The sequence below is a fragment of the Amblyomma maculatum genome, chromosome 4 (genome assembly GCF_055883805.1).
Source record: "Amblyomma maculatum isolate TAMU_Amacu chromosome 4, ASM5588380v1, whole genome shotgun sequence".
Taxonomy (NCBI): domain Eukaryota; kingdom Metazoa; phylum Arthropoda; class Arachnida; order Ixodida; family Ixodidae; genus Amblyomma; species Amblyomma maculatum.
This window is the reverse complement of record NC_139347.1, coordinates 78,213,405-78,285,493: the sequence shown is the minus strand read 5'-3', so window position 1 is coordinate 78,285,493 and position 72,089 is coordinate 78,213,405. Positions and strand designations below refer to the sequence as shown.

The 72,089-nt window shown below is 43.6% G+C and overlaps 2 protein-coding genes across 2 annotated transcripts; both read left to right on the top strand.

The window, feature by feature from the left end:
• The first annotated feature begins 1,108 nt into the window (after positions 1–1,108).
• LOC146191489 (cytochrome P450 2H2-like) lies at positions 1,109–23,119 on the top strand. The gene is made up of 9 exons (XM_084602007.1): positions 1,109–1,245; positions 1,978–2,207; positions 4,011–4,135; positions 5,509–5,615; positions 13,870–14,171; positions 16,817–16,929; positions 19,541–19,799; positions 20,799–20,989; positions 21,926–23,119. The coding sequence occupies exons 1-9, from the start codon at positions 1,210–1,212 to the stop codon at positions 22,102–22,104; spliced, it is 1,542 nt and encodes a 513-aa protein (XP_084458133.1). The 5' UTR covers positions 1,109–1,209; the 3' UTR covers positions 22,105–23,119.
• Positions 23,120–27,689: 4,570 nt separating this feature from the next.
• Positions 27,690–60,084, top strand: LOC146191488 (cytochrome P450 2H1-like). Its single transcript, XM_084602008.1, has 9 exons — positions 27,690–27,858; positions 33,880–34,091; positions 35,027–35,151; positions 35,246–35,352; positions 44,709–45,010; positions 45,846–45,955; positions 51,622–51,880; positions 58,497–58,687; positions 59,705–60,084. Exons 1-9 carry the CDS (start codon positions 27,823–27,825, stop codon positions 59,857–59,859), a joined length of 1,497 nt encoding a protein of 498 aa, XP_084458134.1. The 5' UTR covers positions 27,690–27,822; the 3' UTR covers positions 59,860–60,084.
• The last annotated feature ends 12,005 nt before the right edge of the window (positions 60,085–72,089 follow it).

Here is a 72,089-nt window from a genome sequence, read left to right as displayed (position 1 = left end):
TAACCTGGCAGCAGAGCAAACCGACATCTCTTCTCCGACCCATTAAATAAGAGAAGTGCCACTTTTATAACGGCCTCTTACATTGAAATTTATCTAGTATTTGGTATGTACATTTTGTTTCTACAAAGAAACGAATTTCTTAGAAATCTCTTTTCTTGTTTCGTAACTCCATTTTGTCTCCATGAAAGAACGTGTTTTGCCACTTTTTTTGTTTGTGATAAGCGTCATGATATGCTTTGACAATGTCCAGACTCTATCCTGTTTTCGTACTCAACGTTCGAGAGGCTCTTATGATGGCATCAGATTAAAGAATGAGGCCAAATTGCCGAGGATGCCAAGGCAGCTGCAGGTAGCTAGAGTTTTATATAAAACACAGGGAACGAAAATGCTTCGGCCGCTTCATATCTGCCAAATGAAAGGTTGGGATCGGAACATATCAACACCGGCTTGCAAGTACAAAAGACAGTAGAAGGTCATCAATCGGGCTGTAAGCAAGGGCGACAGGAAAATATGACGGCGAACATTACAATGGTGAGTAAGGCCATTTCATAAAGGTACTACATACGTCAGTAATGAAATCAGGCAGGAATATTGTATTACGCAAAAGAGTGCGTTTGCATTGTCCCGCCGTGTTTCGGACTATTGCCACAAAATTATGAATCAGTCTTTTTGCGCGGTAGGCTTTTTCTGGTGTATGGCTATAGGCAGAGAAGAGCCTTGGAGGTGAAAAACTTTATCTCTGAATCTTTCAGCGTCATGCAACTGCAGTACGATATAGTAATAAAGGGAAGGAGGTTTCCTGTCCCGAACGTGAAAGCTACATGCGCGCTTATAGCAGAATGTTTTCCTATCTCTTCGCGAACATATGTGCGCTATCTCGTGCCAGCCCCAGCGAAAAAATTGCATAAACTTTTTTCGCGCTTTTTTTATCTTGTGCGAAAGAGCCAATGTTGACCTCTCTCTGTAGATGCACGTTCTTAGAACAGCATTTACGGCAAATATGCTTCTCACATATGCAGTTGCCGAGTCAGGATGTCAGTAGAATTTTATCACCAGAATGCACGCAAGTGCTCTGGACAGCAGCGACTAAAGATAAGGTGAGGGCAAGATGGCTAGACCGCGGCTGGCCTCACTGGCATGATTCATAAAGTAGAGAGGTCGCGAGACGTGCGTCGTTTTCGAGACTAGGTTCTTCTTTTGTTTTCTGACATGGGAAGTTTTCCTTGGGAAACGCTTTTTCTGCATGTGAGTAATGCTCTGCCGGCAGTTAAACGTCATGTGACCAGGTTACTGATGCTATATGCGGTTATTTTTATCTAGAAAATAGCTGCAGTTTTTTATCTAACTGATGTGCTTTTTTATGCTAAGCGCCCACGCACACTGGAAGCGTAATGTTAGTTTGAAGAGTGCGTGATTTGAATTTAAGGATTTGGGGATGCCTGTGCAAAATAGGAACAGTATAGCACTTGGAAATGAACATTTAATTGTCACTTGCTAATATACAATTCGATATTTTTAAAGAATTGGCGTCACGCAGAGTCCACGCACCTTGTCGTCGTAATTCACAAGATTTGGCGTGTCTATGATTTGTAAGACAATAAGTACCGCAAGGCTGTTACGAAGTACGTGCATATTAAGGATCCATTTCTTCTGAATTTAGAAATCGACAAGTCAGTTCCTTTTTACCCTGACTGGACGTTGGACATCAGTGGCTAGGTAGGCATGAAGTTGACTGTAGCGCAACATCGTGTCATTAAAATTATATTTGCATTTTTACATAATTATTTCAATGCTGAACTATTTGTATTGAAGTAATCATAAATATTTCAGCTTCAATACAGTTGTCTAACTCATTTTTCTGCTATATGCGTACGCTTGTTCTCAATCCGTATTGAAATCACAGCAAAAAAAAAAAAATTCTTTTCGTTTATTCTTGTCCGACTTTGTTGTTACAAGGATACGTGTTCTATCCTTTAGATGTCTGCTTGGGAATGTGGCTGGTCGGCAGTTATAGCCTGGTCGGCTATCGTTTTTGTGGGAGTGTTGACGCTAAAGACTCTGGGAGCGAGGACTAGGAATGGGAAAAACACAAAACGACTGGCCCCTGGTCCCAGAGGTATTCCATTGCTGGGATACCTGCCATTCATCTGGAAACCATACCATGTTGTGTTCCATGAACTGAGTAAGCGTTACGGTCCAATCGTCAGGTAAGCTCACTTTTCCCTATATTGTATATATTCTGTTCTGTTTTTAAATAGTGATTAGTGAAGTACTAAGCAGGGCTAGTTGGTGCGTACTCATTTTCGCAAGAGAAAAAACACGAAACCAAAGAAAACTACGTAAACGTGTACACAACCAAACAACAAGAACAAAACAAAAAAGAACAGCATACAATGAATACTTTACTACGTGGTAGAACTAAGCAGAAAACTGTTAGTATAGATGGAACGCTCATGTATGCACTGCGCGTATTTTTACCATTGCCTTCGTTTGAATAGAGCTTAACTTTTGTCGATGCTGCTTCAGAAAAAAATATCGATATAAATTCCGATAATTTATTTGGGACCTAATAAAAGCAGAAAAATAAAGCGATGTTGCACAAGCGTGGAAGGAAAGCGCAGTTTACTATATGTAGCGAGGCGCTGGAGTTCGTGTATGAATACATTGGTTTACGATACTTAGAGATCACAGATCAGGAACATGAGAGGGACGCAATAAGGACTAAAATAGGCGCAGTGAATTTGGCAGTACTCTCTGATACTGGGCGTAAGTTTACCAGTATTCCCCAGGTGAAAATTACAAAGCAGTTTCTTTTGCCAGTACTCAAGCACGGGGTAGAAATGTGGAGGCTCACGTAGAAGCTTCAACTGAGGATGACTCTGTGCGATGTAAAAGAAGGTGAAAGATGTAACGTCAAGAGACACTACGCCAACAAATAAGGGGGGATGGTCAGGGAACAAACGATAGTTAATTTTATTCTTACCGGAATAAAAGGAAAAGGGGCATGGGCAGCGTAAGTCATGAGAATGCAACATAACGGATTATTATTGTTGAGGACAACAAAGTGGATTACGAAAAAAGACAAGCGTGGCAGGGCACACAGCATAAAGTTAGGTGGGCGGTAGAGATAAGGAAGATTGCAGGGTTAAATTGGCCTCGGGTGCCATAGGTCTGTGCCAGGACCATTCCCGGAGTAAACCCTCTCTGATGCCCTTCCTTTTGCCCCTGAGGGCCAGTTGGAACTGCGTCGCTACGACTGCTACTACTGCTGATGATGATGCAATTATTTGACACATTTCTTGAGCTTGCTGCTTATTTCAGGGATAGGAAGAGATAATGTCAATCTAAAGTGGATGAGTCATGCAAAATGTCACCAATAATGGATTCTCTTCATACTTAACCAGCCAAAGGACGAGACACAGGAAAGAAGAGGACAGGACAAGGCTGTCATCTTCTTTCCTGTGTCTCGTCCTTTGGCTGGTTAAGTATGAACCCCTACCAACGTGCCCAGTCGTCAACCTTGTTTAATGGACTCTCTATTGGGTCGGAATGGCAGATGGAGAACGTGATTGAATTCGTCAAATAAAGAAGAATGAAAGATCAGCTTCCCCACTCAAGCGTTGTTCACAGTGAGGCTAAGCACTGTAGCACCGCTTTTTAGGTAATTAAATAGGAGGCACGGTCTCGTCGTTGCGATTAAGTGTGGACGCAGTCGCTAGGATAATCACTGACTTAAGATGAAGCTTTAAGTTCCCAGTTTATAGTACAGCCGTGAAAGCTGTTATTACGTCCACGCCTTGGCGTTGAGCGTAAGATGAACCTCAGTCTGAAGAAGTAATGTCCACATGATAAGGCAGTGGTAGGAAATGTATTTTGTTGAGCCGAAGAGACAAATGAAGCGATTGCGGATGCATTCGGTATAAAGCTTATCCCGCCTGCCCTCAATGCCAGTACAAGCAACATTAGGGGCCTCACTCTAAACCCTAATTATGTTACTACGGCTTTCGCAGAGTTCGACTCGGTGACAAGGATGTTGTGGTACTTCACGACCTTAAGTCCATTAGGGAGGCACTCACAAACCCCGATGTCCTGTATCGGCCCCGAGATTTCCTGTTTAACTACCTTGGAGTTGAAGGTATGGCTTTAGATAACGCTTCGTTTTTTCAATGAAGCGTGGTTGCGCACATGAAATAGAGGCGATTAGAGAGGTCGGATGACTGCAGTTGTCCATCTGGCATACGCCTTTATCCTTGGCCCTAACCGCCAACTACCGCCAAAAGAATCTTGAGTATGCGGCAAAGCCATCTCAAAGCGGCAAAGTCATGCGGCCACTAGCTTGGTCTACCTGAAACGCAGTTCAGAGTTACCAGTGTCGTTACCTCCATATCGACATGAAGGACTTCTGAATTTACCGTGTATTATTTCGTGATTTCAGTGCAAAGCGCTGAAATCTTTTAAGGTGAAAGCTTTTAATGGCTCTTGCTGTCGTGGACAAAAATGTGTCCAGCTTCTGCTGCGGCTCTGATTGGCCGAGGCGGGATGACCTCATAGATGTCTCGACCAATCCCAGAGCACCACCACAGTCACTTAATGACTAATTACTAATTAATGACAAATTATTCACTTCGTTGACTAATTAAGTAATTCGTTATTTGCATAAATATAATTATTATAAATATATAATAATTAAATTATTGACTGATCAATTAATGCGTGAATAAATAATAAATTACTAATTAGTGTCAGTTGCGCAGCAGAATGCGGCACTCAGGCTTTCGCCTTTCACTACTTTAGTCCCTAAAGTCCCTCCTAATTTTATTTTGTATTGGTGGCGCAATCTATAAATAAACATCGATGGCGCTCAGGTTTCTTTTGTGCACACAATTGAGGAGGGGTACAGCGGTGATATCTACGGCAGTGGAACATTTTCTACGCAGAAACGCTTGCTCGTTACGACAATGGAGCGACGTTGCCGAAGCAAAGCCTGGAGAGCATTGTTTTCTGTAATCTAACGATGCGTGACAAAGTGTAAGTGGTGATGATGGAAATCTAAACTCTCACAGCATATGAAATCAACGAGCTTCTCCGCACACCTGTGAAGCATTGAGAAAAAGTCCAGAGACCGCTCCGCTTTAATCGTCGATTACACAACTATTTTAAACGTTTGCAAAAAATACAAAGAACAGAAAATTTGCATGCTTTAACTACAAGCTACATACATACCGATCCTTGATTTTAGTTGAATTTCCGGAAACGCCATCCTCTTTTTTTCATCCTGTTTCACTTTAAGAATATTCTGTCCTGCTGCCTTACTTGACTGCCCTCATTTGTTGCGCATAACTTCTGTTCTTAATAAGAATTGAAATGAATGGACCGTACTGCGCGTTTATAGTTTTTCTTTCTCAATGGGTTTACTTTTAGTGAGTTTCCGCCGTTCTAGATGGTGATTGCTGGGTTCTAATCTTAGCAACAGATTAATCTTTGTTTCTTTTTTTTTTTACCAAACAGGGATTGCAGTTATGAACGGACAACCATGGCAGACGAACCGACGGTACTGTTTTCATGTGCTGAGGAACCTGGGCTTTGCGAAGAAATCTATGGAAGAACATATTCATGTAAGATATCAAGCCTTCAGGGTATTTTCTGTGACCCACAAGTCTGTCGGCTCATCATTACATGCTACTTCTGAATGAACTCACATGGAAGATACTATATCGGATGTTCACAAAAATTAAACTAAGTAATGAAATATAAAATTGCACGCGTAGCTGGGACAAACCAACGGCGTGTTATTTACCACTGTGTGACGCCTGTCAGAATAATAATTAAACTTTTGATTAATAACCTAATTTTCAAATAATATTGACGAAACATTTGTAATACTTTCTTTAGCGTCAGATGCGTATTGTTTGTTAGTATGCGCTGTTCAGAGGCAGAAAAAAAAATTCCGCGAAGACTGCCTCAATGTTCGACTTATGAGCGTTAGCTGTGGGACCTTCAAGCTGCGCCATTTACATCATGAAATTTGCACTAATATTGCGAATGAAAGCCATTCTTCGCTACATGCGGTATATTTCTTCTTTTAATCAGTTATTAAATTTCATAAACGTGTGCATCACAACATGACGAATCGTTTGACACCAACCGAAATCCCCTGCGGTAAATGGTGCGGTATGGCCGTCTGAAGCTCCACGGAATGCGCGGTTTAGCATCTGAAAGGTGTCGCTGCGAGTCCCACATATATTTCAGCTTCATCTTCATAACTAATAATATAATTCGGAATGTTCCAGGTAATTTGAAAATATTTCGAACATTCTGCGTCAAACGGAAAACATATTTTCCCTTACACAAGCAAAACCATCTACTATGTGAAATGGGTACGGATATTTCGAATTACAAACAGACCTGCTATATCATGAAAATTTATTTGTTATATGCGGCAGTGCATCACATAAGCATGCCCATCTCAACGGGACAAATCGTTTGACATTATCCGGAACCTTACGTGGCGAACAGTTCGGTCGTAACGGATGCCCAAATATCCGCCATATTCACTTATTCAAGGCAGAAAAGTCTTTGATGCGACTATCACAGACACTTTAGACTTGATTTTAATTAGCAATGTAATTCTCTAGAACGTGCTGAACCATTTGAAACCAACTCGAATATTCTGCGTCAAATCGGCGATCCCTAATTTTTAACCAAATGGTGGTCCTGGGGGTGGTCCCACTTCGATGGCCAATAGACTGGCATATGTATAAGAAATCAAAGTTAAAGCTATAAAACTTAAGCTGCGCGCTCACTGGTAGTATGCAGCTTAGTGTGATCAAGTGACGTCTATTTTATTGTCTTTTTGCCTAAGTTTGAATTTCATATCAAACACACACGACCTTGAAAACGGTCTCTAAAATACTTTTTTTTTTACTCATGTATCACCTGGCTAGTCCCTTTTCCCAGAATTTGAAGAAAGCTTGTGAAATATGAAATAGAAACACGGGATTGTGGAGTTCTGCTTGCTATTGTAGCTTGAAAAGAAGGTTTTGTAAGAACAAAGCACACGGGCTTGTCGTCTCCCCCTAAGGTGAGCTCTCGACTCCATCGTGAGCGCACTCGTAATCTTGAAAGTGCGCCGGCACATAATGCTGGGACATGAAAAGCGCGCCACAGTCTGCGATAAGTGATGGGCCGGCCACCGGCGCCCTATTCAGACAAGGCTTCTACAGAGTTATCACGCAGACAATACAAAAGAAAAAAAAAACACGACGGTTCAATGCTCCCCAACACAGATATCGAGCTTTACCTCATGAAACACCAAGGCTTCATCAGTCAGCTATATGCAAATTGATCGGTGGCGCTCTGCCTGGGCACAATGTTATGAAAATATATATAGATATTTTTTTATGATTTTGTGAACACGTTGTATGTATGAGGTCACGTGGTAGGCCCACTGTGTCAATTCTGAGGCAAATACCTTTTATAACGCTAATGTCAAGTTACAACACCTGTTTTAACGGTAATGTGGCGCTGAATATCCGCACGAGAGCTAACGGAATGTCAGCCTGGGCTTTTTTTATCAATCATTCTTTAGACCGCCGGACTGAGCGGCGGCCATTCACTTGGCATCGATAAGCTCGCTCGTTTCGCTCGCTAAAAACAGGATAGGAAACCCTAACACATGGCAGTACATGAGCGCACTCATGTGTTATTCCATATTTCGAAGATTTTCATTAAAGCTCGATAAAATAAAAAACAACTGCGCAGGTGATGCTGATGCAGACAAAATTAATCACGTGTGGTTTGGTCTGGTTTATGGGGTATAACGTCCCAAAGTGACTAAAGCTATAACAGACGCCGTAATGGACGACTTCGGAAATTTCAACCACCTATATTCTTTAATGTGCACTGACGTCGCACTGCACATGCGCGCCTGCTTTTCCGCCTCCACCAAAACGCTGCCGCTGGGGTTGGGATTCGAACCCGCATCTTCGGGCACAGTGCACCACCACGGCTTAGTAACAAAATTAACCAGAAGCTGATACAACCTAAATTGTGTATTTTCATCCCTCTCATTTCACGCATGGTTGAACAGATATATGCAGAATAATAGCTTTTCTGAGTATTACAAATCGCACTATTAAGTTCCGAAAATATGCTTTGACTTCAAAGAACAAAGTCGCGTTCCACTTACTTCTGACGGCACTTGTACATGGATAGCGAAAATTGCATCGGCTGTTTCTTTTCCCCCCACTGCTGCTTAACAGAACGTACTTGGCCTCAAAGTAAATATATAAAAAGATACACCATTATTTCAAATTATTTGGCTAAGAAGAATATAGATATTCTCGGAGGAGGCCCCGTGACCTCAAGTAATGCGCTGCTGGCTTCTTAGAATTGTTTTTTATTGCGAAAGCAATACTGCTCTAGGTTTCGAGCCTTCAGCGTAGCGCGGCCGGTAGCCACGTCTTACCCACGTGACGCTGTGACGTCACATCCCACTTGACACTAGGGTGTGACTTTGCAGGTGCTGCCAACTTGGGTCTCTCGGTTCACGTGGGACGGTTATGTCAGAATCAGTTTGCTAGGACCATGGCATTCACGTTACCCCTATAGGCCACTAAGGCACGTTCATATGGGTTGGTTAAAGCGGGGCTTTATATATGGGCTGAGGAAGAAAAAAAGGAGAACACTCGGTCACTCGCAGCTAATGCTTCCGCTCAATATTTCATTCAGCTGCGTTGAACCCTTGTAATTTTGTTTGTCCTTTTTTTTTTTAAATCTTTGGTTCAAGTTAAGTGAAAAACCTTATATAGGATAGAGGGCGATAAGTTGCTTTTAATAGCACATAATACCTTGAATATGTATAAAGAATGTATAAAAACTACGAGGAGAAAACTAACTATAAATACTACGAAACTAAAAATAATTTTATATCAACAAAATAGTACGCACAAGATGCACAAGATGCACAAAACGTAATGAAGTGCATGAATAGACAGACGTCCGTTGCAACGAATGAGCTTTCACACTTTTTTCGTGTCTGTTACTGTGGTGATAATTTGCCGTGAATATTTTTTTCCCGTTTCATGAAATTGAAGGGATGGTAAGAGTTGGCGTAAAGAGATTTATAGTAGATTGCATAGTTACCTTCGCAAACATGACAAGTTCGTGCAAGGGTGACATGCAGCGACTTAAAGAAACCGCTCGAGTGGGGAACGCTGTTAAAGTTTATGGTAGAGTGTTAAGAATGTAAATCGAGCAGCGCACATTCTAAATGACTTTGTCATATGAGAATTAGGTATGAATATGATAGCAAATGACTGCCGAGTACCTTAAGTTTGCGTTAAACGGATGTAGGGAAGGTTTGTAACGTTAATATCGAGTATATTGATAGCACACGCTTCGGTGGTATTATTATGGTTATATGATTTTAGGTCAAAATAAAGGTTCGTTCCAGTGTACATACATGTTATCGTAAGCTCTACACTATTCTTTTAATAATGTGAGTAGCTCGAAGTTTGATTAAACGGTTCGTTTTTAAGGGATGTTCTGCAGTTAGCCGAAATGAATACATTGACCTTGTTGCACCGAAGTCGGATTTATGGCACAGTTGGTAAATTTTAGCAATTTCATGTGCTAGCTTCATGTGTTCGTGTTGTAGGAGCGTACCGCAAGGCGGCATTTTTGTGGTAGAGTATAGTCCTACCGAAGAACAGAGACGGATACGAAGTATTGCTATGTCGTGGGCTCACACAACCGTGCACAGAGACATCAAGGGGTGAATCCGCTGGTGAAATTGCACCGATTTCCATGAAAAAGTAGCTAGAAAGCAATGGAACGTATTAACAAAAGGCGACAAAATTTATCTGTTGTTAGCAAAGCACTTTAAGAACCCCCTCCCCCCCCCCCCCCCCCCAAAAAAAAAAAAAAGAAAAAAACGGCTGTCTTACGCATGATATGCTGTGCATACTTGCAGTTTGCATTTGATCTGAATTTTAGCTTGTACGGCAATACTTCAGCAGCTCAAAAATCGAAAATGTAGACGGATAAGAGATTGACAAAGATTCAGCTTTTCTTTTGAATAATGCTTAAGTCCATTTAATAGAGTGCCTTCAATAAGTTGCAGTCGTACGTAATGCATCCTGACATTCCATAGGCGAGCTTTGATTAAGCGTTGTCACCATATTTTTAGCCTAAAATATACTGTGTTTCTTATTCTTAGAAAAAATTTAGAGCGGTGTATTCAAGTTTTAAGGATAGGAAGTTTGCCTGTGTTTCACCAAAACAAAAGATTTGATTTCAAAATATTAGCTAAGGATGATTTTTATCTTTAGTTACTAACTCATCTACAGCACCAGTTGGCCAAGGTTAGTGGTTGATAACAAGGCAGATTTCCATATAAGCAAAAATAGCTTGAAAATGAAGATGCTTCGGAGAATGCCAGAGAAAGAAAGTAAAATTCGTCGAAGAAATATTGATGGAACTTCCACTGATTGCAGAGAGACTCCTCCATCGCAGAATTCGCGAAAAGAGTGTTTGAGGAGCTGCTCTTAAAACTCGTCACGTGGTCGGTGTTATAAACCGTACCTGACGCCTCTCATTCGGCGTTGTTTTTATTTCAACTGCCTTGTGAAAACGATAAAAACCACCCCTTTCCTCCTCGCGTTGTTTACCACGGAGGTTTCAGCGTCTGCCGAAAAACTTAACTTTGATCATCTCAGTTAAAGGGCGCGAAATCACACACGAACACAAGGTAGGCAACAAGATAGAGGCGTTCAGTCCCCTTACTTTCTTGTTTTCGTCTGTGTTTCGCGCCTTTTGTCTAAGATTACCTGTCACTACAGCAACACGTTCTTCCTTTTGTTATCTGTGTGCTGTGAAAGTGCTTCAGCGTAAACAAACCGGGCGTGACAAATTGGTTTCCGGAAAACCCACGGCTCTTACGTGGATTGTCGGAACGGCAAGCTGTCTCTGTTTTGGGGATGTGTCTTGAAAGAAAAAAGCAGCTGTAAGCTTTCGTAGGCTCCATAAAAGAGGTTGCTCGATATGGGTAACAACTGGCGCTATTACGACGCTGGTAAATCGTGCAGCTGGGTGAGATAGCAAGTTGCTAGGGGCAAGGAGGCCAGCAATTGCCGAAACAAAGAAGTGTTTAAAAAGCGGGATGCTTTGTTGATTGCGCTTTATATATATATATAGAAGAAGAAATTTATTTAGATGCTTTGACTTAGTCTTAAGCCAAAGGCAGCGATAGAGAAAACGCGTTTCGGAAGGAATGCCTAACCTTAAAAGCGAAAGTGGGTATGGCTGAAGATATATTTGAGTTCCGCCGAATATATGCATAAGTGCACGAAATTTGGCAGATATGGCTACTGAGTAAACCTACTGCTTGTGTTTTTAGAGCAAACGAAAAAAAAAGTATATGGTCCATTCTATTGACCATGCACCCTTATGTCGTCAGAACTAATCAAGTGTTTTTTTAATGTCTGACAGTAGGACATTTCAAGAGTGAGTATACGCCAGTGTCAGAGAGAGAGAGAGAGAGAGGTAGAGAGGGAAAAGGGAGCGAAAAAACGAAAGTTATGCCGATATAGGTTGCAGCTTATGCTAACTACGCGAACGGGCCTTTCGCAGCATGTGTGCGCCTGTTTTTCAGCACATTGTCGGAAAAGTTAAACCAAGCACCGAGCTAGAACAAAAATGAATAAGCGGATAAACACTCCGCTTGTAAAAGCAGCCTATAAGGTTTGGATGCTGTGCTATCCAATCAGCTTGTACGATTGCAGCCCACTAAGCATGCGTAACTGAAGGTTGCCAGGACTTATAGTTCCTTATACTTACTTCCAGGCTCTGCTGAATTGCACTCTCTCCGCACACCATTAACAAGTTGCCAGCTTATTATTAGGGGATTATTAGTTATTCCGAAGTTATTACGTTAATAAGAGTGCATAATCAAAACTAAAGCGTGCTTCAGGAAACAACCGAGAACAGTGATCGAGAGCATTGCCTCGCTTTGCAGCACTGAGAATACCTTGGATATAAGTTCAAAATGACAGAACTGGGCCCATTCGAAGACACATGTCGTTAACAATTGAATCGCTTACCTTCGGATAATAGTTCTTGTTTAATCATGACTTATCACTGCCAATCACCCCTTCGAAGTTCTGTAAAATAAAGGGGGAGGGAGGAGGGCGATGGTTGCCCTAACGAGGATGAAAAAAAAAAAGAAGGATAAAGCGTCAGAACATAAGCAATGGGAAAGCATTTGTAAATTTTTCAGCCACATATCAAGCGGTACATTGCAGTGCACTGGCTAAGCACGACGGCTGTTAACGTGTGTGATGAAATAATATGGCAATTTGATATAGAGAGCGCAGTTACAAGCCACAGTCCTCTTGATTCACAAGTATACGCTTAACGCGCCCGAAAGTCTGCAGTTTTGTTTTGAAACGGCAGCTGAAGCTTGAAGTCAGCTGCTGATGCCGCTCGACGTTGCTTTTGGGGCTCATGTTGCACAACTGCGGACAGATAATACAACGCAAACAGAGTTAGGTAAACTGTTCATAAAGATTACAAAAATGCTAATGACTCAGTAGGCCATATTCAAGTGCAATAGTGAGTTTGGCTGAGCGAAACTAAATCCTTGCGAGAACACCACGATGAATAATAAACGAAATTAATTTCTGTGGAAGCCAGTGGCGAAGAACCGAGTCGATTGTGTGGAAAAAGTAAGATTGTTGCATAAAGTAGATGTCATAAGTATAGGTAGTGGGTTAATTTACATGAAACATCCTTGCCGGGCTGACGCATAGAAACTACCGATCCTTTAGGTAGATAAAGGCTCGGTTATGAATGACATGCTCAAAACGTTTGCAGATGGGGCTGGCGTGGGTCGATAGCAGAGGGGAGAAGAGCCGTCACCAGATTTGAAAACCGACATGAAAGTAACTGGCTACCTGTTAATCGTTTTGAATTAAGGCAACAAATAGTTCTTGTGAAAAAAAATAACTGCTCAGATATTGGGAATTATTTGCGATGTACCATTAAGTTGGTAATCGTTAAAACACAGATGAACAAAACTCATGCAAGTTTTAGAGTTATTTAGTGGAGAGAAAATGTATTAGATAAATGGGTCAGGCACGGAAACGAGTGCTAAACAGTATTATAACAAGGTGAATAAAGAGCTGACGATGAACAATGTGGTCTGAATAATTTTTCTCTCAACACTCTTCCACCGAAATTTCTGCTTGACATCTATAGAACTGTGCGAACCACTCGCGAGAGTTTGTATCAACTGAAAAGGAAAAAAAAAAAAAAAACAGTACAGGGACGTTTTTTTCTACACGCATAAAAAGTAAAGAAATGACAAGCCTACGCATTGTGTCCCTGTGTCTTAATAGTTGAAAGGCACAATAGAAACCGAGAGGCTTGGATATGCTTTGAATGAAAGAAACACCATGAGGAAATAGATTAAGTGACAATGTTGCGAGTCGCAGGAGAGTTGCTAAGAATACTGCGAGACAATCTGCTATAATGTACTTCTGTACTTTGTTTTCCTAATTGTGTATCGGTGTTTGGCGCTAGGTGTTGCAGATTATATGGTTTGAATAAACAAATGTTCGTTTATTATAAGCACCTTACAATGTGTGCAGCTCCTTTAATGCTTTTAAGGTACACTGCTTAAGCGAAGTTCTTTTACTGTCTCAAAATTCTACCAAAAAGTACGTTTACTATACGTTAACGACTCCAGAAGCTTTGCGCAGCATACATTTTGTTTCACCTGCACCGACAAATGCTTCGGCTCTGCTTCTGTTGGACGAAATTATTGACATCCTAGCGATGCTTTGCTTATGTATTTTTATTTTCTTTCAGGAAGAGCTTCAGTGTTTCACTGATCTTCTCTCGTCTAGCAAAGGCAAACCCATGTTGGTAGCCCAGCCACTCGTATCCAGTGTCGCAAACAACATCTCGGCGCTCGTGTTTGGGCGGCGTTACGGGCTGGACGATGCCAAGGGTCGCCACGTCGTAGGTCAGCTAAGCAAGTTCTTGCGCTACGGAAACTTCTTCTCCGTTCTTGACTTCCTGCCAGTCGTTCGCCTACTGGCCTTCTACATTCCATACACAAGTCTGCGTGTCATGAGGTCCATTTCCAAGGAGCTGACGAAGGTTGTAAGGCAAGTACTCCTGTCACAGCCGGATAGGCCGAATACGCGCGAGATAAGAGGGGAGTCAAGGACCTCCTGACATTTGCGGCGAAAACAAGCTAATACGGAACGTCCAGCGGTAGATGCTTTGGTTGAGTGGAATGGCCAACAGCAGCACGTTTAGTTACACATGTGTCGAAGAATGTAGGGCAGCTATATAGAGGTAGAGGAAGGGCATGGAAAAGGGATGGAGGTATATAGAGTGGAAATGGTGAAGTCTGAGTAATAAAGGGAGTGGGCGTTGTGGAAAGGCATTATCACAAGAACACGTGCTTGAGGATGGTGACTATGTAAGAGGATATTCCAGCCACAGTGTGTTTTCCTCCCGATCCATGCAGACAGTGTCAAATAAGAGCGCCATTTTTCCTGAAATCGCTACACGTCCTGCACATGCATTTTTGCAGCAATTTTCAGAGTTAAAATTTAAATCCTGGACACTCGGGCTCGTTCTTGTCCCTGTCGCGCCTAATAAATAGCCGAGAAAGCAGCATCTGAAATTCACAGGTGCGCATTAAGGTATTCTGAAATGCATAGAGGCTTTTTCGCGGTATAAAAAAATGCTACCGCTGTGGACTATAGTGAACTACAGTAAAAAAAAAAAAAAAAAAAAAAAAAAAAAAAAAAAAAAAAAAAAACACGGTGGCTTTTGACCTGTAAATCTGTCTGTTAATTATGGGTGCTTTTGCAAGCTGGTATGTGTCGGATTACGGCTAGCAGTGGTCCCTCATGCGGCGTAAAGTTTGTTTTTGAAGGCCATTATCCAGCAGCGAAACGAAGTAACTCCTCACGTTGATCCCTTTAACCGTCTCATGTGCATATCTGTGACACTGCGGAACTGATCATGGTGCCCATTTAATCTCTCTCTTTCCGTTAGTCTACAGTGCGCCCCGTTGTTATGTTGTGCTGACGCGCAGCGTTAAAGGGAATAGATGTTTTACTTGATTTCCTTTTCCGAACTTCCCGTAAGTGTTATGAAGCTGCTTTGACGCGTACAATGAATTCTAAGGTATCGAAGCACGGCTGAGTCTAACTTCAACAATTCGCTGAACACTCACACGGATAACCTAGAAGGATATGAACTATGCACGGCTGCAAAAAATGGCCGACAATTGCGACACTCGGTAATGCGAAATTTGTGCGCAATTACTCAGGCTCCGCTTTTAAGAGTATGACGCGACCATGTTAATGACTCCCTTTCCTGGCTCTCCTTTCGAATTCACGCGTGCGTACATGCACTCTGCTTCTCGCTTATTCACGACCTTGTTAATTCGTGCTTCTATTAATTCACGCGTCATCTCAAACACGCATAGTTACAATCGTAGGCTGCCCGATTGACTGATAGAGCACCGACGTGGACACAGAGCCCGCTAAATCAAGCGTTCCAAAAATCGATGAGTGGCCTAGGGGTCACATGCATGTGGTGGTGGTGACAAACATTTCTTTACTCTTTGTACAAGGAGCGCGTGTTTGGACCGAGGCCCTATTGGCCCAGGCCCTCAAAAATCTAGGTGGAGCTCCTATTCCGGAGCCCCAATGGCGTCTAACGCCGCTCGTGCCCTGGCGACCAAGGTCTGCTGGGACTGTAGGTCATGGCAGCTGAGCAGCGCCGCCTCCCAGGCCTTCCTAGAAAAGTAGCTAATGAAGGGTTGAGGACGGTGTGGATTGGATGGACAGGCCCAGGCCATGTGGAAAACACTCGAGAAGGTCGCTCCACACAGGTTGCAGCCCACATCAAAGTCTGTATTGAAGTGCTTCAGACTGCTGGGCACATGAATTGCAGTTATGGCGGTGGCATTGACTGCTACCTGATTTGGCAGAGTATAAAGTCAGCGGATTTGAAACGACGGCTCAACTGCCTGTCATTTTCTTTCTTTCTTTCTTTCTTTCTTTCTTTCTTTCTTTCTTTCTTTCTTTCTTTCTTTCTTTCTTTCTTTCTTTCTTTCTTTCTTTCTTTCTTTCTTTCTTTCTTTCTTTCTTTCTTTCTTTCTTTCTTTCTTTCTTTCTTTCTTTCTTTCTTTCTTTCTTTCTTTCTTTTGGCTGCTCAATGCGGAGACCCTTGAGTCTAAACTCAAACATTCAAGCGTAGGCCACGCAGGGATGTTCGGATGGCTTGGTTAAAACCGACTTACATATGTCGTTTTATCTTTCACATCATGTGTCATGCGATCTGAGGCGATCTGCGTGAAAAACCGGTGTGATATATTAGAGGCATAAATTAAGTACTTTTGGGTGGTTTGCAAAGTGAATGTACGTGAACGAGGATTCACAAGGGGAGCCGCAAATAGGAGCCGCCAACGCGGTTATATCTCTGTGAAAGTGCCTCAGCATATCACGAAATTCAAACACCCAAAAAGCTTATCTCAGCATATCGCGAAACTAAAATACCCCAAAACTACTAAAAAGCAAGAACCGTAGTGGTTGCTCTTTTATCTTTTTTTATGCGTTTTCTCACCGCCTCAATTTCCCAGAAATTTCAAGGCCTTTCGTAGCCCATACTCATTCATTGTGTCGACTGAGGTGCTCATAGCAGGCGTCATTTTAACAAGTTACATTACAGGTTTAAAGCCAAGAGACAAGCACACAACTGAATAACGTTTTTTTATTTCTCCTTATAGGGAAGAAATAAAGCAGCGCGAAGAAAACACGGATGACAAGTTGGAAGCAGATTTCATAGACGGATACATGAGGAAGATCAAGGAAAGCGAGGGCACCGACTCGCACTATAATTGTAAGCCTTGACTGATATGGCGTATATCACTGATGACGTTCTATTTACAATTTGAGCAGTTTTGTTTCCTCACTGATTTGACATCTCTCTATTTTGCTCTCTGTTTCTCTTTGACATCTCTCCGTTCCTTTGCTGACGTTGCACTTATGTCGAGTAAGCTGCCAGTCGGAGTAAGCGAGAAGAATTGGATTCTACTATATCTCAACAATGTTTACGAATAGGTGCAGATTGCTCGCAAAAACTCACTCTCGGCACTCTGGCGATTCTATTGACGCTCTATTCTCCATTCGTTTGCAGCCGAACATTCATCATAGAACCTCATTTACTAGCAGTCGAAACTTACGTCATTTGATTGCTTTAAATATGAAAGGAGGGTTAGAAATAATGAATTATACTTGACCAATTCGTGGTTCGAGGGATAGGCTGTGCTCCGATTCTTTATACGTCTAGCAAGACTTTCCCGTGGACGTCGTTGTATACGTCTACATCGTTCGCGTATTGGAACGCGTCTACTTCTCTGCATTTGACACCAGCTTGCGGTATTACAATAATGAACTAAAACTTTTGGATAACCTTTAGAATGTTTATTTTTTAAAACTTTCGATTAATGCAGGTAAAAAACACGTTTTAAACTCGTCACAGATTTTTTCTTTTTTTTTTTTTTGCCGTAGTAATACTGCGTCTTTCAACGTAACAGTATAAATCGACTGTCGATGGGTCTAGTTGTAGCAGACCGCATTACCCGCGCAGTGGGCCCACTCACGAAAGGTAACGTACCGACATTACTACAAAGTGTACATGCTTCTCGGATGTGGTCCTCCACATAGTTTTGCAAACATAAAAGTCACTAAATGCTGTAATCTTGAAAAATTATGGAATGTGAGTCATATGATTACTACAGCAAAAGAAAAACACTTATTCGTGCCGTTGCACCTGTTATCTGCTCTCAATAACCGAGTGTACCGAAGACAGCAGCAGATATCGATAAAACACAGCCTAACTTTAATGTGAAACAAAACAGCATCGTCAGTTGAGCTTGTGCTGAGGGTAACTAAATATGCGCCGAAGAGTTTGTTATAGCTACTGCAGCAGGCGAGAAACATCTGCGTGCCGTATGCCAGCCGTCCTGACCCCCAGCGAGTTACTGAAAGATGGATGTGTTTCTATAAAAAATCAAGGCTCAAGTAACTGTCATCGTCAGATTATAAACCGATCACGTGAACAGACCAATAGCGCGCACCTCACCCAACAACAACGCGCGCTTCTTTTGCCGATTCAGGAATATATGCAGCGCTATAAGAATCTCACGGCTGCTTAATTTGTCGCTAGTTTGCACACACACTAACAGAACTACTCGCATTTGAATGGTGCACGTGCATATGCATACTCCGGCGATAACGAAGAGCAAGACTTCGTCCAGCTGCGGACATCCGCGCACAGTACGCAATATTTACACTGCAAATTAGCCGGCATCGATGTTGGCTTTGACGAAGCAGTCTTCTTGGACGGATCCACGATAACTTGAACGCTTTACAAGATGGCGGCTTTCAGGCTAGACGTCTAAGTAGACGTTTGCTAGGGGGCATTGGAAAGCACAGATAGACAATGCCAAAGACGTAGATTGTGATCGGGACACATATGACTGAGGACTGCGGGAGGATGAAACATTTTTATTCAGCAGCACGTCGACGGACAGACAGCCAAGGTTCTTGGGAAGAATTTGAGCACGGAGAGAAAAAGTTTAAATCGTATGCAGTTAAACTACGGAAGAGAGAAAACCCTTTGTTTTGAAATATTGGTTTGGTTTAATTTATGGGGTTTAACGTCCCAAAGCGACACACGCTATGAGAGACGCCGTAGTGGAGGGCTCCGGAAATTTTGACCACCTGGAGTTCTTTAGCATGCACTGACATCTTAAAGCACACGGGCGCCTTGCTTTTCGCCTCCTTCGAAAAGCGGCCGCCGCGGTCGGGATGTGTTTTGAATGAGAACGTTAGTGATGCTGCGAAATGATCATCGACTTTTGGAATGAATACGATGTATGCAGTCAGTTTTAATGCACTGACGGAAAGAAGTGTTTTAAAACCTTGATTAAAACTCCATACACGATACGACAGCATCGATTGAGACAACTTCGATGGCTGATTTTAGAAATTTGAAATGCATAGGATAACTATGTCTGGCATTGGTTCCGGATGGGAGTTGCAGATTTGAGGTTAGGAGTGATATCGGCTTAGAGCTGATAATTAAACGCGGATACCTGCACGTTGCGGACTATGCTTTTAAACTATCAGACCTATTTTGAGGCAGCATGATTCCAATGAATTCTGTCTGCTAGGCAATGTGATTGCACATATCAGCTAAACATTCTTGGTAGTTTGTACTATTCTGATGATGCCTTTGTGAAACGCTGGTAATTTTATTTTCTCGACTCAAAAGACCGCTGAGCGATAGAAGAACACTAAACAGTGTAGTTAAAGCAAAAAAAAAAAAAAAAAATTAAAAATAAAAAGAAAAAAAAATACAGGTATGAGAGATGCCGCGTATTGTCAAAAACGCGCCCTGTTCTATTGGTAAAATAAATAAATTAATAAATCATTGTCCACTGCAGTAAAATATCTGGAAGGAAACGCGCTGAACTTCTACGGCCCGGCAACCAACCCAGTGCGGACTATCATCCTGTGGCTGGTGTACCTTGTTGCAAGCGACCCAGACGGAGTGCAGGCCAGCATACAGCAGGAAATCGACTCGGTCATTGGTCGACAGAGGGCACCCGAGTGGAACGATCGGAATAAAATGCCTTTCACCATGGCCTCAATACTGGAAACTCTACGCTGGAGGACGACGGCCCCTCTCAGTCTGCACAGAGCGTGAGTCTCACACTATTGGCGCGGTCGTCAGTTGTCTCTTCATATCAACATTTTTTTTGGCGTCTGTGATTCATAAACATTATATTGTTACCAATTTCACTTATAATTTAGTGTTATTTATGGTGGAAAAGCACACACTGTTTTGGAGTTTGCAGTAGGTGAAATCTCGATAGGCTTCGGCTGCAACTAGGCTAAATGTACTATCAGAAAAAAAAATTAAGTATTAATATCAAAGATGGGAATGAAAGAGCTGAAATACCAATGCAAAATATTCTAACGTGTAAAACCTACTAGAAAGTGTGACAGCACTGCTTCCCGTAGTTTTAGTCACTTATATTTAGCAAACGTAGACAATTATTTAGGATAAATAATCTGAGGTCGAAGTTAAAGGTCGAGGATTCCCACATACCTCCTGACTTGACGATTTACCCTGTGAAAAAGTGCGTTCGGTCTGTAGTACAAGTGTATAAGTTCCTCGAAGAGATATATACATAGATGTATTTATTGAAAGGAAAAGGCAGAGAGGTTGGCCGGAATAATTCAAATCTGGCCTGCTACTCTGCACTGGGGAAGGGGAAGGAGAAAAGAAAGAAGGTCATGATGGGTGACGAAGAGGAAATACATGCGAGTTTATGAACACTTCTACAGGAGAGTCTTCATTTCTTCGCAGCCAACCTACGCTAATGTTGTGCTTTGCTCAGCTTACATTTCATAATGTTGTCTTTCCTGCTTCGTTCTCTTGAATGCGTTTCATTTGTGGCTGATAGTAACGCATTCAGTGAATTATTATCGCCAGAGCTCTTTTTCAGACATATCTGGAAAGCTAACCTTGATGCTCTTGCAGTTTCGCGTTATATATAGCTTTGAAGTGCGCGCTAATATGCATCAAGACCATAAAGCACTCGTAACTCGCTCTTTTGTTAGCAGAATCTCGCATCCCCATTCTTTGTGCATCCTTTTGCTAGATGAATTATTGAACTGCTTTTACTTGCACCACAGCGCAGGGCGCGACACTACCATTGGAGGTTATGATATTCCTGCTGGCACATTGGTTGTACCGAACCTATCGACTCTGCACAACGACCCAGAACATTGGCCTAACCCTTCACAGTTTGACGCTACGAGGTTTTTGAACGCGGATGGTACGGAAGTGGACGAGAAGTCATTAGCCTATATGCCTTTCAGCATTGGTAAGCACTTGTGCCATTTTAGTGCATTGACGCACATATCGCACGCGATGCGCAAATTGTTTTACCCTAAGTGATACAGAACCTACTGTTGCTGTGTCGCAAAGCCCTGATTGAACCCGGCGCAGCTGCAGCCAAGATGTCTTTTCTCATATGTTCTATAAAAAGAAGGAAAGCAAGAAACTAAATATAAATGGAACCAGTGTAATGCGTATTAAGGAAGGGTATGGAAGGATCTGGGAAATCAATTATCGTCTAGTACACAGAAAGAATTTCAAGTGCATGGAAGTGCCTGATATATCTTCGGCATAGATGACATGATAGACATAAGTAAACTATAACAACAAAGCATTACAAGAAAGTGAACGCAAAATTAAGAAGTTCATTGTCGTGACCTTCCAGGACGTGAACGATGCTTAGAGATAAAAAGCTACTGACGGCTGACTAGTTGAGCTCAATGCGAGAGAGACGGTGCGCTGCAGATTGGTGAAAGCCACAACAAAGGGGAAAGTAATCAGGATCCTATGTATCGCATAAAATGGCAGAAACATCTCTGAAACTCACTTATCTCTAAAATTTATTCCAATCACGACCAAATCCCGTTTCACCTGTGACAAAAGAAAAGGCAGCAACAGAAAGGCGAAGGAGAAGACTGGGCTTTAGGAATTTTATGGTAAAATCAGACCCCTTTAAATGGGCAGTAGTCAAGTGAGCTCCAAAATTACTGATTCGTATCGTTTCCTTCCGAACAGATAGCTTCGAACAAGCAGAACTTTAAGCTTTGTTGCTCTGAGTTTGTCCCGCAGCCTATTTACTTTGTTGACGATCTGTAGGCTTGTGCCGTAAGAGGGAGAACCGTAAGAAGCACTAAAGGGCCACCGTGAACTATAGATACCGTGTAGCTTCATTTTTGCTGATAATTTTGTTTCTGCCTTTCAGGAAGACGAGCGTGCCCGGGTGAAACACTTGCCTTAATGGAAATATTTCTATACGTAACCACAATGCTGCAGAAATTTCGGGTGCTTCCAGAAGAAGGAAAGACTATCTCACTCGAAATCCAGCGGGCCTTACTAGATGTGGTTGACGAGACACAAGGGCTACGTTTCATACCGCGATGACTCTGGCAATGAAGTTTGCACTCAAGTTTTCTCTCTCTTTTTTTTTTCGCCGCTCTGCGGCTCATTTGAGAATAAATGAAGTGACTATCGCTTGAAAGCTACTGTTATACTAGAACTTTCTAGCTATGAACAATATAAGTGAACGCGAAGTTGGAAGGAAGGCAGGCAATAAACAAAATAGGAGATTTTATGCTCCACCTTAACGGTATGACACGATAACATTATGTGGTTCCCTGGCCCGGCTTCGAAATGAGAGCACTAAAGCCGCATCCCCTCTGTAACAGATTGGTGATAGTCGTCACCATGCTCAGCCTTTCTTTTTATGCTTTATAGATTAAAACAACTCTTGAACTTTGATGACTTTAATTTAAGACCCGGGATATTTTTAAATGCTATTCTTTAATAGTGATTTAGCACACTTGCGTCTTCGCCCTAATACTTAGCCACCAATGACCTAAACGCCCCTTGCTAACCTCTACTGCTTACGCACTAACGTTTCATTTGTTACAGCTAAGCTCAGCGCCTCGACTAGAATGACTACGTCTTCGTCGACATCTGAATGGTACTGCCACAGTTCAGTATAAGACGCTCAATTGTTACTGGGCATCTACCGCACATTGCAGGAGTTTGATCTTGTTGATTAAACTTCAATTGTTTTAGCTTCACATTTTAAAACATCCTGATCTACTTTCAAAGAGAAAGCTGCTGTCTCTTGATTTGTTATTGAACGGCTCCTTCTTTGTATCAGCTTTCCATTTTCTTTATAGGTATAGGGTTGACTTCTTTACCATAGAATCATTCCAATTTTTAACCTCTTGTTTTTACTTGCATTGTAATTCTTTTTTTTTATTTCTTCGTCCTGTCTTCCTACACACTTACTAGTTAGTTTTTTGGTCCTTTTCCACCACGTAAGTCAGTGCAGCACCGTTTCAAATTGGAAGAATGTTCCGGTTGCCGCAGCATGCCAGTGCCATTGTGTCACGTCAAGCAAATAAAGGCCGACATGCACTTTGCCCTTTCATTAGTGTCTGCTTTGTTAATTAGAACATTTCTAAGAAGACACATACTTATTAGCACAAATGAAAACAGCGAACAGTGAGCGAGGCCAAATAAAGCATAGGTTTCAGAGCGTTAGCTCCACTACTCGGGTTGCAACTTCAGATTTCGCTTCGCTGGGTGCGAATATCTTCAGCTGCTCGAGCTGGGCCCGAACGACCTCGAATGAAGGCAGGTACTGCGTCTTCCTTTGCCCAAAAACTATCTTAAATAAAGAGATATGAAAATCGCGGTATATAAAGGTGATGTGACCTGAACCTAATTAAGTGTAGGTGTCTATTAATAAAGTGCGACAGATACGGAGCTTTTCTTTTTCCAAAAAACCAACAGAAATAAAAATATAAAAAGTCGCGGAATAAAAAAGGGGTGGTACAAGCGCTAGCACGTCTACTTTTAAGGTGTAGCTCGAGCGTCCCCGTAATTCAAGCCCTTAAACTTCGTAAAACATTGCTAGACAATGCAAAACCATGCTTGACCGAGCTTTTGAGCCATGCTTAAGCCCCGCCATTTTGGTTTCGTGCTGTAGACATGAACATAATCTGGGGTCTCAATTCTGGCAGCCTTGAAGCCAGAGACAGCATAAGAGCATTCTCCCGGAGCTCCCGCTCTCCCTATCGCTCACGGCCTATTTGACACTCACGATAATATAGGACGTTCCGCATCCGCAGCCATGTGGATGACAGTGGCGCTGGTTAGCACTCTCAAGTTTAGGTTAAGAGCAAAATTAATAACCCAAAAATGAAGATCGAATAGACGTTGCTGTAGCTGAGTCGGTAAGAGCACCCGACGCGATATTCGGAGGCTGTGGGTTCGGATCCCATTAGCGGCTTGTTGTTTATTTTCGGGTTTGTATTTATTTACCTTTAGCGCAAAATATTGATTTGATTTGGTTTATGGGGTTTAACGTCCCAAAGCGACTCAGGCTATGAGAGGCGCCGTAGTGGAGGGCTCCGGAAATTTCGACCACCTGGGGTTCTTTACCGTGCACTGTCATTTTACAGCACACGGGCGCCTTGCTTTTCGCCTCCATCGAAAAGCAGCCGACGCGGCCGGTACTCGATCCCGCATTCTCGGGTACAGTAGTCGAGCGCCCTAACCACGGCACCACCACGGTGGGGCACATGGTTATGTTATGTAATGATGGTAACATGTGAACAAACCAATACCTCGCAACTAAAAGTGTCAGTGGTCGTTATGCAGCTTCTCCCTTACTATTTTCATTGTCTTGGACTCTTGTCTTCACCCAGCCGAAACCAAGGCTTCTTACTGAAGCGTTGGCTGGCGGTATCCCCTTCTACACTTGTTCGGTGTTCCTTGACTTTGTGTAGCCATCTTCTGCACCTCGTTTTAACTGGATTCTTGTTTACACATGTGAAAGAAGTTCCAAGACGTGATGACTTTGTGAGAAGGTTTCGTGTTTGATTTTAACAACGCCCCAGAGTTAGCGCAACCCATAACGAATATGACACTGCCTCCTCTTGCGTTCAAGCTGCAGTCCAACAACTTCTTGAACCAGTGCTGCCTACCAGTTATTACCCACAAACTTCTAAACATTTTCTTATGCCTTCTTACATAAAGGCGCACATTACTACTGCTCAAAGTTTGCACTTTCATTACATACCGTACATGATATGCACAAAACTGACCCTCAGTCAGGGCATGGGGGATGAACCTTGCGCAATGGATGAAAACGAGGGCTTTCCGCTACTCGAGTCTTCGCTACGGTACTTAACGCCAGCACCGCTCTGGGAAATCTAGGAGGTAGAAAGTATCTAGATATATAGACCCCACACCGAATAGTCGACACCGACCTCTATAATACTGATTCACCTATCATGAACCTTAAAGATCCGCACGAAGCGATCTCTCAAAGATGAAAACTAAACTGTAAACCAGTGCGGCCATAGTAATGCGTCGCGCACTTGTCGCTCCTGTACACTGCAACCGCATCGAACGGCTAGCGTTTCTCACTGTTCGCCTGTGAATAAGGGAGCCATGTTGGCTCATTGACGATTTTGGATGCAGGCAGAAATACAGGGAAGGGGCTAATTGCACATTTCCTCTACGCGCAGTACTTCCGCAGGTGTCTCGATCTAGCCACGTGTACCCGCTGGTTCTCTAGAGACGAAGCTGTGTATCCACATCCAAAGGCATAGACGTACACGTGAATCTTTCCACAAAATCGACGTGCAAGTCAACCCCCCCCCCCCCCCCCCCCCACACACACACACACACACACACTTCCAATCTGCAACTCCTCGTGGCTGTCTACCACACGGCCGGGAAAAGCGCGCGCATTTCTCCCTTCCAACTGTCCACTCAAAGCCCAATAAGAGCATCATGTTAAGAATGGCTGCCTTTTACTGATTATCAACCTCTGCTCGCTCGTCGATGTGCAGGAAACGAAGCAAGCGCTTGTCCTTTCAATAAACGGCCTACCCAATGAAGCAAAAGTAAGTTGAATCTCACTTTCCTCTCCTTTTTTTGCGCACTCTCACATTACAAGTAGGATTAAAATAAAAAATATGTGCCCTACAAAACCACATTGCTTTCCATCCTGCGTAAACATCATAACTGGGAGATATTAGCGCCAGCAGCATCTGATCGCACATATATGTGTGTGGGATCTGCTCTCCCCTGTGGCTGTATGTTACAGCTCTGTATGAATGTCTAGAGAACACGGAAAGCCGCGTTTACGATAAAAAAGACGACAACGCTTGATAACGGCATTTATAATTGCGTTTGATCAGCTCTGCTTGCGCTTTTCAACAGCAAAAATATAACGCCTTTGCTGATAGAATATAATTTTTCATAAGGCAGCATGCTGGCCTCCTGTTATTGAATGGCTACATATGCTACGTCGAATGCACAGAAAGTTCAGTAGACTTTACCATATATACTATTGATGAAACTATTCATCTTTACGGTATAAGCGTACGTAATTTATTGCTGAACAGGCGGAAAGTGCTTGAACAACATGGATCACGATTTCACACATGGTGGACCAGATGGTGGTCACTTTATGGGTTATTACGTGGTAGTCAAGAAGTTGCAATTATGGAGCTATGACCTTGTGACTTGATCGCCATCTTGAATCTCCATCCATCCATCCGTCTGTCCGTACATACGTCCTTTCTATGTTGCGTTCATGTTAGTGCACTTTAAAGAACCCCAGTTGGTCGAAATTTTCGGAGCCGTTCAAAGCGGCGTGCTCACAATCTAAGTCACCTTTCAAAGTTAAATGCTGTAAAACAAAACCAATGTTCTGTCTATAATATCATCTCTTAGTTGCTTTCTTCTGTTTAGGCTGCATATGCTGTAAAGTTATTGATACAATACTTTTGAGGTGCGTTTTGACGCATAGCATGCGATGTATGTTACTGAAGAAGATTTTTCTCCAACCTGTAGCAATATTGAGGACATATATGCCTTATATGTGAACTCCTACTCTGAGGTAAATGTTTCCTGGACCTGAGTCAAGCTTGTTAAGGAGCTTATTCAGGAGGCCTTTCCAAGACACCCTGTAGCTAAACGCCGCTGAACTGAGAAAAATTAAATAGGGCACGCTCCAGATTAGCACGATATACTCTTTAATACCGCAATTTATTTTCATTGCGCGAATTTTATTATATATTTTTGTTTAAGTTTGTTTCTGGGAAAATAAGGCGCAGTGTCTACTCGACTTCTCTGTGGACACCTTCGTTTACAATGAACGGCATACAGTGCGAGCTGCATACGCCGTCGGTTCAAATCCCTGTCTCTAATTAGCCTCTCTAACGTGACTAGTACATCTATGCTAATTGGGAAGCGAAGCCCCGCCTTGATGGTGCAGTGGTTAGGGCTCTCGACTGCTGTGCTCGAGGATGCGGGATTGAATCCCGTCCTAGGCGGTCGCTTTTCCGTAGAGGCGAAAAGCAAGACGCCCGTGTGATGTGCGTCGTCAGTGCACGTTAAAGAACCGCAGGTGGTTGGCCAAATTTCCGGAGCCCTCCACTACGGCGTATCTCATAGCCTGAGTCGCTTTGGGGACGTTAATCACAAACCAAACCAAACCAAGCGAAATGCTAGGACACCACCCTTAATGCTGCGCGAAGAACGTTTGCGTCATGATTTCGATACAAAGTCACATGCGTGTGACCGAGTTCGATATGATAGGTCTAAAAGATGTTCATTTCATTGCTTCGGGCTGATTTTCACGTTACAGCCATCACGACAACTTACACGCTTGCTTTTCTGCGACACGTGGCCATCACGCTATCGCGTAAAAGTTGCGTACTTTTATGGCAGAGATGAGCGCAAGATAGCGAGAATACTGCACACTAAGTGTCTCTGAGATATGAGCCACATGTCTATGACTTCGATGCTGGGAACAGGGGCCGTATTTAGAGTTTTTGTTCTTTTCAGAAGTGTCGTTTTCGCTGTTTTCGCCCTTACCTGATTAGCGGAAACACCGGAACCAGAAGTGCTGGCAGCCTATAACCAACATCCGGTTCCGGTGCTTCTACCAGTCGTGCTACTCGAAGTGAGGGGGAAAACGGCACTTCTGAAAATGACTCAAACTCAGAATACGGGCTTAGCTATATGACATTACGAACAGTTGAAAACATCTGGTATTACAACTTGCTTGTGTCATTAGCCTAGTGTCGTTATAATCTCACTGACATGGATCGCGGCTACCTGCAAAACGTACTTCTCAGTGTAAGTAATATTACTTTCTAAAGCTGCTGCAGCATCCGAGTAACCGAGCAGGCGTAATATTTATATACTATTTGCATTACTGCATCGGTAATAACCTTTGGGTGTGGATGTGCTCTGTCAGTTTAATGTTTCGTGTAGTGCACTTTGCTGTGCTGAGTATTTTCTTTGTCTACGAAACCGATCCCTTGGAGTTCATTGCAATTGCATTCTATTACCTACATACGCTAACATCGATATAAGCTCCCAAATGATTGATGAAAGAATGATCGCTTAATGATAACCTATTGTGCGCTTTTCAAGCATCACCCTTTATACCGAAATTATTTCAGTTGTACTGTGATAGTCATCGCCATCGACATGCACCTGTGCGTTGTGCGACGAAGACGAAGAAGAAGTACGCTGGGCTCGCCGTTGCAAGGTCCTGTCCTCACAGCTCTCCATCTGAGCGTCAATAAACGCCCTATTACAATTGGCGGAGGTGCCGGAAACGATCCCACCCAAACTGGAACTGCGAAGCCGTACACTACCCTCTACGACCGCCATGCAAGACACTTCGACGCTGCCGGCCGTTCCACCCACGATCATGTGTGCTGGCGTCGTGCGCCAGCGTGACCCTTGCCTGTTCAGCGGCACGGCCGATCAAGATGTCGACGACTGGCTGTCATCCTATGAAAGAGTAAGCACCTACAACAAGTGGGATGACTCATACAAGCTCAGTAACGTCATATTCTATCTGACGGACGTGGCGAACCTCTGGTTTCGCAACCATGAGGCTGACCTGTCATCTTGGTCGACATTTAAAAAGAATTTCGCGGAAGTGTTCGGCCGCCCGGCAGTGCGTAAGCTTCGTGCCGAACAACGTTTACACGATCGTGTTCAGCGCGCTGATGAGACCTTTACCAGCTACATAGAAGACGTCGTTGATCTCTGCAAACGAATCGACCCGGCCATGCCGGAAGCAAACAAAATCCGCTACATCCTCGAGGGCATTTCTGAGGACGCCTTCCAGATGCTGGTAGCGAAAGATCCCACCAGCGTTAGTGAACTCGTGAAGCTTTGCCAGAGCTACGACGAGCTCCGCAAGCGGCGCGCTTTTAGGCGCCGCTCCAGTGTGTGCGACGAAGGCGTATCCGCATTAGCCCTGGGTGGTTCGCCAACTTCAGAAGGGAGCCCGCTGAATCAAAAGATCAAAGATTTTATTCGTGAAGAGGTCGCACGTCAAATCTCACTCCTTCCCCATTTTCAAGACTCGGGCCGCCTCGTTCCTGAACTGGCTCCATCTTTGGCCCCTGCTATACGCCGTGTCGTGCAAGAACACGTCGCTGATGCCTTGCCGTCCAACCCCGTGGTGCCGCCTGTGACGGCACCTCTCACGTATGCCCAAGTAACGGCTAGGCCACCACCTTCGCCCACGTCTGGCTCCTATGTGCAGGTCCCTGCCTACCGTTCACCGCCGCATGCTGAGCCTTCGTTTCAAGCCCCACCCTCAAGGTTCCGCCCACATCCTATGAAACCTTGGCGTACTACGGACAACCTTCCGATTTGCTATGCCTGCGGTCGGCCGGGCCATGTTGCGCGCCTTTGTCGCCAGCGCCTCCAACCTTCACAGCCTGACATTCGATTTTACCCGTACGATACCGACTCACGCTCGCAAATGATTCCGCCCGGTTCTCAATTTGTCCCACAAGATCGCCAAACCTATACCACTCGTCGATCACATTCTCCTCGGCGCCGATCGCTTTCTCCAATGCTGCGACGTTCTACCAGCACCGTTGAGGGAAACTAACAGTCGCAGTTCCGGGGGCAAGAACTGCGCTTGTTTCGAATTCCTCAAGTCCTCCATGCCGTCCCGCTAATGTTATCAAAGTTTCTGTAGAAGGCGCCACAGTTCTCGCTCTCGTCGATACCGGTGCAGCCGTCTCCGTCATCAGTGAAGCGCTCTGCCGTCGAATTCGCAAAGTGACCACTCCGATTTCCGACTTTTCGCTCCGCACCGCCTCATCACAGCACATTCACCCCTCCGCATCTTGCACAGCCCGTGTGCTCATTCAAGACGTCTTGTACCCCATCGAGTTTATTGTTCTGCCGAACTGCTCGCATGATATCATCCTCGGATACGATTTTCTATCGACTCATCAAGCCGTTATTGACTGTGCTCGTGCACAAATTGCCTTCGCCCCCCTCTGTGATGCCCCCTTCTGTGATACCCCTCCCCGCACTGCAAAACTTCTCGTCGCCCATGACACCGACATTCCTCCATTCTCTGCTGCCCTCGTACCACTGTCTTGTGAGTGGGTAACTCCTTTGACTGCGATTTTTACACCTTCCGAAGCCACCTCCCGTCATCCCTGCCTCCTTTTTCCGTTCGCTGTTCTCGAAATTCAAGACGGCAAGAGTGCACTTTACGCCTCGAACCCATTTTCTTGCCCAGCAGTCCTGCTCCGTGGCGAATGCATTGGACGTCTTGAAGAGCTTGATCCCAGTCATATCACCACTCTTGCTGACTCAACCCCCTCCTTCGACGTTAGTCTGTGCTCTTGCGATGTTGCGACCGCTTCGACGCCCTCCGACGTTTTCCAACATGCTATTGATGCTGATCTTCCACTTGCGCAACGTGATCAACTTGTCGCCCTCTTGCAGAACTTCGCTTCTTCATTCGACTTTCCTCAAACTGACTTGGGCCGCACGTCTGTCGTAGAGCACACCATCGACACCGGTAAAACTGCACCTTTGCGCCAGCGCCCCTATCGCGTGTCGGCTTCGGAGCGCCAAGTAATTGCTGATCATGTGGACGACATGCTCCGTCGGGGTGTCATTCGGCCATCCCACAGTCCCTGGGCGTCTCCAGTTGTGTTGGTACCTAAGAAAGATGGCTCCTTCCGGTTTTGTGTCGACTACCGCCGGCTCAACAAGATCACGCGCAAGGACGTCTATCCTCTGCCACGCATCGATGACGCACTAGACTGCTTGCAGGGCGCCGAGTTTTTCTCCTCGTTGGATTTACGATCTGGCTACTGGCAGGTGCCAATGGCTGACGCTGACCGCTCTAAAACTGCCTTCATCACACCAGATGGATTATATGAATTCAACGTCATGCCCTTTGGGCTTTGCAACGCCCCGGCCACATTTGAACGCCTCATGGACACTGTGCTTCGTGGATTCAAGTGGCGAACCTGTCTTTGCTATCTCGATGATATCGTAGTCTTTTCTACCGATTTTCAATCCCACCTGCTCCGACTGAAGGACGTTCTCACTTGTCTCGCTACCGCCGGCCTCCAACTGAATCTGAAGAAGTGCCGCTTTGCTGCTCGCCGACTAACAATTCTAGGTCATGTCGTTTCTAAGGATGGCATTCTTCCCGATCCCACCAAACTTCGTGCAGTTGCCGAATTCCCACGCCCAAAATCACTGAAGCAGCTACGAAGTTTCATTGGCCTATGCTCCTACTTTCGCCGCTTCATCTTAAATTTCGCCTCTATTATTGCTCCTCTCATCCAGCTCCTCTCCGGCAGCTCCGACCTCTGCGCATGGACACCTGCTTGTAATGACGCCTTCAACACTTTACGCCGTCTTTTAGTTTCGCCTCCCATCCTCCGCCACTTCGACCCGAATGCGCCAACTGAGATTCACACTGACGCTAGCGGTATTGGGATAGGCGCCGTTCTCACCCAACGCAAACCTGGTATCCGAGACTATGTGGTGGCGTACGCAAGCCGCACCTTGACCAAGGCAGAGTCCAATTATTCTGTTACGGAAAGAGAATGCTTGGCCATTATTTGGGCCATCGGCAAATTCCGTCCGTATGTCTATGGCCGACCATTTTATGTGGTCACTGATCATCACGCTCTGTGCTGGCTGGCGTCCCTCAAGGACCCGTCCGGCCGCCTTGCTCGCTGGGCTCTTCGCCTCCAAGAGTATGACATTCGTGTCATATATCGCTCAGGCCTCAAGCATACTGACGCGGACGCTCTTTCGCGCTCACCGCTGCCTCCCTCTTCGTTGCCTGATGAGATCTGCGCCTACGATTTGTCTTCGCTTGCCACTATTGACATGGCCACGGAACAGCGGCGCGACCCGTGGATATCTACACTTCTGGACTTTCTTTCAAGTCACTCTCCAGGTCGTCTGTCTCGGGCGCTTGCCCGCCAAGCTCACCATTTTTCAATTCGTGACGGGCTGCTCTATCGCCGCAATTATCTTCACGACGGAAGGAAGTGGCTTTTAGTCATCCCCCGTCATCTCCGCGCCGAAATTTGTGCTGCTTTCCATACTGATCCCCAGTGCGCCCACGGCGGAGTGTTGAAAACCTACACGCGCTTGCGTCTACGCTTCTTCTGGCGTGGAATGTACCGCTTTGTCCGCCATTTTGTCCGCTCCTGCCAGTCTTGCCAACGCCGAAAAACTCCTCTCAAGTCCTCTGCTTCGTTGCAGCCGTTGCCCTGTCCTGCCCGTCCGTTTGATCGTGTCGGCATAGATCTATACGGTCCCCTTCCTACAACTTCAGCTGGCAACCGCTGGATTATCGTGGCAGTGGATCATCTAACCCGCTACACTGAGACATCATCATTGCCCTCTGCTTCCGCACGCGACGTGGCTTCCTTTATTCTGAAAAACCTGGTTCTTCGCCATGGTGCCCCTCGCGAACTGCTCAGTGACCGCGGACGCGTTTTCTTATCAGACGCTCTTGAGGCTCTCCTGAAAGAATGCCGCATCATACACCGCACCGCTACCTCGTACCACCCTCAGACGAATGGACTGACAGAACGTTTTAACCGCACTCTCGGTGACATGCTGGCTATGTACGTGAACACCGCGGCCATTCCAATTGGGACCAAGTTCTACCGTTTGTTACTTACGCATATAACACCACGACACAGGCCACTACTGGATTCTCTCCATTCTTTCTCCTTTACGGGCGCGAGCCACCCTGTACTATGGACACACTTTTTCCCTACCGCCCTGACGTTTCCGAATCTTCCCCGCTATCCGATGCCGTCACGTACGCAGAAGAATGTCGTCAGCTCGCCCGCTCTCTCACAACAGAAAATCAGTGGCAACAAAAATACCTCCGTGATACCGGCGAAGCTTCGTCATATCTCCCGGACACACTGGTGTGGCTCTGGGTGCCCTCCACAACCCCTGGCCTTTCAAAGAAGTTTCTTGCTCGCTACCACGGGCCATATAGGGTCCTCCAGCAAACATCTGCAGTCAACTACGTAGTTGAGCCCGTCACGCCCTCTGCGGACTTGCGTCGCCGTGGTCGTGAAACAGTTCACGTGAACCGATTGAAGCCATTCTATGACCCCGCTGTGCTTTCCGCGCCATAAGTCGCCAGGATGGCTCCTTTTTTTACCCGGGGGGAAAATGTACTGTGATAGTCATCGCCATCGACATGCACCTGTGCGTTGTGCGACGAAGACGAAGAAGAAGTACGCTGGGCTCGCCGTTGCAAGGTCCTGTCCTCACAGCTCTCCATCTGAGCGTCAATAAACGCCCTATTACACAGTAAAGGGTTTCGTAAGATGTTAGGCTTTAAGAATCAATAAAATTCGCCGTTCTCCTGTTTTATGTCACGATGTTCGAAAATACCTGGGCATATATGCATGACTTGATACTTCTAGAATTCACGGCCGTCACTATACTGTATGATATGGCCAGCATTGTGCTGCCTAATGACTGTTTTTGTGGAAGTATTTTAATAACAGTAGTGCTTACGAAAGACGTGTTGCCTCCGATCTTCATGTGGATACATACAGTGCATGTACTACATCAAGTATAAGCCCCTACAATCCGGCGAACTGTGTGCATGTAGTATACATAAGAAGTTTGATAAGCTGCATTCATATCATAAACAAATTTACCTGAGCGCGGGTAATACACGTTACGAAAGTGCCGTAACTTGTTTACATGAAGATTTTCCAGACACACTCGGCTGCAGTTCTAGCCTTGTGGACAAATTTACTTGAGCGCGCGTAACAAACTACGAAAGTGGCATAACGTCTTTACATGATGCTTTTCCAGACACATTGGACTGTAGTTTTCGCCTTGTGGGCAACCGCACTTGCTGGATTCTTGGCGCTGAAACACATACTGTCCGGAAGAGGCAGCAAAAAGCGAACGCGGCTGCCACCTGGGCCCAAGGGCATCCCGTTATTGGGCTACATACCGTTCATAAGGAGACCATTTCATATCATTTTTAAAGAGTTAAGCGAGGAATACGGGCCAATTTTCAGGTAAATGCTTCGAATTTGGCTGCACAACTGTTCTCAGTATAGTAGAGAAAATGGTCCGTCGTATTAAACAGTGTTTTAGAAATGTCGTTTTAAAAGTGTCGCTGAATGCTCCCGAAGGAAAATAAAGAAAACAAATCCATTGCGGCGATTTACGTAAGGTTAATTTAATCTCCGTACCAATCACCTCACCATTGGTATGCTAGTTTTGATGTGTAAAACTGCAAGGAAGATTTTTAACGCCGCTTTGAATGCTTGATAATTATTCAAAGTATCCTAATGTACTACATTCGAATAATATAGTGCTGCTTAGAACCATGCACTGTACGGGAGATGATTATTCGAATGATATAGATACATTTTTCACTTGACTTATACTTGGATTCTTAACCAGATACAGTCTTTTCGTTTAGGTGTTTGCATTAAACTGACGGTGAATTTCTCCCAGTGAATACCTTAAAGTGTTACACAGAATGGCAGATTGGAACATGCATTAACCTTGAAGGGGCAAATGATTTTGGATCGAACTAGAGACCGCATCAGTGCTCCTCTGGGAACACAGCGCAGTTTAGAAAGTCCTAAAACAACTCTAAACTGACCCGCTGCAAACTTTCCAGCACTTTTTAAACAGTAGTAAACATTGCAAAAAATTTATAAACTGCCTAATCACCAACGTAAGCCTTGTTTTTGTGGTACAATAGATTTGTGATTTAGGCGTACGGACGCGGCATCGTTTTATGCATAGCAGATTAGCCAAAGAAAGAAGGGAGGTTCCGATTTTGCTCTTTATTTAGCTCAATAAACAAACAGAGCTCCATTGATAATGTTTGCTGGTACAGTTCGTTAAAGTAGATACTCTACAGTCAGTGAAAGATCATTTCATTCCGCAGGAAACAGGTCACTGACTACTCCACTGTTTTCCCCACACTCGTCTATAGATTGCGCCTCGGAAGCAAGGAAGTGGTAGTGCTAAACGACCTGACTTCCATCCGGGAAGGACTGGCCAACCCCGATGTGCTGTATCGACCCGACGATTTCATTTTTCGTTACCTCGGAGTTAGAGGTTTAAAATTTTTCTACAGTTCTACCATTTGCAGTTCATTTTTTTTTTCCAAAAAAGGATATGCAGCTGACGGTGTCTATATTTTTTCAAACAGGTATTTTAACTATGAACGGCGAACCATGGCAAGTGAACCGGAGGTACTGTTTTCACGTTCTGAGAAACCTGGGGTTTGCAAAGAAACCAATGGAGGAGCATATTCAAGTAAGAAACCTTGTTTTCCTTATCATAAAAACCCCCGAGCAATCGTATGTTAACGGCGTCTAACTTGGCCGTAAATAAACAATCAGGTGGCATTTACTATGCTAATTATGAGAGTTTAAACAATAGTTCGCCCCGCCCATATTATTTAAACATAGACCAGGGTCTGTAGCCTCCCACGTCGCCGACCTAGTGGGAAGCTTTATAATCTATGAAATAGGAGAAGGCAGCTGAGGAGGCTCCGGAAATTATAAATTTGTTGAAGGACCGGGGGAATTCTTTGGTAGAAAAACTGACCACACGGCTCATGCAATAACTGGTGACATCGGCGGATAACAAAAGAGCGCCAACACTATCTTCATTGATAAGAAAAGGGACGCCAAGGACTTGAAAAATTACCTACCAATCAGCTTTCTGTCTTTTACGTAAGCTGTTTGCTAAGTATTTAATAATGTAATCGCGAAATTTATGGGGGCAACCTTAGACGTTATTCAATCAACCAAATGATGAAGCGGTTTTCGGAAAGAGTATTCTACTATCGATCATATTCATGCTGTCAACCGGGTGATAGAAAAATGCGCAGAATGCAACCAGCCCCTATACATAGCAGTCATTGATTACGAAAAAGCATTTTGCTCAGTAGACACCTCGGCGGTCATACAGGCATTACGAAATGAGAGTGTAGACGAGCCGTTCGTGAAAGTGCTGGAAGATATATGTAATATATATATATATTCAGAATGTTGCATGCGCGTTTTTCAATGGAATACTTGAGCAAAGTGTGTAAGAAGAAGCTGTACAATGATCTTCTGGATGTGATGATACCGTTGCCGATCTACCGTGCACCACACCGTGGAGGCCCCGGACAGGATGTCTTAAAGCGTGTGAAAAAGATGCCAGTTAGGCCTTCAGTTAAAACGTTCTTCTTTAAGCTACATTCCAACACATTACCTGTTAAAACCTGGTTACATGAAAGAGGCTTATTCGTTCCCTGGACAACAGACTGTCTCCTTTGCAAAAAACCAGAGACAATCGAGCACGTCTTTCTGGATTGCTGGGACCCAGTCTTTCACTGGGATGTTCTCCAGAGAACACTAAAGAAAGACCTTCCGTTAGATCCGTATGGCATACGGTTCCTTCCAGTCGAGAGTGAGGGTATTCCTTTGGATTTAGTCATGGTCCTGAGCCTCCACAGCCTGTGGAAAACAAGGATGCAAGTGCAACATGCAGATGTCAACACGCGTTCTGTACGCGAGAACTTTATCGAGAGTGTGCTGCTCCTTAGAGAAACGTATCGGGTGCTTTCTGATCCACCTGACTGGATCAGTGTGCTCGATGAACTGGCTGTCCTCAAAAAATTTTAAACCTTTCGTGACAGCCGAAGTCTGGTTGTTGCGAGTTTTACCATTATCGTGGATCTTTTTTGAATTGATGTGAACTCAAAACAGGCAATAAAGAATATATATATATATATATATATATATATATATATATATATATATATATATATATATATATATATATATATATATTGTTGCGGGGCGGCAAGCCAATGATGAAAGGAGACGGAACATGACCGATGGCAATGGTAGATGACGGTTAATGCATGATGGCGGACCTAGCGCGAGCGCGCCTGCCCACGCCATTGTCCGCTACTTCTTCTTCGCCCGTAATAATATATATATATATATATATATATATATATATATATATATATATATATATATACGAAAGAAAGAAGCCAACAGACGGCGAGGCCAAGGAAAGCATTGGGGATTGTACTTTGTCTTTTTTTTTTAATTTTTGCTCGATAATCACATAAATTAGTAACTAATGTGTTTAGGGGAAAGATAAATATACACAAAATAGAAGGAAAAACAACATGCCGATGGTGGGAATCGAACCCACGACCTTCGAATGTCGCGTCCGGTGCTCTTCCAACTGAGCTACATCGGCCGCAGTCCCCCCTGCTACTTTCTTGGGTATTAATGTTGTCTGTATACGAACCTTGAGAGTGTTCACCAGCGCCACCCTCAACTATAGCGGTGGACGTGAAACGTCCTGTCTTACCGCCAGCGTCACGTAGAACGTGATCAAGAGAGAGGGCGAAAGCTGTGCTAGAACCCTCTTACGCTACCCTAAGGCTTCAAGACTGCCAGAACCGAGACCACCGTGACCTAGAAGCCGATAAAATGAAGGGGAAATGAGGGTGCTCGTTATAATACATGAAGGAAAGAAGCCAACAGTCGGCGAGGCCAAGGAAAGCATTGGGGATTGTACTTTGTCTTTTTTTTTAATTTTTGCTCGATAATCACATAAATTAGTAACTAATGTGTTTAGGGGAAAGATAAATATACACAAAATAGAAGGAAAAACAACGTGCCGATGGTGGGAATCGAACCCACGACCTTCGAATGTCGCGTCCGGTGCTCTTCCAACTGAGCTACATCGGCCGCAGTCCCCCCTGCTACTTTCTTGGGTATTAATGTTGTCTGTATACGAACCTTGAGAGTGTTCACCAGCGCCACCCTCAACTATAGCGGTGGACGTGAAACGTCCTGTCTTACCGCCAGCGTCACGTAGAACGTGATCAAGAGAGAGGGCGAAAGCTGTGCTAGAACCCTCTTACGCTACCCTAAGGCTTCAAGACTGCCAGAACCGAGACCACCGTGACCTAGAAGCCGATAAAATGAAGGGGAAATGAGGGTGCTCGTTATAATACATGAAGGAAAGAAGCCAACAGTCGGCGAGGCCAAGGAAAGCATTGGGGATTGTACTTTGTCTTTTTTTTTTAATTTTTACTTAATAATCACATAAATTAGTAATATAATGTGTTTAGGGGAAGAATAATAAAAAGTAGAAGGAAAAACAACGTGCCCATGGTGGGAACCGAACCCCTAAACACATTATGTTACTAATTTATGTGAGTATCAAGTAAAAATTAAAAAAAAAGAAAAGACAAAGTACAATTCCCAATGCTTTCCTTGGTCTCGCCGACTGTTGGCTTCTTTCCTTCATGTATTATAACGAGCACCCTCATTTCCCCTTCATTTTATCGGCATATATATATATATATATATATATATATATATATATATATATATATATATATATATATATATATATATATATATATATATATATATATATATATATATATAGGGGCAGCACAGCAACCATAGTTCTGCATCAAGAAAGTAACAAAGTAACAAGATTCCTATAAAGAAAGGTGTTAGGCAAGGAGACACGATCTCACCAGTGCGATTCACAGCTTGCTCAGAGGAAGTATTCAGATACTTGGAATGGGAGCAGTTAGGCATAAAGGTAGATGTAAAACACTTCAGTAATTTGTGATTCGCTGATGACATTGCCTTGCTCAGTAACGCAGGGGATGAATTGCATATAAAGATCGGTAACCTAGACAGGAAAAGGAGAAAGGTACCCTCAAAATTAATATGCAGAAGACTAAGCTAATGTTGAGCAGTTTTGAGAAGGAACATAAGTTTAGAATGTAGCGAAGCACTGAAAATGGTAGGCGAATAGTTTTGCTTAGAATAGGTAGTAACCGCAGATCTGGGCTATGAGAGCAAAATAGTCAGGATAATAAGATTATGATGAAGTGAATTTGGCACGTAACTCGCAGATTTGACTAACAGCTTATTGATATGGTCAAGAAAAAAACTTATACAGTTGCATCTTACCTATACTCACCTATGGGGCTGAAACAAAGAGGTTAACGAAGAGAGTTTCACTTGAGTTGAGGACAATGCAGAGAGATATGGAAGAAAAAATGGTAGGCGCAACGTTAAGAGATCGGAAGCATACAGAGTGAGTCAGCGAAATAACTCAAGTCAATAACATCCTATTGCAAATCAAGAAAGAACAAATGGGCATGGTCAGGACATTTGCTGCAAAGAAAGGAGAACCGATGGTCGCTAGGGTAAGGAATTGGAGTCCAAGGGAAGGAGGGCGTAGCAGGTTGTGTTAGCTGTTAACGCTAGCTTGACTAAACATCCAACGAAGCAAAATGTTATGCGCCTCCTGAGCTAAGATTCCATTTAAAAAGTATCTGTGCAAAAACAAAAACAAAACATCAAGGGTTCAACGCTGCTGAACCAAATATTGAGCGAAAGCATTAGCTGCGTGTGACCAAGCGTTCCATCTTCTGTTTTTCTTCTTCCTCAGCCCACATATAAAACCCCGCTTTAACCAACCCGTATGAACGTGCCATAGTGGCCTATAGGGGTAACGTGAATGCCAGGGTCCTAGCAGGCTGATTCTGTCATAACCGTCCCATCTAAAACGAGAGACCCAAGTTGGCAGCTCCTGCCAGCCCACATATAAAGCCCCGCTTTAACCAAGCCGTATGAACGTGCATGACGTTACGTATCACGTGAGTACCAGCTGCGCTGCTAGCGCGCCACGCCGACCGCTTTTGGGTCACGTGCGTTGTGACGTCACTCGCTGCGCCATGGCTGCGACGCCGCTACGCCGATCGCTTCATCTCGTAGCCCAGCTCTCACCCTAGTGTTATGTGGGGTGTGATGTCACAGCGTCACGTGGGTGCGGCCGCGCTACGCCGACCGCTTGAGTTGGTAGCCCAGCTCTCACCCTAGTGTCACGTGGGGTGTGACGTCACATCGTCAGGTGGGTGCGGCCGCGCCACGCTGAAGGCTCGAAACCTAGAGTACTATTGCTTTCGCAATAAAATTTACCACTGGCTTTTAGGAAATCGTTATGCGTGGTACATAATTTGAAAGCCCTTAACACAGAGGAATGAAATATTACTGATGTTTAACAAAGCCTACCACGGCTCACTTGTTTGCTGCATATTCAAGGTTCCCTTCCCGGCGCAGGGTTTAGGACAAAAGGAATGTAATGCCTAAAAAGCATTCGCTGTTACACAAAAATTCCCAAATTGGCAGTCATGGACAAGGGCTCCAAGGGAGTTTTAAGGCGAAAACTTGGCTGATAGTCAAAATCTCTCGTGCGCGAGATCTGTTCGCGATATCTATTCGCGAGATTCCGTGAGACGTGTTTTGTCAAACGTTCCTGCCATCTGCAGTCCCATACCTGAACGCGCGCCAAGGAACGCCACGCTACAGGAGCGACGGTGTACCGTCCAAACTCACGCTTGCCGGAGAAAGTGGGACAGATATGTTTCTTTCCTTTATTGCAAACCAATTATAATTAAATATACTGGATGGATGGATGGAATATAGTAGCGTCTCCTTTGAAACGGGGTAGTAGCAGTAGCTATCATGCTCCATTTTCTCCCTATATCTTACTTATTGATTTAGAATGGTTAACTAAACCATCATTCTATTTATTAAATTTTGTTCCTACATTACTAACATTATGTCACTTCTCTGCTTTTAAGCCACCAATCTTCCAGTCGTTTTTTGCTAGTTTCCACCGCCGGTTTATTCACCCGGCCCCTGTTATCTCTAAACCCCAGAGCTTCAGGAACAGTGATTGCGCCTGCACCAACTTCCGGATGGATACCATTACATTCGAGTATAATATGGTCAGTTGTTTCACTGGAGTTTCCACATACAGCACATGCGTCATCTCCTTTGTTAAATTTCTTTTTGTAGCTGCGTGTTCTAAGGCACCCTGATCTAGCTTCAAAAAGTAGGGCACTGCCTCTTGAGTTATCAAAGAAATCTTCCTTCCTGATCTGCATTTTCCACTTTCGGTATAATTCCACACTATGTTTCTTTTCCCTCGAATTTATCCAATTTTTACCTTCTGTGTTTTTCACCTGTTGCTTAATGCTCTTTATTTCTCCGTCCTTGTGACTAGCTTACTTACTAGTTAGTTTCATAGTTCTTTTCCTCCATTGGGAGTGAACGCTTTTTAAGTACAGGTATTTAAATACTTTAGCTGCCCATCTGCTACTGTTCAGTTTCCTCAGGCGTTCCTCATATAATATTTTACTCTGAGCTTCCCGTACTTCGAAAGATGCCCAGCCCATATCTCCCTGTACCGCCTCATTTGTAGTTTTGCCGTGGGCACCTAGTGCTAATCGTCCAATGGATCTCTGATTTGTTTCTAATGTCGACTGTACCTCTGATTTTAGGCACAAAAGCGCATTTCCGAAAGTAAGTCCGGGCACCATAATTCCTTTCCAAATACCCCTCAAAACCTCATACCTATTGTATCCCCACAATGCCTTATGCTTCATTATCCCGGCATTCCTTCGCCCTTTGGCTTAAAGTGATTGCTCATGCTTTCCAATGTATGGCAGTCCTTCGTTTACCCATACCCCCAGATATTTATATTCTGCTACTCTAGGTATTTCAAGGCCTTGTATTTTAAGACCCTGATCAGTTGAGCCGTTGAAAATCATCAGACCTGACTTAACTGCGCTGAAACTGAAGCCCAGAGCGTTCCCTTCGTCTCCGCAATACTTAACTAGAGTTTGCAATTCTTCCAGACTCTCAGCTAGCAGCACAATATCGTCTGCATTCATCAAACCGGGGAGGCGCTGCTCTACCGCCTTTCCATCTAATCTATATGACAGGTTAAAACCTAGGTAACTGTCTTGTATCCTCCGTTCCAGGTTTATCATATAAAGCATGAACAGCACCGGTGATAGAGGACAGCCTTGTCTTAATCCTTTGCATACTTTGCTATCCTCCGTACTTCTTATCCCTTCCCACGTAATTTCTACTTTGTTACCCCAGTATATTTCCTGTAGGAACTCTATTATCTCATAACCGATACCTTCTTCTTTTAATATGTTCCACAGGAGTTCCCTGCTTACGTTGTCGTACGCCCCGTTTATGTCCAGGAAGGCTAAATACAAAGGTCTATTTTCTACTCTAGATATTTCGATGCATTGGGTAAGCACGAACAGGCTATCATCTAAGCGCCTACCATTTCTAAAGCCGTTCTGAAGTTCTCCGAGTATCTTGTTACTTTCAACCCATGCTTGCACCTTTAATTTCACCGCCTGCATGGCCAACCTGTACATAACAGATGTTATGGTAATCGGCCTGTAGGATTTTATGTGCATCCTGTCTCCTTTCCCTTTGTAAATCAATTCATTTTACTCTGCCGCCAGCTGTCCGGAATTTGCTTATTTGTTATGACGTTTCCAGAGCTTTTAACAACGTTTCCTTACTTTTTGGACTGAGTTCATTAATCAGCTTGATCGGAATTCCATCTATTCCTGTAGATGTGTTTTTAGGAATATTTTTTTTTCTGCCTTTTTCCAGTTTAGATTGGTCAGTTCTAAGCTGCTTTGTATTCTGCTACCTTGTGTTGCTTCCTGATTTGCGGAGATTACCCTATCGTCGCTCTTAAATGACTCGGCTATAACTGATGTAATGTAGTTCACTGCGTTATCTCCCTTTAAACAATTTCCCTCGTTATCTTGAATCCGATCCTGCTTTCTTTGATTCTTCTTTCCTAGCCAGCTTATATGGTTCCAGAATTTTCTTGCTCCGCCTCTAGAGGCATCGTGTATATCAGCCATCTAGTGATCGGTGGACTGTCTTATTTTACTTTGGACGAGGGCCTGCACTTGAAGTTTCTTTTGTCGATATGATCCCCATTTTTGGTCGATTTCATCCTGAGATACCTGTGCTTTCTTTGCCATTCGGTGTTCCCTTGAAGCAGTCCGTCGTTGTTCAATAGCTTCCCTGGTTTCCTTATTCCACCAGCTCCGTGGCTTCCTCTTTCCATTCCAGTGGTTTGCTACTTTAACCTCCTGAATTTTCCTCCTTATGAGTAGTTCTACCTGTTCATAATCCGAGTCTTCCACGGGGCTTTTCTCCATTGCTTCCTCTATGTCTGCTGCTATCTGCGCTATTTGATCGTCGTTTAATTTTGCGTTTATGTTTTGTCTAAGTTCCATTTCTCTTTTCATCAAGGGCCCCATCTGCAGACTAATACGTTTATGATCACTTCCCAGACTACACTCCCCTTCTTCGTCTATTGCCATTTTTGTTACCTTGCTATAAATTTCCTGCGACATTAGACAATAGTCAATGGTCGTCTGCCTGTTGCGGAATTCCCACATGAATTGGCCTTCACATTTTGTTTCTCTATTTACTATAACTAGATCGTGTCGCTCACAGAAATCTAGCATTAGTTTCCCGTTACAATCTGTGTATCCATCCAGATCGTCGATGTGGCCGTTCATGTCCCCCAGTAGAATAATATTGGCCCCGTTTCCAAACTGGCTTATATCGTCACTGAGACATTCAACAAGATCCCTGTTTTCTTGCCTGCATTGATGTCCTGTTCCTAAATAAACTACCCCTAGCCATGTCCTTATGCCGGCAATTGTTCCTGAAACCCAGATATGTTCTTCACAAGATGATTTAATTCTTTGCCAATTTGTTCCCTGGTGTATCAACATACCTACCCCTCCACCCTTTTTTTTACGTTCTCGTTATTTGCACCCTTCCCAGACGTTGCCTTCTATAAACGGCGGATCTTCTAGATCTCTGAAATGAGTCTCGCAAAGAGCGTACACACCTATTTTGTCATCCTTCAACTGCTGTTCTATCTCTAGCCATTTCGCTCTTTTTCTACCTCCTTGCATGTTTGTGTAGCTGATCCTAGTGTTAAATTTCATTTTTGTACTTTTCTTTCTCGACATACTCTTTGCCATCTTTGGGGGCTCAGCCTCCATTATTACACTTTCTTATGCTTCACTTCTAACTACCTTTGTGCACGGAGTCCTCGCGGACCCCCTAAAAAAGCTACAGCCCTGCCTGCCAGGCGCCAGCCGATCTCTGCTCCCAACCTTCTGTTAAAATGAATGCGATCTCGCTGAAAAGCCCTGCCAAAACCTGCTTTGTGTACCTCCCTGTTTACCTCAACCATTTCGAAACTCTTCTCCAGGCTTAACTTTCTTATGTCCTGATTAACTGTCACCACGTCCTTTTCCATCTTTCCGTTCAATCCTAGCACCTCTGGTACTGTGCATACAACTATCTGCATCTGCTGTGCTATCTCCCTGATCTCGTCAACTCCCTTAGCTAAACTTTCCACCACTCCTGCAGCGTCACCATTTAGGACATCGTTTAGCCCCGCGGCTACTATTAGCATACTGCGCTGCAATACTACTGCAATGAACGCGCGCCAAGAAAAGAAAATTCTCACTGCCCGTCATGAGCCCCGGCCTTGTTAGAAAAAGTTCTACAAGCTCTACACGACATACCTTGCGCAGAAGCAACGCTCGGGCTTTTGAATTTCTCCAGCGCAAATTCTGAAGTGCTCTCTGATTTTTGTTTCCATACCAGTGAACATCATGCTGCACAATTATTAGTTTTGTAGTTGGCTTACACAATGCCTAAATTTCTGACACGGGTTTTGCATGCGTTCTGTCTTCGGATATGCAGGAAGAAGTGCAATGCTTCACTGAGCTCTTATTCTCAGGCAAAGGGCAGCCCATGATTGTGGGCCAGACACTCGCTGCCAGTGTTGCCAACAATATCTCAGCATTGGTGTTCGGCCAGCGATACGAGCTAAATGACCCGAAGGGCCGCTTCATCGAAGATCTTCTCACTAGCTTTTTACGCTACTCAAGCTTCCTGTCCATGGTTGATTTTCTGCCAGCAATTCGTGCCTTAAGTGTGTATATCCCAAAGACACGAACGAGCATTACGAGTTACCTCTTCAGAGAGTTCGCCAAACTCGTGAGGTAAGTGGACGGAGAGTCTCGCTGTGTGCTTCCTTTGAGAGATATTCAGGCCATTTCTTGGTTTCTTTTATTTAAAAAAATTGTATTGGATATTGTGGTTATGTGGACATTCCTTCAGAAGAAACAAAAATGATTTAGAGTGGAATGGCAAAATTTGGGCATATTTTTCTTGCCACTGGACCCAGACTCTCTGATTAGCCCAGTGTGACTGAGAATCAGCGACTCGCAACAGTAAATGTAAGAACAAGTGCAGAAGCAGGACGTCACTGTCGGTTCGGCAAACGACGACTGGTAGCATACTGTTACGCTATTTTTCACGTCACTTGAGACCTTCACGTCTCAAATGAAGCGCCGTTGAAAGCACAGATTCCCGTTAAAAGAACCTCACACAATTGTCATTTTCCGCGGATCCTGGCGAGTACGCAACTAATAATAAAAACAGAAGGAAACAAATAGCTACTCTATGAATTGGATTGCGTATATTTGTGCTGCATTTCGATTGGATGGGATGTAAGGAGGTTGATGGCTGCTTGCACAGTTAAAGTGTTGTGTCGATGTTTGTAACGCTGCACTTCCTTAACTGGCCACTGCCATGACGTGCGTCATAGTGATTGTTCCTTAAGCCCTTTTCTATAATGATCCGCTTGCCTGCTTTGCGCACAGGCCGTTAGCACGTGACGGTTCTATCTACAAGTTGATTTGGGCAAGTTTCATGAATAAAAAGAAAATATATGCCGTGTGCTCGTACAACATCCTTCACACAAGCAACAGACTTCGCCCTTACACACCCGGCCTATATGTGCGATCAATGTGAAAACTTTTGCCTGTTACACAGAGACGAAGTAAAAGGACGAGAGGGAAACATGGACCTCTATATGGAAAGAGACTTCATTGACGGATACATGAGGAAGATTGAAGAAAAAGGAGCCAAGTTCCATTACTGTCGTAAGTGATTGTTGTTTCGGTAGTTTAACTCAGCCTAGCTTCCTTAGATTCAATGATGTCGATGAAAAATTACTACTGCTGTTTTTGTTTGTTGGCCTAGCGAGTTAGCCTGTTTCATGCTTTCTGAAAAAGTTTCAATGAAAACAAAAGTACAAAAAACAATGTGATCTTCGTTGCTTAATGATCGCGGAGGCAAGGAAAGGTACAAGTGAGTGCTTCTAAAATTTTTAGTATGTGTACATTTCCCGCCGCAATCCATTATCCACTTAGTGAAAATTTATATAACTTGCAATTGGCGCTCATCTACTCTGGATCTCTGTTTGCTCTTTCATTTGGCACCACTCCAGGTTCTTTTCAAGATTTTTGAATTTTCTTTTGCAGCTGCCTTTCTCTTCTCTCACACGATCAGCGTGCAATTTCAGCACGCGTTCTCCTCGATTTTTACTCACATCGCACTGCGGAACGGACGGCTGCTTCACTTTGCACAGTGTGCCAATTAATAATGCAATGGACGTAAGCGGGCTCTCGAAATTGAAGAACATTGAGTGAATAAATAGACAGAAAGAAGTATGATATTCACTTCTGTATAGGGGACGGAAGCAAAGGCTATTATAGTGCTTCCGCTGGTTGAATGAACCTTGAAACACTGTATAGGTGAAAGGTAAGTAAGTAGTCGGGCGAGGAGATACGTATTTTGGTGGATATATAAGCAAAACTAAGCATTAGGTCAATATGTGGGCCGTTAGAATCAACGGTTTGCTGTGTGGATCGATGATGTGTTTCAAGCGAAACTGTGGAGATAGTCGTAAAGCTGATATTCTGCTTATCTGTTTATGTTGTCGTTTTTATGTAACAGTTGCTTTGTGTGAACAAATAGAGAATAAGGTTTCAACGACTTTTTATTAAGACTTTTTATTAGGAAAGCATATCTTATTTTTGATTTCCTTTACCCTTATTCTGCGTACTCTGACGTATCCGATACTTGATACCTCAGCCCCCTTTATTAGGTTTTCCGCCGCACTTGCTTGTCTTTCTCGCGAACATTTTATGATTAAAGTGCCTGGAAGGCTCAAGAAACTCTTTTAGATACTCATTCAAATAAAATTTAAAAAGGTGTTCTCAACTTTCACTTACAGTTAGAGAGAAATCAAGGGAAATTCTCTTGAATTACTCTGCACGTGTTTTAAAACTATCTGTTTGAATTTAAAGCAGTGCTTATTGCTATGAAAAATGGAAATTATTATATTATTGATCGCCCATAGATGAAGCTACTTAGTATTATTCCGCGTCCTAGGCTTCCCGTAATATGCTTCTATTTTTGTTTTGTATCAGTTTTCTTATTGATTTTCTTTTTAGAGCTGTGAACGTATTATCAAATTGTCTGCGTCAACATGAACAATCTTGGTAGTGTACACATAACGACGAACAGCCCGAAAAAAATATACATTGTTGTCTAGGAAGCACGTCAATGAGGTAATAGTGAAACAATTGCGAAGCCACTCGTCTTTTAAGAAAACCTGACAACTCACTTCCGAGTCAAGGGCAGTAACCTTTACTATATGTCCAGAGAAGCCCAGCAATAACTTTTAAAAACAGGCTTTATGACTTACTTGGATGACGCTCTTATACAGCGTATTCATAGCAGGCCAAGCAGAAATCACAAAACAGGACAAAACAAAATTAGGTGTGGCTTAACTCGGGTTAACCCTAGTTGAATTGCGACAGCAACGGCGGAAGCTTCTTTTGCCTGCAATATTATTCCCCTATCACGCCCTATTAGTGCAAGGTGCTGCATTATTGGGAACACTTGAGCTCATCCTTTAAGAGTATGACGCCAGAGCGCAAGTTACCAGTCGTCTTCTTCTTCTCTTCTTCTTCTTCTTCTTCTTCTTCTTCTTCTTCTTCTTCTTCTTCTTCTTCTTCTTCTTCTTCTTCTTCTTCTTCTTCTTCTTCTTCTTCTTCTTCTTCTTCTTCTTCTTCTTCTTCTTCTTCTTCTTCTTCTTCTTCTTCTTCTTCTTCTTCTTCCTCTTCTTCTTCTTCTTCTTCTTCTTCTTCTTCTTCTTCTTCTTCTTCTTCTTCTTCTTCTTCTTCTTCTTCTTCTTCTTCTTCTTCTTCTTCTTCTTCTTCTTCTTCTTCTTCTTCTTCTTCTTCTTCTCTTCTTCTTCTTCTTCTTCTTCTTCTTCTTCTTCTTCTTCTTCTTCTTCTTCTTCTTCTTCTTCTTCTTCTTCTCTCCTCCTCCTCCTCCTCCTCCTAGGTCAAGCGTGGCCTCCGCCAAGACCACGCAACCGCTTGGCCCGCTTGCACGAAACGATCTTAAGACTGTCTTAGCTAAGTCCAGACTTAACTGGAGTCTAAAGGATAGGCCGCTAGCATGGCCGCTTAAGACTGAAGTCAAGATTGGGCTTCAGTCCTGACTTGGATAAGTCGCTTGTACGGTTACGACTCTAGGCCGTCTTAGTTAAGACACAAGGACGCCCGGTACCTAAGTAGAGAAATTAGGAAAATACAGGGATGTGCTGGCCCTGTCCTCGCCGTAAGATGTAAACATTCGGTCAATCTTGCACTGTGCAAAATCCGTGCCATTGCTTTTTGTGGCTTAAGATTGCGTTACGAGCAAAAATGCCCCAAGTAGTTGCTGAGGGCGTTCAGGGAAGCAACTCTGGTAAACACGAGCCGAACCGAAGCGTTCGGCTCGTTTAAGTCTGGACCGTTTAAGTCTGGACTTAGCTCCAACTTTATCGTGCAAGCCATCGCAATAAAATATTGTCCCCGCGAAGACACACGGGCACAAAAAGGTAACGTGACTGTGCCCCACTCACAAAAGCTTTATCGGTTGCCTTCTTTACGTCCGTATGCTTTCGCCCATTTAACCTGATATAAACCATCACCAACTAGCTCAACAACGCGCTTTTTCTTTTCAATATTGGTAGGGAAGGTATTAACTAAGCTCTAACTGTTATCTGTTCACTCATTACAGACACGCGCCTAGTTGCAATTAGAGATTTTTAGGCAGCCATCGGGGTTGGTTATACCAGTGTTTGGAATATGGAAAAAGTGACTATTCTTAATTCTGTGGCTCTGCCAAATTGGACTATTCCTAGTCCGATTCGGAAATCGTACGTCAGCGCAGCATGCTTGGTGACTTCCATAAAAGAGCATGACCGCATTCCTGATTATATTTCCTATAGCTGAGGTATCGGGTCTTTCCGTTGATTTATGTGCGGTATTAATCTACAGAAAGTGTCGCTTGGAGTTCATGCTGTTTTTATTTATTCACCGCGCCTGGTTTAAATATCGGGAATTAATGCAAGCATGGTCGAATTCAGAGTAGTATTCGAAATATAAAATACTTTTATTGCATTTAAAGGAAACAATCAGATTGTCAGCTTAAGCAGCCGGGCCGTGAAGCAACAAAAATCCCTAGTGGGTATAGTTCATTTCTGAATATTTATTCTCGCATTAAGCGAACAAAATTACCGCATGACTGAGATACGAGAGTGGCATGCATAGACTCTTGTCGCGTTTATCTAGTTGCCACCAAGACGAATCTATTTATCTGAATCTAGCAAACGGGTGTAGAATGCATTGCTTGCGACCTGCTACTCCGTACTTCACTTACAGAAGAAGCTATGAAATTAGCAAATGCTTTACAGGAAAAAAAAAAAAAAATCCGAGTTGCAAAGGAAAGAAAGGATGAGCGGGACCAAAATTCAGGATAAGCTGGACAGCTTTGCGTGATGCGGCTCACGAGATAACGGCAGCAATTGTACTACGCCGAATCAACATGAAGCAATGCTTTTCTGACAGTTATACATGCTTTCTTGTTCAAAGTAATCTGTTACGTCTACAAAAGTTCTCACTGTCATGACAAGTTGTGGAAAAACCTGCCTGACTAAAGAAGGGTGTTAATAAGGCGCTGACTTACTGCGCGCAGACGCCGCTGCAATGGTAGACGACGCTTGGCTACGTTGTGGAACTTAGCGGTCTGCAATTTCTTGCATGCGTCTGATGTCGTGCCATGGAGGAAGAAAACAATTTAGGAGAGTCTCTTATGTAAGCTTTCTGAAGCGGAAGTTCGAGTTCCACTGTGCGAACCAGCCGCCAGCGAGACAGCCGAGAACTCTATATATGCAGCGTCTGCGTCGCTATAGGCCATACGCGATAATGTTTGCCGTTCCATTAGCAGCCTTGTAACAAGCAGCCAAATTCTGTAGGTCCACCGGCAAGTACCTTTCCAATATTCTACCCTCACTTGAAGTCACAAGGAATTTTCATCAGCGAACTGCAGGGGTTACGTAAAGGGCACACAGTGAAGGAAAGCCGTAAGCCAGACACACGGTTCTAACAGATCATAATATTATTTCATATTTTTAGGCGCCCAAGCAGCCGTAGACAGCAATTTTTAGCTGCTCAGTGGAAAAACTTTTGTGTTACCTTGGCACAACATGTTGCCAACGCCCTTGCACGCGCCCAACAGTTCGGAGAAACAGCTACTGTGAAAAACCTCTACCATTCCAGTGAGCAGAAAGGTCGAGCTGGTTACAGGCGATGTTGTCATGCCTACTTTGTTATGCCGGACCGCGCCAGTAGCCCCGTGCGAAAATGTGACTTCCTACAAGCTCACTGCCATGCTGCTCGGAAAGCGTCATCTGTTTTTTATTTCACTTTTCCAACTGAGAATAATTGGTTCTCCATAACCGGAAAACTGAAGTTTATTTTAAGCATACTGACTTTTGTCAAAGAAAAATTAAAGAAAATAACGTGAGGGATATTAGTGCGTTTTGTTTTTAGTTAATACGAGAAAATTCTACAATGTATAGCGGCTCCAGTCAGGCAACGACCAAATGGCGTTCAATAACCGAATCAACAAGATTTGTTGCTCTCTTTGAGGCTGCTGGTAGCCATGTTTCTTCCACAGTTTAACTATTATCTCAGGAAAACCGTGGCTCTAGGCTTCTCTTGGACTGAATGCAGCAGCACCTGCAGATAGAAAGCAAAGCTGCTGTTTATTTAAGTGAGTTATGGCGACAGCATGAAATGCAGTGTCCCTGACCAATAGCGTAGATTGTTTATTTTCTGCTATTATATTGTATTACTAATAAAAGCAATAGTTGCCTAAATAAAATGCTATGCCATTTTTAACAATCGATGCTTTTAATCGAACAATCAATCTGCCCATCTTTTTTTAGAAGAATAAGAATAATAATTAACTCTGTATAAGTTCTTGTTCTCGCTTCCTCTATTTCGGCGCGTTTTTGATCGCAAAACTTTCCTTATCTCATGCCCCCAGTCACTTCTACCTAACAGTTACTGAATTTCCATCCTAACATGCTTTGTATGATTTTATCATAACTAGAAGTAGTGACGTTGTCGCTTAAGTATTATGGGCCGCTGTAAGTTTGGTGTTTCTGTCTTACTGATGAGGACTCTCAAAAACAGCGGAAAGATTATATGGAGTGTATCTTCCGAAGCACCACTGCTTGCGATCGCATTTGGAAAGTTTTTTCAGCACAATTTGTGAAACAGAAAAAGCCTTTGGCATTCTCTGTTTCACAAAACCTATGTTATCTCATGTCCTATATTTAGAAAAAGCAAGAATGATGATAATAGTGTGGGTACCCATGAAAGGCCCTATCTACCTAATAAGAACCTATCCTGCAATGCAGTGCGCTACCTGGAGGGAACCGCGGTGAACTTGTACGGTGCTTCCACGAACACTGTCCGCAGCACGATACTGTGGAACCTGCTCATCTGCGCCAACGACCCTGCTGGGCAGCAGAAAAAGTTGCAGCGTGAAGTCGACAGTGTCGTGGGCCGCCACAGGGCACCTCGATGGGAAGACAGACACCGCATGCCATTCACCATGGCTTCCATATTCGAGACGCTTCGCTGGAGGACAATGGCACCTATCAGCATACATAGGGCGTAAGTCACTTGTACGCCGGTGGATGGAAACATGAAAGTATTTAAACTACGTTGAAGGGACATTTTTGCACAAGTTTTCAGTGGAATTAGTACTTTTTGTTTTGCAGTTGTGTCAGGTATATTGCCAGAATACGTATGGAATTGGCATGCTGTCTGTAAAAAAGTTGTCCAGGCTGCAGGGTCGACTTCTCTGTCATATCGTGAAGAATTCATACCTGCCTGAAGCTAGAAATATATGGTATGGTTTTAGCTGAGCACTTGTCCCCACCTTTTGTGGCATCTTCATATTCTGGGAGGTTATACTGGCTTCATCATTTGAGGGAGAAGCAAAATACGCAGTCTGATCAGTTCCAGCAAAGACGGCACATAAATTAAACGCTGATGTTAGTCTTTGAAGCCTATTGAATAGGACTTAATACAGCTCCTCGTTACGCTTTCTAATGCCGTCTTAAACTGACATATTTACAGACAATTGAATGAATGGATGAATGAATGAATGAATGAATGGATGAATGAATGAATGAATGAATGAATGAATGAATGAATGAATGAATGAATGAATGAATGAATGAATTAGTGAATGAATGAATGAATGCCCCACTTTATGTTTCGAAAAGCGTGGGTGATGGAGAAAAAGCAAGTAGCAATGACCGCTTGACGGGCTTTGCCACCCATAAAAGTCGACGATGACAGCAGTGGCTGTTCATCCGGTATAGAACGTACCATTCACGCGATGCAAATGTAGATAGGGCTATGGTACAGGAGAAAAAACTATTATACAATAAGAATTAAAAAATATGAACAGTAAACAGGTGCACGTCTTATCAATACAAAATAATCAGGGAGCTTTTTTCGGAGGAAAGAAGAGGTCATTTTGTTCAGGCTGCTGTAAAGAACAGTATTCAAACATATTGGCAGTATATATTTTAATATATATCAAAACGATAATTTGTTCTACACCTGGGTACTTCAAACATTTCAGGGTTTCTTGTGTGGCAGCAGGACGTGTTGTGTGGCACCTGCTGCACAGTACGGGACAAAAATGTCTGGCTTCGTGCCATCTGCTTCTTATAGAAACAAGCAAACATGTATTCGAACAGCGTAAGGACTGGAATTATTTGTACTTAATTTGTATGGGGCTAGTTGGGGCGACATTGGAGAAATGTCTAATAACTCGTAGCATTTTCTTCTGGAGAACAAAAAGCGTTTAAAAATTGGACGTAGTGGTATTTCCCCATGCCATATAGCAGGATCCTAAATATCTGAAAAAAAAAAAATGCGTATGAAAGGTCAAGTTTTGTTGTTGTTGTTGGAATATATTTATTGCGAGAGGTTATAATTATGAATTCATAAAGCATAGTGCAGACCTTGTTTATGTGAGCATCCCATGACATTTTATGCGTAAGAACTGTGCCTCTTGTGAATGAAGGAACATATTCGACTTGTGTGATGCCGAAACATATGGGGTCGCGGATTCCCGATTAGCTTGCCCTTAGCATGAAATATTATGTTTTTTCTTTTGTTTACTGTCAAACAATTTAAAGACGATCATTCCTTCAAAGAAGTCAATACTTTGTTCGCGGAATTCGTAAGTTGATTAACATCGATGGAGGAGCAGAACACACTTGTGTTGTCAGTTAAATAATAAATTTATAATATTTTTGTATTAACGATATCTATTAAATATATATGATAAAAGTATAGAACTTAAAATGCTATTTTGTGCCGCGCCACTTGAAATTTGTCGCACGTCGGAGCGGCAATTATTTATAACAACATACTGGCATCACGAGTGCATATGACTTGAGAAAGTTGAGGGCGTGGCCACGTATATCATAATGTTCGAGTTTAGCAAAGAAAGTCGTGATTAAGTGTTAAAAAAAAGAAGTGTGTTAAGTGCCCTACAGAAATCTACAAAAATTCCAAGAGTAAGTTTCTGGGATTTTATGTCCCCCCCCCCCCCCCTCCCAGCTTTAGTAAGAAATTAGTTAAAAGCATCGGCCAAACGACACCCATTAAGGTCATTACCATCTGCTGGTAAGCTTTTCTTGTTATTTGGATGAGTAATTTTATTCAAAAGTTGATTATTGCGCCTCAATTTTTCTTTAGGCCTATTAGCGAATTGTCTATCAAAGAGGGTGTTGTGGTAAGCCGTCCTAGCTGTCCTGCTTTCTTTGTTCAAAAAGTTTCAAAATGCTTTACAGTGGACCAATAGTGCGGTGTGCTTAGTCCTAATAGATTTCGCGAATATCCTGGACTTCTTTTTTTCTTTCAAGTCTTCGAAGTAGTGGGGCATCCACGACTTGCGAGCGTTTTTCGACACTTTTGTTCCAGTAGTAGAAAATTCATGATAGATCGGCAAAAAAATCCGCAAAAAAGCTCTATAGGCAAAATTCGAGTTGGCGCTTAAGAAAACAGTTTTCCAGTCTGCTTGCTCTCTACAACGCCTTAATGTTTCAAGGTTTTTCTGTGAATTAAGCTGCCGATGAAGATTAAAGATACGTGTTAGGCAGGATTTTGTATCAAGCGCGGAAAAACTGGTAGATGGCCTCTGAAGTCTGCTGCCAAACGTCCTGCGGAGAGAGGCACATTATAATTCGTGATATACAGGTCGATAATGGTAGAAGATGCACGCGTTATGTGCGTTGGGCTATTTATGACATTCTGGAAGCTAGTGGCTCGAACCAATACTGCGAGTTCTTGTTGCGCAGAACTGTTAGCACTCATGTCAATGTTTAAGTCACCTCCTATACAAAATAAGAAATTATCTGACAAGAAAATGATTTCTTTCAGTATTCTGGTCACTCAGTGTTCTGATACGACATGACACGAATAGGTTTCTTTGACTAGAACGGCGACGCCCAAATCCCGTTTCAAGCTTCGGTTACGAAATAATGTATGACATCGCAGAATTCGAATCACGTTCCTGTGAAATCGATGCCGTATTTCAGACAACATGTATGCGCCAAATGTGATTTAAGGCGTGGCAAAAAAGTTTTCAATTGATCCGTTTTATTTAAAGTGCAATGCATGTTCAAGGGCAGCAGACGTATGCCAATATTTGTCGCGCTCATTGTTTCTTAGAAAGCGGTTTGACTCACATGATATAAAAAATACCGTCTCTTCCATATTAGTCTAAGAATCGAAAAAAGATTGGTTTTTACATCATAAGCAGCTGCTGGCACAGACAAATGATATTGTATTCCCAAGTTTTGTGGGTAAATAGCCCCCTTTTTTTTGTCCGCGCCTACTTCCAGTCAAGTTCCTTTTTCTTTGCTACTGCAGCTCCAAGAAGTTTTCTTTTGTTTTCTGCGATAGGTGTTTATTGGCATATATTGATCGAGCCTTGCCATCCAGTCCAACATATTCGGTAGTCAGCCTCATATTTTTCGGCGTGTGCAGCCTCCAATCGCGCTTGTCTTTGGACTTGAATCTAACAACAATATTAGATTTGCAGGAGTTTCGAGTAGAAACGCAGTGCAAAGGCCCAACATCCAAGTCTGTAATAGCTGTTCTTTGACTGCATCACCAAGTTTTGACAGAAGTACATTAACATTTTCAGCCTCATGTTGCGGGACACCTTGAATTTCGAGGTTGTGATTTCGGAAGTACTGTTCACATTGAACGCGTCTAACTCAAGGTCTCGTGACCTCTGTTCTAACGAAGCGTATCGGTAGTTGAGCTCCTGATTTTCGATCCTTAGCTTCGAGTTTTGCTTTTTTCTATTTTCTGGCGCAAAATTTTTTTTTAATTTCTCAATGCCCTTATGTACATAATCAATGTTGCTAGTCAGTTCCATCTTCTTCTTTTTCACCTCGAGTAATTTGTTCCGCCGACCGCGTAAAGTAGATTCAGCTAATGTTTTTCTTTCTCTTTGAAATTCCTGTTTAAAATTCAGGAGCTCATTACGGAATTCCTCTTTTAGTTTTGCAATATCTACAGACATTCTAGCTGACACAAAAATACTAGTGTACTTGTACTTGGCAGCAGCGATGACAAAGAAAAGGTTCAGAAAAAAATTGCGTGTATCAACACTAACCCACAAAAAAAAAGCAGGGGAGCGTGTTAGGGGCGTCTTGCAAGTTGTCGTCGCTGCTGCCAAGTATCCAGGTCGTGCAATGAATGCTTCTTATATATAGGGAGCAGTGGTCAGCAAAAAACAGGACTGAAGATCCCATGCTCTGCTGACGTATTACGTCTCCTAGCACAGGTTTTCGTTCTTTCGTCGATGATCGTGCTTTCATTATACAGTAAGACTACGGAACTCCCACCACGTATTGCCATTCCTGCGACAGAAAGTTAGGTGGGCAGATGAGGTTAAGAAGTTCGCAGGGGTCAAGTGGATGCAGCTAGCACAGAACCGGGTTAATTGGAGAAATATGGGAGAGGCCCTCGCGCGGCAGTGGGTATAGTAAGGCTGATGGTGATGAAACTCTTTTTTTTTTTGTACGGATTTACGGCGCGCCGATTTTTCAAGTTAAGTTATTCAACGTCGCAAAGATGGCGCGGCGGACGCAACCGATGTATTACGCTCTTTACACTAAGTAATTTTAATCCATAAAACATTTTTATTAATATTGCATTTCAGTTTACATACTGCGCTTCCTGCTCGAACAAAACATAAGGTTGTTATTTATTTTTGAGTGACGCAACCGGCACTTCCGTTGCTGCAGTTTTCGGGGAACGGCAATACGCACTCCCACCGTCAGCTTGTGCGCTCTCTATGTCGACTCGTCGTTAGGCACGGTGATCCACTGCGTCACACAATCTGTACAAGCCAGAGCTAGCAGGGAGGCTATCACTGAATTTTTGGTAATATCCCGGGCCGCGTTCAGAATGATTATGAGGGGCGACGATGCATTATGGGATAGCAACACTTGGAGATAGCAGAAAGGTGAAGTGATGTTTATGTGCAAAACTTTACAATATTTACAGCGCCTACAGCAAGGTCGGGAAGAAGATGGATCTGGCTATCTAGGCTTAGACGAAGATGGCGCGTTAGGTCATAGCTCAGAACACTCGACTGGAGTATTCGGGCTAAGTTTTAATGCCTCGGGGCCCAGCGCCCGTTCGAATCGTCGCTAATTGCTCAAGCACCAGCATGATTGATTACTTGCTGCCTACCATACCCCTTTAACTTTACTGAAGATTATCACGATCTACCAACTCATAAATACAAGCGAAAAGAGAAACAAAACAGTTAACACATACAAATAGCAGTGACCCGAGCGACCAAAATTGGCCTGCCGAATTTCGGGCCCTGCCATTCCACCTTAACGTGGGCCCTCTTTTACAGAGAACGAACGAACGAACAAACAAACAAACAAACAAACAAACAAACAAACAAACAAACAAACAAACAAACAAACAAACAAACAAACAAACAAACAAACAAACAAACAAACAAGCAAACAAACAAACAAGCAAACAAACGCAAAAGCTTGGCGTTTTTGTGTTTGTTTGTGTGCTTGTTTGTTTGTTCGTTCTCTGTAAGAGAGGGGCCCAGGTCGACATCGCACCTGGTTATTTCAACGCTGCGGTTGTCAATGTCATTTTAGTGTTGCCGCTTCAAAGCGTCCTTCCCGTTGATATTTGGCGTCGTGCACTGCTATAAGTGGTCATCTGGTTCTCCCGAGCTCTGCCCGGCGGGGACCTTCACCCCGGCGAGCGCGTTATTGTTCCCGAAACGACACACAACGGACCTCATCACAGTGGGTGCATGCCTCTGATTTGTCATATGCGGGAGTGGTTAGTCCACCCTTGACGCGGCAGTCCTTAGGCCCTGTTACGCCTGTCACTCTAACGGCTTTCGTTGGTGCCGTTTACCTTGCCCCGCGCGAATACATCAGTGCCTACCCGACAAACGTATTTGTAATACGTACGCGCAAGGAACCACTACACCTACACCGACCTTTACTATATTCAAGACACAACCTGTTCACATAAGGTATAGCTGCACTACGAAGCTCATTTGTATCACACACACATCAACGGCAGGAAAACAGCTCTTACTTAGAACAAACTTGCTCGTAAGACACGAACGTCGTCCTCTTCCGCAACCCGTAGGCAACACGTGAAAATGCAGCCACACATCTGCGTAGTGTAGGGACAGTCATGACTGCCATTCTTCGTTCGAAATACTGAACAACCCATTGATCCCATCTGCTGACACTGCGGTCGCATAACATCAGAACACTTCCTATAGGAATTTAAGGAAAATCTGCCACCAAAGATCTCCTCAGCCCTCTCATAGAGGCCTAGCGTAGTACTGAGGCTCGCGAGGGAGGTGGATAAAAACAGGCACGCCTGGCTTGCGAACTGGATGCGACAGGTTGCTCTCTATTAGGGGGCTACTGATCCAATCCGATTGATTTTTTCGATAAATAAATTTTAGAGCTTTATTACAATTTTCACACGTACGCAGTAAACATCGGAGGTATCTTGCACATTGTTCTGACGACAGCGTTTTCCCACATTTTCTGAGAAGCAAATTTTGCTAGCCCATTTCAAACAATTGTACGCAAATTGCTTTCTGCTCTGGTCGAATGTCTTCGAAGTGCACACATTTGTTGAATACCGATTCCTTCCTTTTTATTCTTATCCTCGTTTTCTGCAGTGCGGGACGCGACACTACTATTGGCGGATACGATATCCCCGCTGGTACCTTAGTTGTGCCGAACCTGTGGTGCGTGCACAACGATCCGGCCCACTGGTTCAACCCATCCCAATACGACCCTACAAGATTCCTGAACGCTGATGGCACGAAGTTGGAAGATAGGCCGCAAGCGTTTGTTCCTTTCAGTCTAGGTAAGTTGCAAATATCTACTGGGCAATGCTTTGATGCTTACACTAAGGATAGTTTCTGCCAGGGGATCTAGAGTAAAAGGTGTCACAGGAGCTGGAATCGGAATTCTTAGCAGGTTTCATACCTTCACACCTCTTCTGGACGCAGACCATCGAGCAAATCATCAAGCTTTTGAAAAATGGCGTAATTGTTTTTTCGGTTTTTCCTTTTACTGAGCACACACTTGCCTTGCATACCTTCTGGGCTGGCGTCGGGTATCTATAGCTCAAGAACTCACCAAAAAGTGTTCAGAATATCTGTAATTCAGCGTTTCTTCTATGTAGTAAATATGTAACTTCTAGACAACAAACGTTTCTTGCCATAACCAAAACTAGGCTTCGTGGTTAGTGCAACCTCAGAGCAGAATAAAGAATTTTAAGTGATAAGTAACCAGGCTTTAAGATGGGGGATGGTTGTTTTACACAATTCATAAACTGGTGCATAAAAAGTTGATTGTCATTTCTCAGCATATGCGTATTGCCCTTTACATCGAAAGAAACGAGATCGAATTGCATAAGAGCATACCTGTAGAGCTAAGAGCTGAGCCAGTTCGTACATATTTGTAGATATTAAAACCAGCGTTGTCTTGTGTACCCCTCTGTGTCTGCGTCGTTTTGCTATTTTTAATCTCTGCAGAGCATACCTCTTTGCAACAAAATTAGAATAAAAAGACCTACATTGCAAAACAAACCGGCATACACAGTTTTTGCGCCTATATATATGTAACCTGTTTTCAACACTACATCTAACCTTTTGAAACGTAAGTGGTTATAGGTTTTATATTTTTCGCTAAAACACAAGTGAAAAGTTTTGCTGTAATACTTCTGATGGTTGCTGCTCACCCTATTGTTTGTAAGCATAGTATTCATTTTCTTCATTTCTCTTTCATTTTCTCTGCGCTTTCGCTTCACTTTGCCAAGGGTTGAATGGAGTATTACCGTTTAGGTAAATTCTATTCCTGCTTTATTTTTATCCTGCAGGAAGACGCGCGTGCCCGGGTGAGTCTCTGGCACTCATGGAAATCTTCCTGTATCTAACCACCGTGCTCCAGAAATTCAGCGTACTTCCAGAAGAAGGCAAAGCTGTGTCGCTCGACGTTCAGCAAGTGCTCATCTCTGCACCCGACGACATGTAACGGCTTCGATTTATGGCGCGGTGACCATAGAGGCAGCTCTTGGGCGGTTTATAGCTAAGCCTTAGTTGAAAAATAACTCGCATCACTCAGAAAAAACCCCCCTCCCCTTTTTCGTCAGATTGAGTAAACTTCACAGTGTATGCTTATTTGAGAATACAAAAATGTGCACTTGAGTGAGAGAACGTCAGCGAAACTAGGGTAGCAACAAAGTAGCGTACCATTGTATCACCACACACACACAATATATATATATATATATATATATATATATATATATATATATATATATATATATATATATATATATATATATATATATATATATATATATATATATATCGATTAATAAATTTTTATGAATAAAGAAAGCCGGCCAGAGTTTTGGAAATTCAACTAGATTTAAGAGGTACAAAGTCTGAAGCTGTAAGTGTTTTATGCTAGAATTCAAACTGGAGACGTAATCATCCAATTAAGGTACGCCGAGGTTTAGATTCCTTCTCATAGCCAAAGTAGCGCGGAGAAGCTAGGAGATGACTGATGGTGAAGTTCAAGATTTCCTCTGCCATCGCTCACAGCCTGCCCTGCTTCGTCGGACGTAGACGCATTTAGGTGCTTGGCGGCTGGAGAGATGGAAACCTCTTCAAGCATGTGGGCGTTTTCTCAATTTTTGAGCGACCCGGGCCTCGACATACGGTTGTGATGCGAAGTAACTTGTCTTCATATATTTTCATGTCTCTTCTCCCCACGTCATCACTACTTTATTCTCATCATACCCTTCCCCTATGCAGAGTAAAAAGGCTAGATTTCATTTTTTCTGCTACCCTTTCTGCTTGTCAAACGATAAACGCATCTCGCTATGTAAAACGCTCAGCAGATGTTACCTTCTGTGGCGCTTTGTTTTGGCACTAGAAATCTGCCACGTCTATTGACGCCGTCACTAACCGTCCGGCCCAATGGTGTGCTTTGAAGAGCAGCATAAACCTCATCGTTGCTTCAGACGGGGAATACTTCGCTATTTTAAATGTAAGCAATAAGTTCAAATGTATTGCCTACAGGTTTCGTATACTGTATACTTATTTGTACATGCAAAGAAACTCTGCAAGAAAGCATTTTGTTTCGTGTGCAAGCTATTTGTGAACGAAATGTTTTTCGCTTATCGTAAAATTGCCTCATGAGAAGCAACATTCCGGCAGATGCCAGGCTTTGTGAGGCTTATCGTTTTGTGGTATTTGTTGTAAAAATCCTCAATATAGGTTTCCTGTGACTGTTTTAACTGGTAGGTGCAAGCAGAGGATGAAATTTAAAAGCGAAATATGCGACATATCGAAGAGTTAGACTATTCCAACAATATGGTGACACCTTACAATATTTATAGCTGCCTCATGATTATAGTAAAAAAGGAGAAAAAAGAGACATCTTGTTGACGTTCTAGTCTTCAAAGCTTGCTGTGACTGGAAGACTAAGTCGAAAGCGATGTTTTTGCTGTGCATCTCACGGTTAGACCGTTCCGATGAATATGGTCCTAGAACTATGCTACAATATGACACAGCTGCCTCCCAACAAAAGCGAAGTCCAAGCTGGCTTGTCTCATACTCGTGAGGAATTCAAAACTCCCTTTAGTGGCAGTCTGAATAATTGCGGCAACATTAGACACCATTTAAACTCCTGCACCCCCACCAAACTTCCTATCGCTTAACTTAACTGAGTTGGGTCCAAATCTGATATTTTCATTGGCCTCAGTGGCCATGTCAGCCACAATTTCGTGCAGGTTAACGCTTCATTTAACGTATGCCGTTTTTGCATCCTGTAAAGCATGTCAGATGGGTAGAAGCGGGCCAGCTCTCATCTCACCAGTTTAATATCTCAGCTTTAAGAAACATAACCACTGAAAGCCGGTGATTTTCTCCCTCGGCATTTCAAAACCTAGCCTTTTTCAAAGCAATTTAACTGCAAAAAAATGGCAGATAAATTAAACCGGAGCCGTACAATGCTTTTGTGCATAATGGTCTACGCAGGTCTGACAGGTGCAGATAAATGTGCACAAAGCTGCGTATCACCGCCCCTTCCACTGGGTGTGTCCCTCTACGCCGTACAAAAAGACGTGAGCGGTTACTGAAACACTCACGCTTTATGGCAGATCTGGGGCAAAGTACGTCGATATTCCCCAGTCCTTATCGCACATTTAAGCCCGCTTGCGCATGTTCTGAACCACTTTATACACTCAGTTTCCATTTTCTTCCTCCTTTCAACTTCTTTATCTCTTCCCCGCAACGTGACTGCGGTGTTCACGCACAGTGAAAAAGTTGCCATGCTTTGCCTGACTTTAAATTTTTATGACGTTTTCCCTCAGTTGCTGAACTTACGCCAACGCTATCTAACAGTGTTTGTAGTGGCATTTGGCGTCCTTTCGGTCCAGCATCGATCGGGTGGCGGTGGCACGTCAGTCAAATTATAGTCATTTACTGTCATGCCAATAGCTGGTACACCTTATTCTTGAAACACTTATAACAGGATATCCTAGAACCTTGTTTGTCTGTTGACCCCATCCACTTTGCTTGAAATGAATCAATATCATTAGAGAAAGTACGTATTCACAGCTACTATAGCAATGAGAGAGAGTCGAAGCAGGCACAGAAGCATGAAGGGTCGGCGAAAGGGGCAATAGATGACCGTGGTCTTCCTCGTCGACCTTCCCCCCGAGTTTGGGAATTCGTGGTTATCGTATGACCATAACATGATCACCGGAGGCACAAGCGCTGCCCCGGCGGCGTTAGAGTGTGTATGCGATCAGCGATGTGGCATAAGTTGAAACGACAAATGTCACCGTCTGTGTCGTAGTGAGTGTGTAAACGTGAGGACGACAGGGGCGCAGTTTCATGAATCCTGAAGTTGATTGCTTGTTGCAGCCACTCGGCAAGGGGAGAGGAGCTTCTCGGAGAGATAGACGTAGTGAGAAGGAGGCCATAAAAGAATGACTGACCTCAGGTCGGATGACACTAGGCGGCGCCGGCGATCATAGGCGGATATCTGTGACGTCTGTGACAACTTAAGCCGACTGCGGACTACTAGGCGCGCCTCGTTAATGACTCGTGCCGAGGTCAGAACCAGCATGCCCAGGGGCAAGGGGGCGCGCCTAAAAAAGAGCAGGCAAAAGGGAGATCAACCATTCGTGACACATATTGAGGAATTGCAGGCGAAGGCCGCATATGGCGAGTAATTCCCAGTCTTGGTGGTCGGGAGAGACATTCATAGGTAACGTGTCCACCAAAATATTGTTCCGATGCTCGGTAAGCCCGTTCGCTTTTGCCATTAGTTGTGAAAGTGCCACTGATGAGGGCTCCGTGTTAATTGATGTCGGCCCCGTGGCATATTTAAGTGCTTTACCAAAGTCGCCCAACGCAAGGTTGCTTACACCGCGGCAGCGTAGATTGACAACTATGCTGTGCCCAGTAGCGTGCTCGTTGGTTCAGGCTTGCGAGAAGGTTATTCAGGAAATTCTGTCTCAAAAATGAGGCATTCAAGACCTCACTGATGGACAGATAATCAGATTTAATCTAGGAAGATGACATTAGTGTAGTAGCAAATAACTATAATATCAGAGGTGTAATTGTTACAGCCGCGAAGACGTTGAGGCGCAATGTGCTATGAAAGCTGCCGTTATTCTTTCGTCTTCCTCACTCGAGGAGCGCTGAAGAAACTTGCGTCTGACACAGCAGCGACGGCACCTCAGGTTCGACCCCGCTTTCATGAAGGCCTCCGATCTTAACAATGGAGTGGAGGTGCAAGGTAGCCGCACTTCTCGCACCTGCTAGGTCCTCCTCCAAAGTCTTGATTTGGCAATCGTAGGAGCATGCCTCCTTATCACTTGATAACTCAAAATGAATTCATTTTAACTTCATCAAAACAAATGTTTTCAAGAGTTACTGCGATTTGAGCTACTTTGTCGCCCAGTTGTTTTATTTATGCAGTAGGAGTGTACTAGCTCCACGTGAGCAATTCACTTCATTCGTTACTGTGAGGACGGGCCCAGGCCGGGTCTGACCCGCGTTAGGCTTCACATCGCTACTTGCGGGCCGGGCCGGGCCCGGGCTTTGGGCCTCGGGCTCAAATCGGGCTCGGCCTCAGAGTAAGGCCCATTCAGGGCTCTAGAGGCGGGAGAGGAAGAAATCCCGACTTCTTTGTAATCAAGAAGAGGGAGAAACCGGACTATGAATGAGTCAATAAAAATAAAAATGGCCAAGAGTGACTGAGCAAAGACGAATAATTGTAAATATGCAGCCACAGCGAAAAAGCTGGGCTGCACAAAGAGAGGCTGGGCTTCAGGACTTTCGTTTGAAAATAGGCGATATTACGATGCTAAAAAAGAGTTTGATATCACTAATGCATGTTACACTGAATGCCGTCAGAAGCCTATTAACTGGAAACCTCATTAAAATGGAGATTACTTTCAGTGCATGTGCTCGACCCTACGGAAACTGCATGCAAATTTAATGCAGTTTTGTCAAGCTCGCTTTTCAGTGCAGGGTTATTTATAAAGATTTTCTAAAGGAAGAGTAGAAATCAATTTTTACTAGTACTTCAGACTAAACACTAAACTACGTGCTGACTTTACATCACGTTGCCGGAGCCATTCAAAGTCAACACGTGTGTGGTAATGTGCCGTGATGCTGCGTTTTACCATTTTGTATATAGGATCGCGTATTCATAGAATCCAGACCACTCAAAAAAGTTGGGGTCGCGGTCTATGCTCGCTCGTGAGATGCTTCTAACGATCCCGCCTAAGAATTCGTGGCATTTAAATCGGCCGGCGTACAAACGATGGTCGATCGCCTGTATGCGCTGCCATGAAGACGTCCAAAATGCGAGCTGTGCCTGCTTTAGTACTTGCGACATCTTTTGCAGTTTCCCAATCGCTGTCTTTGGACTGTGCCTTGATGAATGCAAGATCTCTTTCGAAAACTTGACGACAATTCCTCTTCTGCAGATCTGAATATGTAATCAACATGGCTCCGAGTTTCCAGCAAGAATGCACCCTGTAACACAGGCGTGGCATGCAGACAGACAGGCGACAAGGTCGCCTGCTCGACAGCGAAAACCTGCGGTCGACCTCGCCGCCTTTGTTGTGATAAATGTCGCAGGCTAATCTGCATTTCGTCCTCCAAGTCACGGGCGCCATCATTGTCGAATGGAGTGGAGACATCAAACAGCACGACAAACGTAAATGCGCTGGTTTCTCTTCAGGACTGCAGCAAATGCGAGAGGTTAAGGGTGAAACGGCAATGATCGGATCGGCGTTGTGCGAGTCATTCTGCCTTTTTGCTTTTCGTTTGTTGCATCCCAAAGTGTTATACGACATGCTACAACCGCAAATTACCACAACAAGTTTGGGAAAACTTTTCAGATTACATCATTAGGAGCTATGAGGCAATGCTCTTAAAAAGCCTTCGCGGGTAAGTCGTTGAATGCTTCGTGCTATTGTGTAGCTTCATAGCTTTTTTTAGCTAGTGGTAGCGATCAATATTTGTGGAATTTGCTAGCTAAAGCAAGTAATTCCAGAAACGCTTGCTACGGAACGCCTAAAAAACCATCGATAGTTTTCTTTTTATTATTTCGCAAACCTGCCATAATGCATACTATAAAAAGTAATGTAAATCGTTTTCTGCCAGAAACTGGAGAAGAGTTTCGCTTTTAGTGTTGTCCGTTTACCACTTGGGGACATCCTCCCTCGTCGCCGATAGTCCTGTTTCCTGGAGAATCCTTATCCTTGAGAACCTCGTCCCTGCACAAGTCCACAGCAGGTGGCCAACATCCACCTCTGCAGCCGGTGTAGAACACGTCGGGCACTTGGTCGGTTCTATGTCTTGAGAGTTCCATCGGCACGTGACCGAATGGGTAAGGGCTACCCCAGCCCTTACCTTTCTAAGGAATACTTCTCCTAGTCTACTCAAGTTAAAAGGGGCGGGGGGGGGGGGGGGGGTACGTGCACGGCGTAATGAGGGCACATGTACTTTTCCGCAGAGAGGATGCTAGGATGGGGACAAGGGATCGGGCATCAAAAGGCACCATGACGGGAGGTGCAAAGCCGAGTGCGTCATACTGTACACCCTTAGCTCAGAGACGTTGAATTAACACGAGAGCGAGAATTATCCCATAATCTTCTATTTGTCAATGTTGCAAAGTTTTTCGTGTTGGTTTAATTTCTCGTTCGAAACGCGGACCGTAAAATGCATTCTCTGATGATGTGATGGACGGGGATTACAAAGTAAATTTTGAAGCTTAATGTTTTCGAGTTGGCAAAGTAAGAATGCCAAAATTGAGAGTTCCACAGACACCAAGCTAGAGGATTTTAAGGAAAAAAGGTTCCAAAGACCCCTTCTACTCATGGAAATGATAGATGAATGCAGTAAATACTAACACGAATTGCTGAGTTTCTTCATTTAAAAGATCTTGGAAACATCCCGGAATATTGCAGCTCGTTGAAAATTCACGTTTCCAACTAATTCATTTTATGTGTTTTCGAACATCAGTAATGGTTTTTTGTTCATCGGTTGCAGCTGCTCCATGCACTAGGTTATTCCCAATAAGTTGAACACTTATTTTCAGCTGACGAAATATGTGACGTATTGTGCCTCATTATCTAATGCTTTCGTAAGGTATGCTATATGTCTTTGAATGGCTCGAGGAAAAGCATTTGCTATCACATTTTGTGTATTGTGCCTTTTTTTCTGTCCGAAATGCATGCACTGTACTGTTTAAACCTTAAAAAAATAGCTATGCACCTTCTATATGTTGTATTTTGTGTTGCTTTCGTAGACACAGCTGCTATCTTCTCGTAGGTTGACAAGAACTAATTAATAAAAGGATACTGGCGAAGATAAGGGACGAAATGGTTTTATTTACAACCTCAAACAAACGACATTAGCTCTGTCTTTAAGAGTAGGATACAATAGCGTTCACGTCTTCCATCTGCGGTTCCCTTTGCGAATTCTCTTTCGCGTACGTACACTTTGCAACTCGCTTAAGCAATAATACCTGAATTTTTGTCCAATATCTCGTACATTTATTACCATCCAGCCGTAGGTTACTACATTGCGCGAAGCTGCCCGGCATAGATATAAACTAAGCAGTTCTAATATATGTCTACCAATCCCAGTGGTAGCCGATATAACTAAGGATACAAAGGTCCCGTTGGGTTCGATTTCCGCCTCACCCTCTCATCTCAAACTCGGCAAGGTCATGTGTTCTCGTGACGTCCCACTACCCTCTGACCAATGAATGCCCGGCCATGCCACCTGCCAACACGAGGCATGCCCGTAATGTTTTGCTTGCAGTGCCGATGTCGACACTGATGTCGAGAATGCTGACGTCGGATTGTGTGAGAAACGGGGCTTGGTGACTTGTTAATTTATATGTGACATTTTTAAATGATATACCACTCTAGTCAGTTATTTGCGTCATGCAATCTTATGTTTCTTAGCTCCCTATCACAACTATTACTGCACCAAGAATGCTGCACATAATGTTGTCAACAGTGCCCGAAATTAAGCCCATCACTTTTTAGACAGATATGACGGCGTTATCAAACTACCGACATACATCTAATGAAAACGATGGGCTGCTTTCGTTTGACATGCGACTACAGTTTGACAAAGGTGGCCAGATGAGTGAGCAGTATCTAATGTCCACCCAACAGTTTCCCTGAGGTGTGTCAAGTAACAACAATCGTAGAAGTGTTAACAACCACAGGCCCTCTTTGTGAAAAAGACAGTGAATATATATGAGCCTGCTTCATGTGAGAGCTGACTTGAGGTGGAAGATGGGCGAGGAAAAAATCCGGACTTATTTTGCAGAAAAGCAGAGGGAGAGACCAGACTATGATTCAGTCGGCAAAATTAAAACTCGCCAAGAGTGACTGAGCCAAAACGAATAATTGTAAATGTACAGCCACAGAGAAAAGAGAAGGACTTCACGAAGAGAGGCTGGGCGTCACGACTTTCGCTTGAATATAGGCGTTATTAGGATGCCAAAAAGGGCTTGGTGTCACTAATGCATGTTGCACTAAATGACGTCAGTATCCTATTAACTTGAAACCTCATTAAAATGGAGATTACTTTCAGTGTATGTGCTCGACCCTGCAGAAACTGCATGCAAATTTAATGCAGTTTTGTCAAGCTCGCTTTCAGTGCAGGTGTAGTCAGAAATATTTTCTAAAGGGACAGTAGAAATCAATTTTTATAGTACTTCAACATAAACACTAACCTACGTGCTGACCACATCACGTTGCAAGAGCCATTCAGAGTCAACACGTGTGTGGTAATGTGCCGTGATGCTGCTTTTTAACATTTTTTTTTATCAAATCACGTATTCATAGAAACCAGATCACTTCAAAAAGGCGGTTCGCTGTCTGTTTTCGCTTGTGAGATGCTGCAAATGATCCCAGCTAAGAATTCGTGGCATTTGAATCGGCGTACAAACGATTGTCGATTCCCTGTATGCGCTGCCATGAAGACGACCACAATGCGAGCTACGCCAGTACCTGCGACATTTTTTTTGCAGTTTCCCAATGGCTATCTTTTCACTGTGCCTTGATGAATTCAAGATCTCTCTTGAAAGCTAAACGCCAACTCCTCTTCTGCACATTTGAATATGCAATCAACGGTGCTCCGAGTTTCTAGCAGGAAAGCACCCTGGAACACAGGTGTGGCATGCAGACAGACAGGCGACAAGGTCGTCTGCTCGACAACGACAACTAGCGGTAGACCTCTCCGCCTTTGTTGTGATAAATGTTGCAGTCTAATCTGCATTTGTCCTCCAATCCACGGGCGTCATCATTGTCGAATGGAGTGGAGATGTCGAACAGCACGATAAACGTAAATGCGCTGGTTTCCCTTCATGACTGTAGCAAATGCAAGAGGTTAACGGTAAAGCGGCAATGAGCGGATCGACGTTGTGCGAGTCATTCTGCCTTTTTGCTTTTCGTCTGTTGCATCCCAAAGTGTTATACGGCATGCTACAACTGCAAATTACCACAAAAATATTGGGAAACGTTTCGAATTACATCGTTAGCAGCAATGAGGCAATGCTTTTTTGCCTAGCGAAAAAAGATCATTACTTATGGTATTTGCTAGCTAAAGCAAGTAATTTAGAAAACGCTTGCTACGGGACAATTAAAAACCATCGATAGTTTTCTTTTTATTATTCCACAAACTTGCCATAAGGCATACTATAAAAAGTCATGTAAATAGTTTCCTGCCAGAAACTGGAGAAGGCTTTCGCTTTTAGTGTTGCCCGTTTACCACTTGGGGAGATCCTCCTCCCTCGTCGCCGACAGTCCTACTCCCTTCAGAATATGTGTCCTTGACAACCTCGTCCCTGCACAATCCCACAGTAGGTGGGCAACATCCACCTCTGCAGCCGGTGTAGAGCGAGTCGGGCACGTGGTCGGTTCTATGTCTTGAGAGTTCCATCGGCACGTAACCGACGGATTAAGGGCCGCCTTCATCCAGTCTAGTCAAATTATGAGGAAGGGGGTAAGTGCATGGCGTAATGAGGGCACGTGTACCTTTCCGCAGAGAGGATGCTAGGATGGGGACAATTGAGCGGGCATCAAAAGGTAGCTTGGTAGGGGGTGCAAAGCCGCGTGCCTCACAGTGCACAGCCGTACGCCCTTAGATCAGAGACGTGGGTCCAACACGAGAGCGAGAATTAACCCATAATCTTCTATTTGCTAATGTTGCACAGTTTTTCGTACTGGTTTATTTTCTTGCTCGAAATGCGGACAGTAAAACGTATTCTCTGATGATGTGCTGGACGGTGATTACAAAGTAAATTTTGAAGCTTAATATTTTGGGAGTTGGTAAACTTATAATGCCATTGTTAAGCACATTTTCTGGTCAGTAAATCTAGACACACGCATCAAAACACAGAGCTCCACTCCAATGCACTCCACACATACCAAGCTAGGGGATTTTACAAAAAAAAAAAAAAAAGTTCCAAACACCCCTTCTACTGGTTGACACAATAGATGAATGTAATATATACTAACGTGAATTTTTGAGGCCGTTGAAAATTCATTTGTCCAACGAATTCATTCTATGTTTTTTGATCATCGGTTATAGTTTGTTGTTTATCAGTTGCAGCTGCCCCACGTACTAGGTTATTTCCTATAAGTTGAGCAGTTATTTTCAGCTGACGACATATGTGACGTATTATACCTCATTATTTATTACTTTAGTCAAGTATGCTGTACATGCCTTTGAATGGCTCCATGAAAAGCAATTGCTTTCACATTTTTGTGTATTGTGCCTTTTTTTTTTCTCTCTGAAGTGCATGCACTGTACTGTTTAAACCTTCACAAAATACCTATGCAGCGTCTATATGTTGTGTTTTGTGTTGCGTTCGTAGACACAGCTGCTATCTTCTCGTAGGTGGACACGAAATAATTAATAAAAAGATACTGACCAAAATAAGGGAGAAAATGTATTTATTTACAACCTCAAACGTGCACTAGGGGCCACTTAACCTCTGCCTTTAAGAGTATGACACAATAGCGTTCATGTCTCCCATCTGCGATTCCCTTTGCGAATTATCTTTCGCGTACGTACGCTTTGGGACTCACTTAAGCAATAATTCTTGAAGTTTTGTCTAATATATCACACATTCATTATCATCTAGCCGCAGGTTACTACATTACGCGAAGCCGCCCGGTATGGATATAAAGTAAGCAGTTCCAATGTGTCTGCCAGTGGTAGCCAATATAACTCAGGATACAGAAGTCCCAATAGGTTCGATTTTTGTCTCACCCTCTCATCTCAAACTCGGCGAGGTCATGTGTTCTTGTGACGTCACCCAACCCTCCTACCAATAAGTGCCTGACCACACCACCTCACGAGGCATGCCCATAATATTTCGCTTGCAGTACCGACGCCAACACTAATGTCGACAATGCCGACGTCGGATTGTCTGAAGAACGGGGCTTTAAATGCTCTCGCGTTAATATATGTGAAATTTTAAAATGATGTACCACTCTATATGAGTTATTTGCGTCGCGTATTCTTATATTTCGTGGCTCCATATCACAGTTGTTACCGCATCAGAAGTGCAGCACTTAACGTTGTCATCAGTGCCCGAAATATGCCCATCACGTTTCAGACATATTGATGACGTTATCAAACTGCCGACATACATCTAATGAAAACGATGGGCTTCACTTATTTGACATATGTCGACAGTCTCACAGAGGCGGCTATATGTGTGAATAATATCCAAATTCCATCTAACAGTTTCCCTGTGGCGTGCCAATTAACAGCGATCGTAGAAGTGTTAACACCCACAGGCGCTCTCTTGTGAAGAAGACAGTGAAGATATATATGTGTCTTCTTCACGTGGGAGCTGACTTGCCGGTGTTAAATGCCACTTGGTTGAAGCCTCTGAAAAACCTGGAAAAGAAACTGGAATTTTAAGCGTTGAAAGACAAATCTCTGTACTCAGCGCGACTTAGCCTGTCAAAGCTGGACGAGAGTTTTTGAGCGGGCACGTGTCCGGCAGCAGAACAACCAGCACATGGGTGATGGCATGTGCATGCGTACTTTTACGCCCTCTGGGGTGCAAAAACAATGTTTCCCTGCCTCTCTTCAATGACCAAACGACTAGAATGCCCCATGAGGCTCACTGTGCCACTTGGCATGGTTGGCAAATGTTGATTTGAAGCTTTCTTATATGCTCCATGGAATAGGAACCTAAGCTGCAAGTTTCCAGCTGCGAAAGTCATATTTCTCGAAATTTTATCGATGGAAGCAAGACAAGAACTTAACCCCCCCACTAAAGGGGGCCCACTTCTTTCTTCTTGCTTTCTTTCTCAACGAATATGACTAAACCAGAGAAAATCATAAAAAATAAGCTTGTCAACCGTGTCTGTCTACTTTGTAATGAAATTTAAGGCAACGGTATTATTTTACGTAATCAGATGGTCACCATTGATATTCCTGTTGCAACTGTGGATTACAGTTCAAACTAACGACACTCACACTGGGCCCCTTGGAATAAAATACTGATGTAATAAAGTAGCACGGATGAAACTCGAAGAAGACGGAGTTAAACTGACCGTTTCAGTTAAAATTAAGCATATATTCTTCATTGCATTCTCAGCTGCGGAAGCAATGTTTTTTTGCTGGATTTAAAATTCTGCCACTTTAACTATAATCAAGAAACTTCCAGATTTCGTAAATCGA

What these genes read in the sequence shown, in the direction of transcription:
- LOC146191489 (XM_084602007.1), top strand. Translation starts at nt 1,210, where the DNA reads ATGGGAAGTTTTCCTTGGGAAACGCTTTTTCTGCAT. An exon ending in GGGAAACGCTTTTTCTGCAT is followed by an intron (nt 1,246 to 1,977) that starts GTGAGTAATGCT and finishes TCTATCCTTTAG; the next exon opens with ATGTCTGCTTGGGAATGTGG. An exon ending in CTATATGCCTTTCAGCATTG is followed by an intron (nt 20,990 to 21,925) that starts GTAAGCACTTGT and finishes TCTGCCTTTCAG; the next exon opens with GAAGACGAGCGTGCCCGGGT.
- LOC146191488 (XM_084602008.1), top strand. Translation starts at nt 27,823, where the DNA reads ATGGATCGCGGCTACCTGCAAAACGTACTTCTCAGT. An exon ending in GAATACGGGCCAATTTTCAG is followed by an intron (nt 34,092 to 35,026) that starts GTAAATGCTTCG and finishes ACTCGTCTATAG; the next exon opens with ATTGCGCCTCGGAAGCAAGG. An exon ending in CAATGGAGGAGCATATTCAA is followed by an intron (nt 35,353 to 44,708) that starts GTAAGAAACCTT and finishes TCGGATATGCAG; the next exon opens with GAAGAAGTGCAATGCTTCAC.